Source organism: Muntiacus reevesi, chromosome 14 (assembly GCF_963930625.1).
Source record: "Muntiacus reevesi chromosome 14, mMunRee1.1, whole genome shotgun sequence".
In the NCBI taxonomy this organism is placed as follows: domain Eukaryota; kingdom Metazoa; phylum Chordata; class Mammalia; order Artiodactyla; family Cervidae; genus Muntiacus; species Muntiacus reevesi.
The window spans coordinates 68,725,767-68,791,776 of NC_089262.1; positions in this window are offsets into that span (position 1 = coordinate 68,725,767).

A 66,010-nucleotide genomic window follows, 5' to 3' on the forward strand; every position below is an offset into this window, starting at 1 on the left:
AGCCAGCCTCCCAGCCTCCCAGCCTCCCAGCCTCCCAGCCAGCCTCCCAGCCTCCAAGATTCCTAGCCTCCCAGCCTGCCAGCCAGCCTCCCATTCTCCCAGCCTCCCAGCCAGCCTCCCAGGCAGCCTCCCAGCCAGCCTCCCAGCCTCCCAGCCTCCCAGCCTCCCAGCCAGCCTCCCAGCCTCCAAGATTCCTAGCCTCCCAGCCTGCCAGCCAGCCTCCCATTCTCCCAGCCTCCCAGCCAGCCTCCCAGCCTCCCAGCCAGCCTCCCAGCCTCCCAGCCTCCCAGCCTCCCAGCCTCCCAGCCTCCCAGCCAGCCTCCCAGCCTCCAAGACTCACAGCCTCCCAGCCTCTCAGCCAGCCTCCCATTCTCCCAGCCTCCCAGACAGCCTCCCAGCCTCCCAGCCAGCCTCCCAGCCTCCCAGCCTCCCAGCCAGCCAGCCAGCCAGCCAGCCCGCCAGCCAGCCAGCCAGCCCACCAGCCAGCCAGACTCCCAGGCAGCCTCCCAGCCAGCCTCCCAGCCTCCCAGCCTCCCAGCCTCCCAGCCAGTGCCAGCCAGCGAGCCAGCCTGTTACAGTGGGTTCCAGCCGGTTCCATTCGGTTCCAGCCGATTCTAGCCGGTTCGAGCCGGTACCAGCCGGTTCCAGCCGGTTTCAGCCTGTTCCAGCCGGAAAAAACCGGTTCCAGCCGATTCCAGCCGGTTCCCGCCGGTTTCAGGCGGTTCCAGCCGGTTCCAGCCGGTTCAAACCGGTTCCAGACGGTTCTAGCCTGTTCCACCCTGTTTTAGGCGGTTACAGCCGGTACCAGCCGGTTCAAACCGGTTCCAGCCGGTTCCAGCCGGGTGAAGCCGGTTCCAGCCGGTTCCAGCCGTTTCAAGCTAGCTGCAGCCGGTTCTAGCCGGTTCTAGCCTGTTCCAGCCGGTTTCAGGCGGTTACAGCCGGTTCCAGCCGGTTCAAACCGGTTCCAGCCGGATCCAGCTGGTTCCAGCCGGTTCAAACCGGTTCCAGCCGGTTCCAACCGGTTTAAACCGGTTCAAACTGGTTCCAGCCGGTTCCAGCCGGTTCAAACCGGTTTAAACCGGTTCAAACCGGTTTCAGCCGGTTCCAGCCGGTTCAAACCTGTTCCAACCGGTTCCAGCCGGTTCCAGTCGGTTCCAGCCTGTTCCAGCCGGTTCAAACCGGTTTAAACCGGTTCAAACCGGTTCCATCCGGTTCCAGCCGGTTCAAACCGGTTTCAGCCGGTTCCAGCCGGTTCCAGCCGGTTCCAGCCGGTTTAAACCGGTTCAAACCGGTTCCAGGCAGTTCCAGCCGGTTCCAGCCGGTTCAAAACGGTTCCAGCCGGTTCCAGCCGGTTCCAGCCGGTTCAAACCGGTTCCAGCCGGTTCCAGCCTGGTCAAGCCGGTTCCATCCGGTTCCAGTCGGTTCCAGCCGCTTCCAGGTGGTCCAGCCGGTCCAGCCAACCAGCCAGCCATCCTCTCAGCCAGCCTCCCAGCCAGCCAGCCAGCCAGCCAGCCCGCCAGCCAGCCAGCCTCCCAGGCAGCCTCCCAGCCAGCCTCCCAGCCTCCCAGCCTCACAGCCAGCCTCCCAGCCTCCAAGACTCCCAGCCTCCCAGCGTCCCAGCCAGCCTCCCATTCTCCCAGCCTCCCAGCCAGCCTCCCAGCCTCCAAGACTCACAGCCTCCCAGCCTCTCAGCCAGCCTCCCATTCTCCCAGCCTCCCAGCCAGCCTCCCAGCCTCCCAGCCAGCCTCCCAGCCTCCCAGCCTCCCAGCCAGCCAGCCAGCCAGCCAGCCCGCCAGCCAGCCAGCCAGCCAGCCTCCCAGCCAGCCTCCCAGCCAGCCTCCCAGCCTCCCAGCCTCCCAGCCAGCCTCCCAGCCAGCCTCCCAGCCAGCCTCCCATTCTCCCAGCCTCCCAGCCAGCCTCCCAGCCTCCCAGCCAGCCTCCCAGCCTCCCAGCCTCCCAGCCTCCCAGCCTCCCAGCCTCCCAGCCAGCCTCCCAGCCTCCAAGACTCACAGCCTCCCAGCCTCTCAGCCAGCCTCCCATTCTCCCAGCCTCCCAGCCAGCCTCCCAGCCTCCCAGCCAGCCTCCCAGCCTCCCAGCCTCCCAGCCAGCCAGCCAGCCAGCCAGCCCGCCAGCCAGCCAGCCAGCCCGCCAGCCAGCCAGCCTCCCAGGCAGCCTCCCAGCCAGCCTCCCAGCCTCCCAGCCTCCCAGCCTCCCAGCCAGTGCCAGCCAGCGAGCCAGCCTGTTACAGTGGGTTCCAGCCGGTTCCATTCGGTTCCAGCCGATTCTAGCCGGTTCGAGCCGGTACCAGCCGGTTCCAGCCGGTTTCAGCCTGTTCCAGCCGGAAAAAACCGGTTCCAGCCGATTCCAGCCGGTTCCCGCCGGTTTCAGGCGGTTCCAGCCGGTTCCAGCCGGTTCAAACCGGTTTCAGACGGTTCTAGCCTGTTCCACCCTGTTTTAGGCGGTTACAGCCGGTACCAGCCGGTTCAAACCGGTTCCAGCCGGTTCCAGCCGGGTGAAGCCGGTTCCAGCCGGTTACAGCCGTTTCAAGCTAGCTGCAGCCGGTTCTAGCCGGTTCTAGCCTGTTCCAGCCGGTTTCAGGCGGTTACAGCCGGTTCCAGCCGGTTCAAACCGGTTCCAGCCGGATCCAGCTGGTTCCAGACGGTTCAAACCGGTTCCAGCCGGTTCCAACCGGTTTAAACCGGTTCAAACTGGTTCCAGCCGGTTCCAGCCGGTTCAAACCGGTTTAAACCGGTTCAAACCGGTTTCAGCCGGTTCCAGCCGGTTCAAACCGGTTCCAGCCGGTTCTAGCCGGTTCCAGTCGGTTCCAGCCTGTTCCAGCCGGTTCCAACCGGTTTAAACCGGTTCAAACCGGTTCCGTCCGGTTCCAGCCGGTTCAAACCGGTTTCAGCCGGTTCCAGCCGGTTCCAGCCGGTTCCAGCCGGTTCCAGCCGGTTTAAACCGGTTCAAACCGGTTCCAGGCAGTTCCAGCCGGTTCCAGCCGGTTCAAAACGGTTCCAGCCGGTTCCAGCCGGTTCCAGCCGGTTCAAACCGGTTCCAGCCGGTTCCAGCCGGTTCAAACCGGTTCCAGCCGGTTCCAGCCGGGTCAAGCCGGTTCCAGCCGGTTCCAGTCGGTTCCAGCCGCTTCCAGGTGGTCCAGCCGGTCCAGCCAACCAGCCAGCCATCCTCTCAGCCAGCCTCCCAGCCAGCCAGCCAGCCAGCCAGCCCGCCAGCCAGCCAGCCTCCCAGGCAGCCTCCCAGCCTCCCAGCCTCTCAGCCTCCCAGCCTCCCAGCCAGCCTCCCATTCTCCCAGCCTCCAGCCAGCCTCCCAGCCTCCCAGCCAGCCTCCCAGCCTCCCAGCCTCCCAGCCTCCCAGCCTCCCAGCCTCCCAGCCAGCCTCCCAGCCTCCAAGACTCACAGCCTCCCAGCCTCTCAGCCAGCCTCCCATTCTCCCAGCCTCCCAGCCAGCCTCCCAGCCTCCCAGCCAGCCTCCCAGCCTCCCAGCCTCCCAGCCAGCCAGCCAGCCAGCCAGCCCGCCAGCCAGCCAGCCAGCCAGCCTCCCAGCCAGCCTCCCAGCCAGCCTCCCAGCCTCCCAGCCTCCCAGCCTCCCAGCCTCCCAGCCAGGGCCAGCCAGCGAGCCAGTCTGTTCCAGCCGGTTCCAGCCGGTTCCAGCCGGTTCCAGGCGGTTCCAGCCAGTTCCAGCCGGAAAAAACCGGTTCCAGCCGGTTCCAGCCGGTTGCAGCCGGTTCAAACCGGTTCCAGCCGGTTCCAGCCGGTTGAAACCGATTCAAACCGGTTTCAGCCGGTTCCAGCCGGTTCAAACCGGTTTAAACCGGTTCAAACCGGTTCCAGCCGGTTCCAGCCTCTTCAAACCGGTTCCAGCCGGTTTAAACCGGTTCAAACCGGTTCCAGCCGGTTCCAGCCGGTTTAAACCGGTTCAAACCTGTTCCAGCCGGTTCCAGCCGGTTCCAGCCGGTTTAAACCGGTTCAAACCGGTTCCAGCCGGTTCCAGCCGGTTCCAGCCGGTTTAAACCGGATCAAACCGGTTCCAGCCGGTTCCAGCCGGTTCAAAACGGTTTCAGCCTGTTCCAGCCGGTTCCAGCCGTTTCAAACCGGTTCCAGCCGGTTCCAGCCGGTTCAAACCGGTTCCAGCCGGTTCCAGCCGGGTCAAGCCGGTTCCAGCCGGTTCCAGCCGGTTCCAGCCGCTTCCAGGTGGTCCAGCCGGTCCAGCCAACCAGCCAGCCATCCTCTCAGCCAGCCTCCCAGCCAGCCAGCCAGCCAGCCAGCCCGCCAGCCAGCCAGCCTCCCAGGCAGCCTCCCAGCCAGCCTCCCAGCCTCCCAGCCTCCCAGCCTCCCAGCCAGCCTCCCAGCCTCCAAGATTCCTAGCCTCCCAGCCTGCCAGCCAGCCTCCCATTCTCCCAGCCTCCCAGCCAGCCTCCCAGGCAGCCTCCCAGCCAGCCTCCCAGCCTCCCAGCCTCCCAGCCTCCCAGCCAGCCTCCCAGCCTCCAAGATTCCTAGCCTCCCAGCCTGCCAGCCAGCCTCCCATTCTCCCAGCCTCCCAGCCAGCCTCCCAGCCTCCCAGCCAGCCTCCCAGCCTCCCAGCCTCCCAGCCTCCCAGCCTCCCAGCCTCCCAGCCAGCCTCCCAGCCTCCAAGACTCACAGCCTCCCAGCCTCTCAGCCAGCCTCCCATTCTCCCAGCCTCCCAGACAGCCTCCCAGCCTCCCAGCCAGCCTCCCAGCCTCCCAGCCTCCCAGCCAGCCAGCCAGCCAGCCAGCCCGCCAGCCAGCCAGCCAGCCCACCAGCCAGCCAGACTCCCAGGCAGCCTCCCAGCCAGCCTCCCAGCCTCCCAGCCTCCCAGCCTCCCAGCCAGTGCCAGCCAGCGAGCCAGCCTGTTACAGTGGGTTCCAGCCGGTTCCATTCGGTTCCAGCCGATTCTAGCCGGTTCGAGCCGGTACCAGCCGGTTCCAGCCGGTTTCAGCCTGTTCCAGCCGGAAAAAACCGGTTCCAGCCGATTCCAGCCGGTTCCCGCCGGTTTCAGGCGGTTCCAGCCGGTTCCAGCCGGTTCAAACCGGTTCCAGACGGTTCTAGCCTGTTCCACCCTGTTTTAGGCGGTTACAGCCGGTACCAGCCGGTTCAAACCGGTTCCAGCCGGTTCCAGCCGGGTGAAGCCGGTTCCAGCCGGTTCCAGCCGTTTCAAGCTAGCTGCAGCCGGTTCTAGCCGGTTCTAGCCTGTTCCAGCCGGTTTCAGGCGGTTACAGCCGGTTCCAGCCGGTTCAAACCGGTTCCAGCCGGATCCAGCTGGTTCCAGCCGGTTCAAACCGGTTCCAGCCGGTTCCAACCGGTTTAAACCGGTTCAAACTGGTTCCAGCCGGTTCCAGCCGGTTCAAACCGGTTTAAACCGGTTCAAACCGGTTTCAGCCGGTTCCAGCCGGTTCAAACCTGTTCCAACCGGTTCCAGCCGGTTCCAGTCGGTTCCAGCCTGTTCCAGCCGGTTCAAACCGGTTTAAACCGGTTCAAACCGGTTCCATCCGGTTCCAGCCGGTTCAAACCGGTTTCAGCCGGTTCCAGCCGGTTCCAGCCGGTTCCAGCCGGTTTAAACCGGTTCAAACCGGTTCCAGGCAGTTCCAGCCGGTTCCAGCCGGTTCAAAACGGTTCCAGCCGGTTCCAGCCGGTTCCAGCCGGTTCAAACCGGTTCCAGCCGGTTCCAGCCTGGTCAAGCCGGTTCCATCCGGTTCCAGTCGGTTCCAGCCGCTTCCAGGTGGTCCAGCCGGTCCAGCCAACCAGCCAGCCATCCTCTCAGCCAGCCTCCCAGCCAGCCAGCCAGCCAGCCAGCCCGCCAGCCAGCCAGCCTCCCAGGCAGCCTCCCAGCCAGCCTCCCAGCCTCCCAGCCTCACAGCCAGCCTCCCAGCCTCCAAGACTCCCAGCCTCCCAGCGTCCCAGCCAGCCTCCCATTCTCCCAGCCTCCCAGCCAGCCTCCCAGCCTCCAAGACTCACAGCCTCCCAGCCTCTCAGCCAGCCTCCCATTCTCCCAGCCTCCCAGCCAGCCTCCCAGCCTCCCAGCCAGCCTCCCAGCCTCCCAGCCTCCCAGCCAGCCAGCCAGCCAGCCAGCCCGCCAGCCAGCCAGCCAGCCAGCCTCCCAGCCAGCCTCCCAGCCAGCCTCCCAGCCTCCCAGCCTCCCAGCCAGCCTCCCAGCCAGCCTCCCAGCCAGCCTCCCATTCTCCCAGCCTCCCAGCCAGCCTCCCAGCCTCCCAGCCAGCCTCCCAGCCTCCCAGCCTCCCAGCCTCCCAGCCTCCCAGCCTCCCAGCCAGCCTCCCAGCCTCCAAGACTCACAGCCTCCCAGCCTCTCAGCCAGCCTCCCATTCTCCCAGCCTCCCAGCCAGCCTCCCAGCCTCCCAGCCAGCCTCCCAGCCTCCCAGCCTCCCAGCCAGCCAGCCAGCCAGCCAGCCCGCCAGCCAGCCAGCCAGCCCGCCAGCCAGCCAGCCTCCCAGGCAGCCTCCCAGCCAGCCTCCCAGCCTCCCAGCCTCCCAGCCTCCCAGCCAGTGCCAGCCAGCGAGCCAGCCTGTTACAGTGGGTTCCAGCCGGTTCCATTCGGTTCCAGCCGATTCTAGCCGGTTCGAGCCGGTACCAGCCGGTTCCAGCCGGTTTCAGCCTGTTCCAGCCGGAAAAAACCGGTTCCAGCCGATTCCAGCCGGTTCCCGCCGGTTTCAGGCGGTTCCAGCCGGTTCCAGCCGGTTCAAACCGGTTTCAGACGGTTCTAGCCTGTTCCACCCTGTTTTAGGCGGTTACAGCCGGTACCAGCCGGTTCAAACCGGTTCCAGCCGGTTCCAGCCGGGTGAAGCCGGTTCCAGCCGGTTACAGCCGTTTCAAGCTAGCTGCAGCCGGTTCTAGCCGGTTCTAGCCTGTTCCAGCCGGTTTCAGGCGGTTACAGCCGGTTCCAGCCGGTTCAAACCGGTTCCAGCCGGATCCAGCTGGTTCCAGACGGTTCAAACCGGTTCCAGCCGGTTCCAACCGGTTTAAACCGGTTCAAACTGGTTCCAGCCGGTTCCAGCCGGTTCAAACCGGTTTAAACCGGTTCAAACCGGTTTCAGCCGGTTCCAGCCGGTTCAAACCGGTTCCAGCCGGTTCTAGCCGGTTCCAGTCGGTTCCAGCCTGTTCCAGCCGGTTCCAACCGGTTTAAACCGGTTCAAACCGGTTCCGTCCGGTTCCAGCCGGTTCAAACCGGTTTCAGCCGGTTCCAGCCGGTTCCAGCCGGTTCCAGCCGGTTCCAGCCGGTTTAAACCGGTTCAAACCGGTTCCAGGCAGTTCCAGCCGGTTCCAGCCGGTTCAAAACGGTTCCAGCCGGTTCCAGCCGGTTCCAGCCGGTTCAAACCGGTTCCAGCCGGTTCCAGCCGGTTCAAACCGGTTCCAGCCGGTTCCAGCCGGGTCAAGCCGGTTCCAGCCGGTTCCAGTCGGTTCCAGCCGCTTCCAGGTGGTCCAGCCGGTCCAGCCAACCAGCCAGCCATCCTCTCAGCCAGCCTCCCAGCCAGCCAGCCAGCCAGCCAGCCCGCCAGCCAGCCAGCCTCCCAGGCAGCCTCCCAGCCTCCCAGCCTCTCAGCCTCCCAGCCTCCCAGCCAGCCTCCCATTCTCCCAGCCTCCAGCCAGCCTCCCAGCCTCCCAGCCAGCCTCCCAGCCTCCCAGCCTCCCAGCCTCCCAGCCTCCCAGCCTCCCAGCCAGCCTCCCAGCCTCCAAGACTCACAGCCTCCCAGCCTCTCAGCCAGCCTCCCATTCTCCCAGCCTCCCAGCCAGCCTCCCAGCCTCCCAGCCAGCCTCCCAGCCTCCCAGCCTCCCAGCCAGCCAGCCAGCCAGCCAGCCCGCCAGCCAGCCAGCCAGCCAGCCTCCCAGCCAGCCTCCCAGCCAGCCTCCCAGCCTCCCAGCCTCCCAGCCTCCCAGCCTCCCAGCCAGGGCCAGCCAGCGAGCCAGTCTGTTCCAGCCGGTTCCAGCCGGTTCCAGCCGGTTCCAGGCGGTTCCAGCCAGTTCCAGCCGGAAAAAACCGGTTCCAGCCGGTTCCAGCCGGTTGCAGCCGGTTCAAACCGGTTCCAGCCGGTTCCAGCCGGTTGAAACCGATTCAAACCGGTTTCAGCCGGTTCCAGCCGGTTCAAACCGGTTTAAACCGGTTCAAACCGGTTCCAGCCGGTTCCAGCCTCTTCAAACCGGTTCCAGCCGGTTTAAACCGGTTCAAACCGGTTCCAGCCGGTTCCAGCCGGTTTAAACCGGTTCAAACCTGTTCCAGCCGGTTCCAGCCGGTTCCAGCCGGTTTAAACCGGTTCAAACCGGTTCCAGCCGGTTCCAGCCGGTTCCAGCCGGTTTAAACCGGATCAAACCGGTTCCAGCCGGTTCCAGCCGGTTCAAAACGGTTTCAGCCTGTTCCAGCCGGTTCCAGCCGTTTCAAACCGGTTCCAGCCGGTTCCAGCCGGTTCAAACCGGTTCCAGCCGGTTCCAGCCGGGTCAAGCCGGTTCCAGCCGGTTCCAGCCGGTTCCAGCCGCTTCCAGGTGGTCCAGCCGGTCCAGCCAACCAGCCAGCCATCCTCTCAGCCAGCCTCCCAGCCAGCCAGCCAGCCAGCCAGCCCGCCAGCCAGCCAGCCTCCCAGGCAGCCTCCCAGCCAGCCTCCCAGCCTCCCAGCCTCCCAGCCTCCCAGCCAGCCTCCCAGCCTCCAAGATTCCTAGCCTCCCAGCCTGCCAGCCAGCCTCCCATTCTCCCAGCCTCCCAGCCAGCCTCCCAGGCAGCCTCCCAGCCAGCCTCCCAGCCTCCCAGCCTCCCAGCCTCCCAGCCAGCCTCCCAGCCTCCAAGATTCCTAGCCTCCCAGCCTGCCAGCCAGCCTCCCATTCTCCCAGCCTCCCAGCCAGCCTCCCAGCCTCCCAGCCAGCCTCCCAGCCTCCCAGCCTCCCAGCCTCCCAGCCTCCCAGCCTCCCAGCCAGCCTCCCAGCCTCCAAGACTCACAGCCTCCCAGCCTCTCAGCCAGCCTCCCATTCTCCCAGCCTCCCAGACAGCCTCCCAGCCTCCCAGCCAGCCTCCCAGCCTCCCAGCCTCCCAGCCAGCCAGCCAGCCAGCCAGCCCGCCAGCCAGCCAGCCAGCCCACCAGCCAGCCAGACTCCCAGGCAGCCTCCCAGCCAGCCTCCCAGCCTCCCAGCCTCCCAGCCTCCCAGCCAGTGCCAGCCAGCGAGCCAGCCTGTTACAGTGGGTTCCAGCCGGTTCCATTCGGTTCCAGCCGATTCTAGCCGGTTCGAGCCGGTACCAGCCGGTTCCAGCCGGTTTCAGCCTGTTCCAGCCGGAAAAAACCGGTTCCAGCCGATTCCAGCCGGTTCCCGCCGGTTTCAGGCGGTTCCAGCCGGTTCCAGCCGGTTCAAACCGGTTCCAGACGGTTCTAGCCTGTTCCACCCTGTTTTAGGCGGTTACAGCCGGTACCAGCCGGTTCAAACCGGTTCCAGCCGGTTCCAGCCGGGTGAAGCCGGTTCCAGCCGGTTCCAGCCGTTTCAAGCTAGCTGCAGCCGGTTCTAGCCGGTTCTAGCCTGTTCCAGCCGGTTTCAGGCGGTTACAGCCGGTTCCAGCCGGTTCAAACCGGTTCCAGCCGGATCCAGCTGGTTCCAGCCGGTTCAAACCGGTTCCAGCCGGTTCCAACCGGTTTAAACCGGTTCAAACTGGTTCCAGCCGGTTCCAGCCGGTTCAAACCGGTTTAAACCGGTTCAAACCGGTTTCAGCCGGTTCCAGCCGGTTCAAACCGGTTCCAACCGGTTCCAGCCGGTTCCAGTCGGTTCCAGCCTGTTCCAGCCGGTTCAAACCGGTTTAAACCGGTTCAAACCGGTTCCATCCGGTTCCAGCCGGTTCAAACCGGTTTCAGCCGGTTCCAGCCGGTTCCAGCCGGTTCCAGCCGGTTTAAACCGGTTCAAACCGGTTCCAGGCAGTTCCAGCCGGTTCCAGCCGGTTCAAAACGGTTCCAGCCGGTTCCAGCCGGTTCCAGCCGGTTCAAACCGGTTCCAGCCGGTTCCAGCCGGTTCAAACCGGTTCCAGCCGGTTCCAGCCTGGTCAAGCCGGTTCCATCCGGTTCCAGTCGGTTGCAGCCGCTTCCACGTGGTCCAGCCGGTCCAGCCAACCAGCCAGCCATCCTCTCAGCCAGCCTCCCAGCCAGCCAGCCAGCCAGCCAGCCCGCCAGCCAGCCAGCCTCCCAGGCAGCCTCCCAGCCAGCCTCCCAGCCTCCCAGCCTCCCAGCCTCCCAGCCAGCCTCCCAGCCTCCAAGACTCCCAGCCTCCCAGCGTCCCAGCCAGCCTCCCATTCTCCCAGCCTCCCAGCCAGCCTCCCAGCCTCCAAGACTCACAGCCTCCCAGCCTCTCAGCCAGCCTCCCATTCTCCCAGCCTCCCAGCCAGCCTCCCAGCCTCCCAGCCAGCCTCCCAGCCTCCCAGCCTCCCAGCCAGCCAGCCAGCCAGCCAGCCCGCCAGCCAGCCAGCCAGCCAGCCTCCCAGCCAGCCTCCCAGCCAGCCTCCCAGCCTCCCAGCCTCCCAGCCAGCCTCCCAGCCAGCCTCCCAGCCAGCCTCCCATTCTCCCAGCCTCCCAGCCAGCCTCCCAGCCTCCCAGCCAGCCTCCCAGCCTCCCAGCCTCCCAGCCTCCCAGCCTCCCAGCCAGCCTCCCAGCCTCCAAGACTCACAGCCTCCCAGCCTCTCAGCCAGCCTCCCATTCTCCCAGCCTCCCAGCCAGCCTCCCAGCCTCCCAGCCAGCCTCCCAGCCTCCCAGCCTCCCAGCCAGCCAGCCAGCCAGCCAGCCCGCCAGCCAGCCAGCCAGCCCGCCAGCCAGCCAGCCTCCCAGGCAGCCTCCCAGCCAGCCTCCCAGCCTCCCAGCCTCCCAGCCTCCCAGCCAGTGCCAGCCAGCGAGCCAGCCTGTTAGAGTGGGTTCCAGCCGGTTCCATTCGGTTCCAGCCGATTCTAGCCGGTTCGAGCCGGTACCAGCCGGTTCCAGCCGGTTTCAGCCTGTTCCAGCCGGAAAAAACCGGTTCCAGGCGATTCCAGCCGGTTCCCGCCGGTTTCAGGCGGTTCCAGCCGGTTCCAGCCGGTTCAAACCGGTTTCAGACGGTTCTAGCCTGTTCCACCCTGTTTTAGGCGGTTACAGCCGGTACCAGCCGGTTCAAACCGGTTCCAGCCGGTTCCAGCCGGGTGAAGCCGGTTCCAGCCGGTTACAGCCGTTTCAAGCTAGCTGCAGCCGGTTCTAGCCGGTTCTAGCCTGTTCCAGCCGGTTTCAGGCGGTTACAGCCGGTTCCAGCCGGTTCAAACCGGTTCCAGCCGGATCCAGCTGGTTCCAGCCGGTTCAAACCGGTTCCAGCCGGTTCCAACCGGTTTAAACCGGTTCAAACTGGTTCCAGCCGGTTCCAGCCGGTTCAAACCGGTTTAAACCGGTTCAAACCGGTTTCAGCCGGTTCCAGCCGGTTCAAACCGGTTCCAGCCGGTTCCAGCCGGTTCCAGTCGGTTCCAGCCTGTTCCAGCCGGTTCAAACCGGTTTAAACCGGTTCAAACCGGTTTCAGCCGGTTCCAGCCGGTTCAAACCGGTTTCAGCCGGTTCCAGCCGGTTCCAGCCGGTTTAAACCGGTTCAAACCGGTTCCAGGCAGTTCCAGCCGGTTCCAGCCGGTTCAAAACGGTTCCAGCCGGTTCCAGCCGGTTCCAGCCGGTTCAAACCGGTTCCAGCCGGTTCCAGCCGGTTCAAACCGGTTCCAGCCGGTTCCAGCCGGGTCAAGCCGGTTCCAGCCGGTTCCAGTCGGTTCCAGCCGCTTCCAGGTGGTCCAGCCGGTCCAGCCAACCAGCCAGCCATCCTCTCAGCCAGCCTCCCAGCCAGCCAGCCAGCCAGCCAGCCCGCCAGCCAGCCAGCCTCCCAGGCAGCCTCCCAGCCTCCCAGCCTCTCAGCCTCCCAGCCTCCCAGCCAGCCTCCCATTCTCCCAGCCTCCAGCCAGCCTCCCAGCCTCCCAGCCAGCCTCCCAGCCTCCCAGCCTCCCAGCCTCCCAGCCTCCCAGCCACCCAGCCAGCCTCCCAGCCTCCAAGACTCACAGCCTCCCAGCCTCTCAGCCAGCCTCCCATTCTCCCAGCCTCCCAGCCAGCCTCCCAGCCTCCCAGCCAGCCTCCCAGCCTCCCAGCCTCCCAGCCAGCCAGCCAGCCAGCCAGCCCGCCAGCCAGCCAGCCAGCCAGCCTCCCAGCCAGCCTCCCAGCCAGCCTCCCAGCCTCCCAGCCTCCCAGCCTCCCAGCCTCCCAGCCAGGGCCAGCCAGCGAGCCAGTCTGTTCCAGCCGGTTCCAGCCGGTTCCAGCCGGTTCCAGGCGGTTCCAGCCAGTTCCAGCCGGAAAAAACCGGTTCCAGCCGGTTCCAGCCGGTTGCAGCCGGTTCAAACCGGTTCCAGCCGGTTCCAGCCGGTTTAAACCGATTCAAACCGGTTTCAGCCGGTTCCAGCCGGTTCAAACCGGTTTAAACCGGTTCAAACCGGTTCCAGCCGGTTCCAGCCTCTTCAAACCGGTTCCAGCCGGTTTAAACCGGTTCAAACCGGTTCCAGCCGGTTCCAGCCGGTTTAAACCGGTTCAAACCGGTTCCAGCCGGTTCCAGCCGGTTCCAGCCGGTTTAAACCGGTTCAAACCGGTTCCAGCCGGTTCCAGCCGGTTCCAGCCGGTTTAAACCGGATCAAACCGGTTCCAGCCGGTTCCAGCCGGTTCAAAACGGTTCCAGCCTGTTCCAGCCGGTTCCAGCCGTTTCAAACCGGTTCCAGCCGGTTCCAGCCGGTTCAAACCGTTTCCAGCCGGTTCCAGCCGGGTCAAGCCGGTTCCAGCCGGTTCCAGCCGGTTCCAGCCGCTTCCAGGTGGTCCAGCCGGTCCAGCCAACCAGCCAGCCATCCTCTCAGCCAGCCTCCCAGCCAGCCAGCCAGCCAGCCAGCCCGCCAGCCAGCCAGCCTCCCAGGCAGCCTCCCAGCCAGCCTCCCAGCCTCCCAGCCTCCCAGCCTCCCAGCCAGCCTCCCAGCCTCCAAGATTCCTAGCCTCCCAGCCTGCCAGCCAGCCTCCCATTCTCCCAGCCTCCCAGCCAGCCTCCCAGGCAGCCTCCCAGCCAGCCTCCCAGCCTCCCAGCCTCCCAGCCTCCCAGCCAGCCTCCCAGCCTCCAAGATTCCTAGCCTCCCAGCCTGCCAGCCAGCCTCCCATTCTCCCAGCCTCCCAGCCAGCCTCCCAGCCTCCCAGCCAGCCTCCCAGCCTCCCAGCCTCCCAGCCTCCCAGCCTCCCAGCCTCCCAGCCAGCCTCCCAGCCTCCAAGACTCACAGCCTCCCAGCCTCTCAGCCAGCCTCCCATTCTCCCAGCCTCCCAGACAGCCTCCCAGCCTCCCAGCCAGCCTCCCAGCCTCCCAGCCTCCCAGCCAGCCAGCCAGCCAGCCAGCCCGCCAGCCAGCCAGCCAGCCCACCAGCCAGCCAGCCTCCCAGGCAGCCTCCCAGCCAGCCTCCCAGCCTCCCAGCCTCCCAGCCTCCCAGCCAGTGCCAGCCAGCGAGCCAGCCTGTTACAGTGGGTTCCAGCCGGTTCCATTCGGTTCCAGCCGATTCTAGCCGGTTCGAGCCGGTACCAGCCGGTTCCAGCCGGTTTCAGCCAGTTCCAGCCGGAAAAAACCGGTTCCAGCCGATTCCAGCCGGTTCCCGCCGGTTTCAGGCGGTTCCAGCCGGTTCCAGCCGGTTCAAACCGGTTCCAGACGGTTCTAGCCTGTTCCACCCTGTTTTAGGCGGTTACAGCCGGTACCAGCCGGTTCAAACCGGTTCCAGCCGGTTCCAGCCGGGTGAAGCCGGTTCCAGCCGGTTCCAGCCGTTTCAAGCTAGCTGCAGCCGGTTCTAGCCGGTTCTAGCCTGTTCCAGCCGGTTTCAGGCGGTTACAGCCGGTTCCAGCCGGTTCAAACCGGTTCCAGCCGGATCCAGCTGGTTCCAGCCGGTTCAAACCGGTTCCAGCCGGTTCCAACCGGTTTAAACCGGTTCAAACTGGTTCCAGCCGGTTCCAGCCGGTTTAAACCGGTTCAAACCGGTTTCAGCCGGTTCCAGCCGGTTCAAACCGGTTCCAGCCGGTTCCAGCCGGTTCCAGTCTGTTCCAGCCTGTTCCAGCCGGTTCAAACCGGTTTAAACCGGTTCAAACCGGTTCCATCCGGTTCCAGCCGGTTCAAACCGGTTTCAGCCGGTTCCAGCCGGTTCCAGCCGGTTCCAGCCGGTTTAAACCGGTTCAAACCGGTTCCAGGCAGTTCCAGCCGGTTCCAGCCGGTTCAAAACGGTTCCAGCCGGTTCCAGCCGGTTCCAGCCGGTTCAAACCGGTTCCAGCCGGTTCCAGCCGGTTCCAGCCTGGTCAAGCCGGTTCCAGCCGGTTCCAGTCGGTTCCAGCCGCTTCCAGGTGGTCCAGCCGGTCCAGCCAACCAGCCAGCCATCCTCTCAGCCAGCCTCCCAGCCAGCCAGCCAGCCAGCCAGCCCGCCAGCCAGCCAGCCTCCCAGGCAGCCTCCCAGCCAGCCTCCCAGCCTCCCAGTCTCCCAGCCTCCCAGCCAGCCTCCCAGCCTCCAAGACTCCCAGCCTCCCAGCGTCCCAGCCAGCCTCCCATTCTCCCAGCCTCCCAGCCAGCCTCCCAGCCTCCCAGCCAGCGTCCCAGCCTCCCAGCCTCCCAGCCTCCCAGCCTCACAGCCTCCCAGCCAGTCTCCCAGCCTCCAAGACTCCCAGCCTCCCAGCGTCCCAGCCAGCCTCCCATTCTGCCAGCCTCCCAGCCAGACTCCCAGCCTCCCAGCCAGCCACCCAGCCTCCCAGCCTCCCAGCCTCCCAGCCTCACAGCCTCCCAGCCAGCCTCCCAGCCTCCAAGACTCACAGCCTCCCAGCCTCTCAGCCATCCTCCCATTCTCCCAGCCTCCCAGCCAGCCTCCCAGCCTCCCAGCCTCCCAGCCTCACAGCCTCCCAGCCAGCCTCCCAGCCTCCAAGACTCACAGCCTCCCAGCCTCTCAGCCAGCCTCCCATTCTCCCAGCCTCCCAGCCAGCCTCCCAGCCTCCCAGCCAGCCTCCCAGCCTCCCAGCCTCCCAGCCAGCCAGCCAGCCAGCCAGCCCGCCAGCCAGCCAGCCAGCCAGCCTCCCAGCCAGCCTCCCAGCCAGCCTCCCAGCCTCCCAGCCTCCCAGCCTCCCAGCCTCCCAGCCAGGGCCAGCCAGCGAGCCAGTCTGTTCCAGCCGGTTCCAGCCGGTTCCAGCCGGTTCCAGGCGGTTCCAGCCAGTTCCAGCCGGAAAAAACCAGTTCCAGCCGGTTCCAGCCGGTTGCAGCCGGTTCAAACCGGTTCCAGCCGGTTCCAGCCGGTTTAAACCGATTCAAACCGGTTTCAGCCGGTTCCAGCCGGTTCAAACCGGTTTAAACCGGTTCAAACCGGTTCCAGCCGGTTCCAGCCTCTTCAAACCGGTTCCAGCCGGTTTAAACCGGTTCAAACCGGTTCCAGCCGGTTCCAGCCGGTTTAAACCGGTTCAAACCGGTTCCAGCCGGTTCCAGCCGGTTCCAGCCGGTTTAAACCGGTTCAAACCGGTTCCAGCCGGTTCCAGCCGGTTCCAGCCGGTTTAAACCGGTTCAAACCGGTTCCAGCCGGTTCCAGCCGGTTCCAGCCGGTTCAAAACGGTTCCGGCCGGTTCCAGCCGGTTCCAGCCGTTTCAAACGGGTTCCAGCCGGTTCCAGCCGGTTCAAACCGGTTCCAGCCGGTTCCAGCCGGGTCAAGCCGGTTCCAGCCGGTTCCAGCCGGTTCCAGCCGCTTCCAGGTGGTCCAGCCGGTCCAGCCAACCAGCCAGCCATCCTCTCAGCCAGCCTGCCAGCCAGCCAGCCAGCCAGCCAGCCCGCCAGCCAGCCAGCCTCCCAGGCAGCCTCCCAGCCAGCCTCCCAGCCTCCCATTCTCCCAGCCTCCCAGCCAGCCTCCCAGCTTCCAAGATTCCTAGCCTCCCAGCCTGCCAGCCAGCCTCCCATTCTCCCAGCCTCCCAGCCAGCCTCCCAGCCTCCCAGCCAGCCTCCCAGCCTCCCAGCCTCCCAGCCTCCCAGCCTCCCAGCCTCCCAGCCAGCCTCCCAGCCTCCAAGACTCACAGCCTCCCAGCCTCTCAGCCAGCCTCCCATTCTCCCAGCCTCCCAGACAGCCTCCCAGCCTCCCAGCCAGCCTCCCAGCCTCCCAGCCTCCCAGCCAGCCAGCCAGCCAGCCAGCCCGCCAGCCAGCCAGCCAGCCCGCCAGCCAGCCAGCCTCCCAGGCAGCCTCCCAGCCAGCCTCCCAGCCTCCCAGCCTCCCAGCCTCCCAGCCAGTGCCAGCCAGCGAGCCAGCCTGTTACAGTGGGTTCCAGCGGGTTCCATTCGGTTCCAGCCGATTCTAGACGGTTCGAGCCGGTACCAGCCGGTTCCAGCCGGTTTCAGCCAGTTCCAGCCGGAAAAAACCGGTTCCAGCCGATTCCAGCCGGTTCCCGCCGGTTTCAGGCGGTTCCAGCCGGTTCCAGCCGGTTCAAACCGGTTCCAGACGGTTCTAGCCTGTTCCACCCTGTTTTAGGCGGTTACAGCCGGTACCAGCCGGTTCAAACCGGTTCCAGCCGGTTCCAGCCGGGTGAAGCCGGTTCCAGCCGGTTCCAGCCGTTTCAAGCTAGCTGCAGCCGGTTCTAGCCGGTTCTAGCCTGTTCCAGCCGGTTTCAGGCGGTTACAGCCGGTTCCAGCCGGTTCAAACCGGTTCCAGCCGGATCCAGTTGGTTCCAGCCGGTTCAAACCGGTTCCAGCCGGTTCCAACCGGTTTAAACCGGTTCAAACTGGTTCCAGCCGGTTCCAGCCGGTTCAAACCGGTTTAAACCGGCTCAAACCGGTTTCAGCCGGTTCCAGCCGGTTCAAACCGGTTCCAGCCGATTCCAGCCGGTTCCAGTCGGTTCCAGCCTGTTCCAGCCGGTTCAAACCGGTTTAAACCGGTTCAAACCGGTTCCATCCGGTTCCAGCCGGTTCAAACCGGTTTCAGCCGGTTCCAGCCGGTTCCAGCCGGTTCCAGCCGGTTTAAACCGGTTCAAACCGGTTCCAGCCAGTTCCAGCCGGTTCCAGCCGGTTCAAAACGGTTCCAGCCGGTTCCAGCCGGTTCCAGCCGGTTCAAACCGGTTCCAGCCGGTTCCAGCCTGTTCAAACCGGTTCCAGCCGGTTCCAGCCGGGTCAAGCCGGTTCCAGCCGGTTCCAGTCGGTTCCAGCCGCTTCCAGGTGGTCCAGCCGGTCCAGCCAACCAGCCAGCCATCCTCTCAGCCAGCCTCCCAGCCAGCCAGCCAGCCAGCCAGCCCGCCAGCCAGCCAGCCTCCCAGGCAGCCTCCCAGCCAGCCTCCCAGCCTCCCAGCCTCCCAGCCTCCCAGCCAGCCTCCCAGCCTCCAAGACTCCCAGCCTCCCAGCGTCCCAGCCAGCCTCCCATTCTCCCAGCCTCCCAGCCAGCCTCCCAGCCTCCCAGCCAGCCTCCCAGCCTCCCAGCCTCCCAGCCTCCCAGCCTCACAGCCTCCCAGCCAGCCTCCCAGCCTCCAAGACTCCCAGCCTCCCAGCGTCCCAGCCAGCCTCCCATTCTGCCAGCCTCCCAGCCAGACTCCCAGCCTCCCAGCCAGCCTCCCAGCCTCCCAGCCTCCCAGCCTCCCAGCCTCACAGCCTCCCAGCCAGCCTCCCAGCCTCCAAGACTCACAGCCTCCCAGCCTCTCAGCCAGCCTCCCATTCTCCCTGCCTCCCAGCCAGCCTCCCAGCCAGCCTCCCAGCCTCCCAGCCTCCCAGCCAGCCAGCCAGCCAGCCAGCCCGCCAGCCAGCCAGCCAGCCCGCCAGCCAGCCAGCATCCCAGGCAGCCTCCCAGCCAGCCTCCCAGCCTCCAAGACTCCCAGCCTCCCAGCCTCCAAGACTCCCAGCCTCCCAGCCAGCCTCCCATTCTCCCAGCCTCCAGCCAGCCTCCCAGCCTCCCAGCCAGCCTCCCAGCCTCCCAGCCTCCCAGCCTCCCAGCCTCCCAGCCTCCCAGCCAGCCTCCCAGCCTCCAAGACTCACAGCCTCCCAGCCTCTCAGCCAGCCTCCCATTCTCCCAGCCTCCCAGCCAGCCTCCCAGCCTCCCAGCCAGCCTCCCAGCCTCCCAGCCTCCCAGCCAGCCAGCCAGCCAGCCAGCCCGCCAGCCAGCCAGCCAGCCAGCCTCCCAGCCAGCCTCCCAGCCAGCCTCCCAGCCTCCCAGCCTCCCAGCCTCCCAGCCTCCCAGCCTCCGAGCCAGGGCCAGCCAGCGAGCCAGTCTGTTCCAGCCGGTTCCAGCCGGTTCCATCCGGTTCCAGCCGATTCTAGCCGGTTCGAGCCGGTCCCAGCCGGTTCCAGGCGGTTCCAGCCAGTTCCAGCCGGAAAAAACCGGTTCCAGCCTGTTCCAGCCGGTTCCAGCCGGTTGCAGCCGGTTCAAACCGGTTCCAGCCGGTTCCAGCCGGTTGAAACCGATTCAAACCGGTTTCAGCCGGTTCCAGCCGGTTCAAACCGGTTTAAACCGGTTCAAACCGGTTCCAGCCGGTTCCAGCCTCTTCAAACCGGTTCCAGCCGGTTTAAACCGGTTCAAACCGGTTCCAGCCGGTTCCAGCCGGTTTAAACCGGTTCAAACCGGTTCCAGCCGGTTCCAGCCGGTTCCAGCCGGTTTAAACCGGTTCAAACCGGTTCCAGCCGGTTCCAGCTGGTTCCAGCCGGTTTAAACCGGTTCAAACCGGTTCCAGCCGGTTCCAGCCGGTTCCAGCCGGTTCAAAACGGTTCCAGCCGGTTCCAGCCGTTTCAAACCGGTTCCAGCCGGTTCCAGCCGGTTCAAACCGGTTCCAGCCGGTTCCAGCCGGGTCAAGCCGGTTCCAGCCGGTTCCAGCCGGTTCCAGCCGCTTCCAGGTGGTCCAGCCGGTCCAGCCAACCAGCCAGCCATCCTCTCAGCCAGCCTCCCAGCCAGCCAGCCAGCCAGCCAGCCCGCCAGCCAGCCAGCCTCCCAGGCAGCCTCCCAGCCAGCCTCCCAGCCTCCCAGCCTCCCAGCCTCCCAGCCAGCCTCCCAGCCTCCAAGATTCCTAGCCTCCCAGCCTGCCAGCCAGCCTCCCATTCTCCCAGCCTCCCAGCCAGCCTCCCAGCCTCCCAGCCAGCCTCCCAGCCTCCCAGCCTCCCAGCCTCCCAGCCTCCCAGCCTCTCAGCCAGCCTCCCAGCCTCCCAGCCAGCCTCCCAGCCTCCCAGCCAGCCTCCCAGCCTCCCAGCCTCCCAGCCTCCCAGCCTCCCAGCCTCCCAGCCAGCCTCCCAGCCTCCAAGACTCACAGCCTCCCAGCCTCTCAGCCAGCCTCCCATTCTCCCAGCCTCCCAGCCAGCCTCCCAGCCTCCCAGCCAGCCTCCCAGCCTCCCAGCCTCCCAGCCAGCCAGCCAGCCAGCCAGCCCGCCAGCCAGCCAGCCAGCCCGCCAGCCAGCCAGCCTCCCAGGCAGCCTCCCAGCCAGCCTCCCAGCCTCCCAGCCTCCCAGCCTCCCAGCCTCCCAGCCTCCCAGCCTCCCAGCCAGCCTCCCAGCCTCCAAGACTCACAGCCTCCCAGCCTCTCAGCCAGCCTCCCATTCTCCCAGCCTCCCAGACAGCCTCCCAGCCTCCCAGCCAGCCTCCCAGCCTCCCAGCCTCCCAGCCAGCCAGCCAGCCAGCCAGCCCGCCAGCCAGCCAGCCAGCCCGCCAGCCAGCCAGCCTCCCAGGCAGCCTCCCAGCCAGCCTCCCAGCCTCCCAGCCTCCCAGCCTCCCAGCCAGTGCCAGCCAGCGAGCCAGCCTGTTACAGTGGGTTCCAGCCGGTTCCATTCGGTTCCAGCCGGTTCCAGCCGCTTCCAGGTGGTCCAGCCGGTCCAGCCAACCAGCCAGCCATCCTCTCAGCCAGCCTCCCAGCCAGCCAGCCAGCCAGCCAGCCCGCCAGCCAGCCAGCCTCCCAGGCAGCCTCCCAGCCAGCCTCCCAGCCTCCCAGCCTCCCAGCCTCCCAGCCAGCCTCCCAGCCTCCAAGACTCCTAGCCTCCCAGCCTGCCAGCCAGCCTCCCATTCTCCCAGCCTCCCAGCCAGCCTCCCAGACTCCCAGCCAGCCTCCCAGCCTCCCAGGCTCCCAGGCTCCCAGCCTCCCAGCCTCCCAGCCTCCCAGCCAGCCTCCCAGCCAGTACCAGCCAGCGAGCCAGCCTGTTCCAGTGGGTTCCAGCCGGTTCCATTCGGTTCCAGCCGATTCTAGTAGGTTCGAGCCGGTACCAGCCGGTTCCAGCCGGTTCCAGCCAGTTCCAGCCGGAAAAAACCGGTTCCAGCCGGTTCCAGCCGGTTCCCGCCGGTTTCAGGCGGTTCCAGCCGGTTCCAGCCGGTTCAAACAGGTTCCAGCCGGTTCTAGCCTGTTCCAGCCGGTTTCAGGCGGTTACAGCCGGTTCCAACCGGTTTAAACCGGTTCAAACCGGTTACAGCCGGTTCCAGCCGGTTCAATCCGGTTTAAACCGGTTCAAACCGGTTCCAGCCGGTTCCAGCCGGTTTAAACCGGTTCAAACCGGTTCCAGCCGGTTCCAGCCGGTTCCAGCCGATTCAAACCGGTTCCAGCCGGTTCCAGCCGGTTTAAACCGTTTCAAACCGGTTCCAGCCGGATCCAGCTGGTTCCAGCCGGTTCCAGCCGGTTCCAGCCGGTTCAAACCGGTTCCAGCCGGTTCCAGCCGGTTTAAACCGGTTCAAACCGGTTCCAGCCGGTTCCAGCCGTTTCCAGCCGGTTCCAGCCGCTTCCAGGTGGTCCAGCCGGTCCAGCCAACCAGCCAGGCATCCTCTCAGCCAGCCTCCCAGCCAGCCAGCCAGCCAGCCAGCCCGCCAGCCAGCCAGCCTCCCAGGCAGCCTCCCAGCCAGCCTCCCAGCCTCCCAGCCTCCCAGCCTCCCAGCCAGCCTCCCAGCCTCCAAGACTCCTAGCCTCCCAGCCTGCCAGCCAGCCTCCCATTCTCCCAGCCTCCCAGCCAGCCTCCCAGCCTCCCAGCCAGCCTCCCAGCCTCCCAGGCTCCCAGGCTCCCAGCCTCCCAGCCTCCCAGCCTCCCAGCCAGCCTCCCAGCCTCCAAGACTCACAGCCTCCCAGCCTCTCAGCCAGCCTCCCATTCTCCCAGCCTCCCAACCAGCCTCCCAGCCTCCCAGCCAGCCTCCCAGCCTCCCAGCCTCCCAGCCAGCCAGCCAGCCAGCCAGCCCGCCAGCCAGCCAGCCAGCCAGCCTCCCAGCCAGCCTCCCAGCCAGCCTCCCAGCCTCCCAGCCTCCCAGCCTCCCAGCCTCCCAGCCTCCCAGCCAGGGCCAGCCAGCGAGCCAGTCTGTTCCAGCCGGTTCCAGCCGGTTCCAGCCGGTTCCAGGCGGTTCCAGCCAGTTCCAGCCGGAAAAAACCGGTTCCAGCCGGTTCCAGCCGGTTGCAGCCGGTTCAAACCGGTTCCAGCCGGTTCCAGCCGGTTTAAACCGATTCAAACCGGTTTCAGCCGGTTCCAGCCGGTTCAAACCGGTTTAAAACGGTTCAAACCGTTTCCAGCCGGTTCCAGCCTCTTCAAACCGGTTCCAGCCGGTTTAAACCGGTTCAAACCGGTTCCAGCCGGTTCCAGCCGGTTTAAACCGGTTCCAACCGGTTCCAGCCGGTTCCAGCCGGTTCCAGCCGGTTTAAACCGGTTCAAACCGGTTCCAGCCGGTTCCAGCCGGTTCCAGCCGGTTTAAACCGGTTCAAACCGGTTCCAGCCGGTTCCAGCCGGTTCCAGCCGTTTCAAAACGGTTCCAGCCGGTTCCAGCCGGTTCCAGCCGTTTCAAACCGGTTCCAGCCGGTTCCAGCCGGTTCAAACCGGTTCCAGCCGGTTCCAGCCGGGTCAAGCTGGTTCCAGCCGGTTCCAGCCGGTTCCAGCCGCTTCCAGGTGGTCCAGCCGGTCCAGCCAACCAGCCAGCCATCCTCTCAGCCAGCCTCCCAGCCAGCCAGCCAGCCAGCCAGGCCGCCAGCCAGCCAGCCTCCCAGGCAGCCTCCCAGCCAGCCTCCCAGCCTCCCAGCCTCCCAGCCTCCCAGCCAGCCTCCCAGCCTCCAAGATTCCTAGCCTCCCAGCCTGCCAGCCAGCCTCCCATTCTCCCAGCCTCCCAGCCAGCCTCCCAGCCTCCCAGCCAGCCTCCCAGCCTCCCAGCCTCCCAGCCTCCCACTCTCCCAGCCTCCCAGCCAGCCTCCCAGCCTCCAAGACTCACAGCCTCCCAGCCTCTCAGCCAGCCTCCCATTCTCTCAGCCTCCCAGCCAGCCTCCCAGCCTCCCAGCCAGCCTCCCAGCCTCCCAGCCTCCCAGCCAGCCAGCCAGCCAGCCAGCCCGCCAGCCAGCCAGCCAGCCCGCCAGCCAGCCAGCCTCCCAGGCAGCCTCCCAGCCAGCCTCCCAGCCTCCCAGCCTCCCAGCCTCCCAGCCAGTGCCAGCCAGCGAGCCAGCCTGTTACAGTGGGTTCCAGCCGGTTCCATTCGGTTCCAGCCGATTCTAGCCGGTTCGAGCCGGTACCAGCCGGTTCCAGCCGGTTTCAGCCAGTTCCAGCCGGAAAAAACCGGTTCCAGCCGATTTCAGCCGGTTCCCGCCGGTTTCAGGCGGTTCCAGCCGGTTCCAGCCGGTTCAAACCGGTTCCAGACGGTTCTAGCCTGTTCCACCCTGTTTTAGGCGGTTACAGCCGGTACCAGCCGGTTCAAACCGGTTCCAGCCGGTTCCAGCCGGGTGAAGCCGGTTCCAGCCGGTTCCAGCCGTTTCAAGCTAGCTGCAGCCGGTTCTAGCCGGTTCTAGCCTGTTCCAGCCGGTTTCAGGCGGTTACAGCCGGTTCCAGCCGGTTCAAACCGGTTCCAGCCGGATCCAGCTGGTTCCAGCCGGTTCAAACCGGTTCCAGCCGGTTCCAACCGGTTTAAACCGGTTCAAACTGGTTCCAGCCGGTTCCAGCCGGTTCAAACCGGTTTAAACCGGTTCAAACCGGTTTCAGCCGGTTCCAGCCGGTTCAAACCGGTTCCAGCCGGTTCCAGCCGGTTCAAACCGGTTCCAGCCGGTTCCAGCCGGTTCAAACCGGTTCCAGCCGGTTCCAGCCGGTTCCAACCGGTTTAAACCGGTTCAAACCGGTTTCAGCCGGTTCCAGCCGGTTCCAGCAGGTTTAAACCGGTTCAAACCGGTTCCAGCCGGTTCCAGCCGGTTCCAGCCGGTTCAAAACGGTTCCAGCCGGTTCCAGCCGGTTCCAGCCGGTTCAAACCGGTTTAAACCGGTTCAAACCGGTTCCAGCCGGTTCCAGCCGGTTCCAGCCGGTTTAAACCGGTTCAAACCGGTTCCAGCCGGTTCCAGCCGGTTCAAAACGGTTCCAGCCGGTTCCAGCCGGTTCCAGCCGGTTCAAACCGGTTCCAGCCGGTTCCAGCCGGTTCAAACCGGTTCCAGCCGGTTCCAGCCGGGTCAAGCCGGTTCCAGCCGGTTCCAGCCGGTTCCAGCCGCTTCCAGGTGGTCCAGCCGGTCCAGCCAACCAGCCAGCCATCCTCTCAGCCAGCCTCCCAGCCAGCCAGCCAGCCAGCCAGCCCGCCAGCCAGCCAGCCTCCCAGGCAGCCTCCCAGCCAGCCTCCCAGCCTCCCAGCCTCCCAGCCTCCCAGTCAGCCTCCCAGCCTCCAAGACTCCTAGCCTCCCAGCCTGCCAGCCAGCCTCCCATTCTCCCAGCCTCCCAGCCTCCCAGCCTCCAAGCCTCCCAGCCAGCCTCCCAGCCTCCAAGACTCCTAGCCTCCCAGCCTCCCAGCCAGCCTCCCATTCTCCCAGCCTCCCAGCCAGCCTCCCAGCCTCCCAGCCAGCCTCCCAGCCTCCCAGCCTCCCAGCCTCCCAGCCTCTCAGCCTCCCAGCCAGCCTCCCAGCCTCCAAGACTCACAGCCTCCCAGCCTCTCAGCCAGCCTCCCATTCTCACAGCCTCCCAGCCAGCCTCCCAGCCTCCCAGCCAGCCTCCCAGCCTCCCAGCCTCCCAGCCAGCCAGCCAGCCAGCCAGCCCGCCAGCCAGCCAGCCAGCCCGCCAGCCAGCCAGGCTCCCAGGCAGCCTCCCAGCCAGCCTCCCAGCCAGCCTCCCAGACTCCCAGCCTCCCAGCCTCCCAGCCTCCCAGCCAGTGCCAGCCAGCCAGACAGCCTGTTCCAGTGGGTTCCAGCCGGTTCCATTCGGTTCCAGCAGATTCTAGCAGGTTCGTGCCGGTACCAGCCGGTTCCAGCCGATTCCAGCCGGTTCTATCCTGTTCCAGCCGGTTTCAGGCGGTTCCAGCCGGTTCCAGCCGGTTCAAACCGGTTCCAGCCGGTTCCAGCCGGTTTAAACCGGTTCAAACCGGTTCCAGCCGGTTCCAGCCGGTTCCAGCCGGTTTAAACCGGTTCAAACCGGTTCCAGCCGGTTCAAACCGGTTCAAACCGGTTCCAGCCGGTTCCAGGCGGTTCCAGACGGTTCAAACCGGTTTAAAATCGGTTCAAACCGGTTCCAGCCGGGTCCAGCCGGTTCAAACCGGTTCCAGCCGGTTCCAGCCGGTTCCAGCAGGTTTAAACCGGTTCAAACCGGTTCCAGCCGTTTCCAGCCGGTTCCAGCCGGTTTAAACCGGTTCAAACCGGTTCCAGCCGGTTCCAGCCGGTTCAAACCGGTTCAAACCGGTTCCAGCCGGTTCCAGCCGGTTTAAACCGGTTCAAACCAGTTCCAGCCGGTTACAGCCGGTTCCAGCCGGTTCAAACCGGTTCCAGCCGGTTCCAGTCGGTTCAGACCGGTTTAAACCGGTTCAAACCGGTTCCATCCGGTTCCAGCCGGTTCACACCGGTTCCAGCCGGTTCCAACCGGTTCAGAACGGTTCTAGCCGGTTCCAGCCGGTTGCAGCCGGTTCCAGCCTGTTTAAACCGGTTCAAACCGGTTCCAGCCGGTTCCAGCCGTTTCAAACCGGTTTAAACCGGTTCAAACCGGTTCCAGCCGGTTCCAGCCGGTTCAAACCGGTTTAAACCGGTTCAAACCGTTTCCAGCCGGTTCCAGCCGGTTTATACCGGTTCAAACCGGTTCCAGCCGGTTCCAGCCGGTTCCAGCCGGTTCAAACCGGTTCCAGCCGGTTCCAGCCGGGTCAAGCCGGTTCCAGCCGGTTCCAGCCGCTTCCAGCCGCTTCCAGGTGGTCCAGCCGGTCCAGCCAACCAGCCAGCCATCCTCTCAGCCAGCCTCCCAGCCAGCCAGCCAGCCAGCCAGCCCGCCAGCCAGCCTCCCAGCCTCCCAGCCTCCCAGCCTCACAGCCTCCCAGCCAGCCTCCCAGCCTCCAAGACTCACAGCCTCCCAGCCTCTCAGCCAGCCTCCCATTCTCCCTGCCTCCCAGCCAGCCTCCCAGCCAGCCTCCCAGCCTCCCAGCCTCCCAGCCAGCCAGCCAGCCAGCCATCCTCTCAGCCAGCCTCCCAGCCTCCCAGCCAGCCTCCCAGCCTCCCAGCCTCCCAGCCTCCCAGCCTCACAGCCTCCCAGCCAGCCTCCCAGCCTCCAAGACTCACAGCCTCCCAGCCTCTCAGCCAGCCTCCCATTCTCCCTGCCTCCCAGCCAGCCTCCCAGCCAGCCTCCCAGCCTCCCAGCCTCCCAGCCAGCCAGCCAGCCAGCCAGCCCGCCAGCCAGCCAGCCAACCCGCCAGCCAGCCAGCATCCCAGGCAGACTCCCAGCCAGCCTCCCAGCCTCCAAGACTCCCAGCCTCCCAGCCTCCAAGACTCCCAGCCTCCCAGCCTCCCAGCCAGCCTCCCATTCTCCCAGCCTCCAGCCAGCCTCCCAGCCTCCCAGCCAGCCTCCCAGCCTCCCAGCCTCCCAGCCAGCCTCCAATTCTCCCATCCTCCCAGCCAGCCTCCCAGCCTCCCAGCCAGCCTCCCAGCCTCCCAGCCTCCCAGCCTCCCAGCCTCCCAGCCAGCCTCCCAGCCTCCAAGACTCACAGCCTCCCAGCCTCTCAGCCAGCCTCCCATTCTCCCAGCCTCCCAGCCAGCCTCCCAGCCAGCCTCCCAGCCTCCCAGACTCCCAGAGAGCCAGCCAGCCAGCCAGCCCGCCAGCCAGCCAGCCAGCCCGCCAGCCAGCCAGCCTCCCAGGCAGCCTCCCAGCCAGCCTCCCAGCCTCCCAGCCTCCCAGCCTCCCAGCCTCCCAGCCTCCCAGCCTCCCAGCCAGTGTCAGCCAGCGAGCCAGCCTGTTCCAGCCGGTTCCAGCCGGTTCCATCCGGTTCCAGCCGATTCTAGCCGGTTTGAGCCGGTACCAGCCGGTTCCAGCCGGTTCCAGCCAGTTCCAGCCGGAAAAAACCGTTTCCAGCCGGTTCCAGCCGGTTACCGCCGGTTTCAGGCGGTTCCAGCCGGTTCAAACCGCTTCCAGCCGGTTCTAGCCTGTTCCAGCCGGTTTCAGGCGGTTACAGCCGGTACCAGCCGGATCAAACCGGTTCCAGCCGGTTACAGCCGGTTCAAGCTAGCTCCAGCCGGTTCCAGCCGGTTCCAGCCGGGTCAAGCCGGTTCCAGCCGTTTCCAGCCGCTTCCAGCCGCTTCCAGGTGGTCCAGCCGCTCAAGCCTACCAGCCAGCCATCCTCTCAGCCAGCCTCCCAGCCAGCCAGCCAGGCTCCCAGGCAGTCATCCAGCCAGCCAGCCAGCCAGCCAGACAGACTCCCAGCCAGCCAGCCAGCCAGCCAGCCTGCCAGCCAGCCAGCCTCCCAGCCAGCCTCCCAGCCAGCCTCCCATTCTCCCAGCCTCCCAGCCAGCCTCCCAGCCTCTCAGCCAGCCTCCCAGCCTCCCAGCCAGCCTCCCAGCCTCCCAGCCAGCCTCCCAGCCTCCCAGCCTCCCAGCCTCCCAGCCTCCCAGCCTCCCAGCCAGCCTCCCAGCCTCCAAGACTCACAGCCTCCCAGCCTCTCAGCCAGCCTCCCATTCTCCCAGCCTCCCAGCCAGCCTCCCAGCCTCCCAGCCAGCCTCCCAGCCTCCCAGCCTCCCAGCCAGCCAGCCAGCCAGCCAGCCCGCCAGCCAGCCAGCCAGCCCGCCAGCCAGCCAGCCTCCCAGGCAGCCTCCCAGCCAGCCTCCCAGCCTCCCAGCCTCCCAGCCTCCCAGCCTCCCAGCCTCCCAGCCTCCCAGCCAGCCTCCCAGCCTCCAAGACTCACAGCCTCCCAGCCTCTCAGCCAGCCTCCCATTCTCCCAGCCTCCCAGACAGCCTCCCAGCCTCCCAGCCAGCCTCCCAGCCTCCCAGCCTCCCAGCCAGCCAGCCAGCCAGCCAGCCCGCCAGCCAGCCAGCCAGCCCGCCAGCCAGCCAGCCTCCCAGGCAGCCTCCCAGCCAGCCTCCCAGCCTCCCAGCCTCCCAGCCTCCCAGCCAGTGCCAGCCAGCGAGCCAGCCTGTTACAGTGGGTTCCAGCCGGTTCCATTCGGTTCCAGCCGGTTCCAGCCGCTTCCAGGTGGTCCAGCCGGTCCAGCCAACCAGCCAGCCATCCTCTCAGCCAGCCTCCCAGCCAGCCAGCCAGCCAGCCAGCCCGCCAGCCAGCCAGCCTCCCAGGCAGCCTCCCAGCCAGCCTCCCAGCCTCCCAGCCTCCCAGCCTCCCAGCCAGCCTCCCAGCCTCCAAGACTCCTAGCCTCCCAGCCTGCCAGCCAGCCTCCCATTCTCCCAGCCTCCCAGCCAGCCTCCCAGACTCCCAGCCAGCCTCCCAGCCTCCCAGGCTCCCAGGCTCCCAGCCTCCCAGCCTCCCAGCCTCCCAGCCAGCCTCCCAGCCAGTACCAGCCAGCGAGCCAGCCTGTTCCAGTGGGTTCCAGCCGGTTCCATTCGGTTCCAGCCGATTCTAGTAGGTTCGAGCCGGTACCAGCCGGTTCCAGCCGGTTCCAGCCAGTTCCAGCCGGAAAAAACCGGTTCCAGCCGGTTCCAGCCGGTTCCCGCCGGTTTCAGGCGGTTCCAGCCGGTTCCAGCCGGTTCAAACAGGTTCCAGCCGGTTCTAGCCTGTTCCAGCCGGTTTCAGGCGGTTACAGCCGGTTCCAACCGGTTTAAACCGGTTCAAACCGGTTACAGCCGGTTCCAGCCGGTTCAATCCGGTTTAAACCGGTTCAAACCGGTTCCAGCCGGTTCCAGCCGGTTTAAACCGGTTCAAACCGGTTCCAGCCGGTTCCAGCCGGTTCCAGCCGATTCAAACCGGTTCCAGCCGGTTCCAGCCGGTTTAAACCGTTTCAAACCGGTTCCAGCCGGATCCAGCTGGTTCCAGCCGGTTCCAGCCGGTTCCAGCCGGTTCAAACCGGTTCCAGCCGGTTCCAGCCGGTTTAAACCGGTTCAAACCGGTTCCAGCCGGTTCCAGCCGTTTCCAGCCGGTTCCAGCCGCTTCCAGGTGGTCCAGCCGGTCCAGCCAACCAGCCAGGCATCCTCTCAGCCAGCCTCCCAGCCAGCCAGCCAGCCAGCCAGCCCGCCAGCCAGCCAGCCTCCCAGGCAGCCTCCCAGCCAGCCTCCCAGCCTCCCAGCCTCCCAGCCTCCCAGCCAGCCTCCCAGCCTCCAAGACTCCTAGCCTCCCAGCCTGCCAGCCAGCCTCCCATTCTCCCAGCCTCCCAGCCAGCCTCCCAGCCTCCCAGCCAGCCTCCCAGCCTCCCAGGCTCCCAGGCTCCCAGCCTCCCAGCCTCCCAGCCTCCCAGCCAGCCTCCCAGCCTCCAAGACTCACAGCCTCCCAGCCTCTCAGCCAGCCTCCCATTCTCCCAGCCTCCCAACCAGCCTCCCAGCCTCCCAGCCAGCCTCCCAGCCTCCCAGCCTCCCAGCCAGCCAGCCAGCCAGCCAGCCCGCCAGCCAGCCAGCCAGCCAGCCTCCCAGCCAGCCTCCCAGCCAGCCTCCCAGCCTCCCAGCCTCCCAGCCTCCCAGCCTCCCAGCCTCCCAGCCAGGGCCAGCCAGCGAGCCAGTCTGTTCCAGCCGGTTCCAGCCGGTTCCAGCCGGTTCCAGGCGGTTCCAGCCAGTTCCAGCCGGAAAAAACCGGTTCCAGCCGGTTCCAGCCGGTTGCAGCCGGTTCAAACCGGTTCCAGCCGGTTCCAGCCGGTTTAAACCGATTCAAACCGGTTTCAGCCGGTTCCAGCCGGTTCAAACCGGTTTAAAACGGTTCAAACCGTTTCCAGCCGGTTCCAGCCTCTTCAAACCGGTTCCAGCCGGTTTAAACCGGTTCAAACCGGTTCCAGCCGGTTCCAGCCGGTTTAAACCGGTTCCAACCGGTTCCAGCCGGTTCCAGCCGGTTCCAGCCGGTTTAAACCGGTTCAAACCGGTTCCAGCCGGTTCCAGCCGGTTCCAGCCGGTTTAAACCGGTTCAAACCGGTTCCAGCCGGTTCCAGCCGGTTCCAGCCGTTTCAAAACGGTTCCAGCCGGTTCCAGCCGGTTCCAGCCGTTTCAAACCGGTTCCAGCCGGTTCCAGCCGGTTCAAACCGGTTCCAGCCGGTTCCAGCCGGGTCAAGCTGGTTCCAGCCGGTTCCAGCCGGTTCCAGCCGCTTCCAGGTGGTCCAGCCGGTCCAGCCAACCAGCCAGCCATCCTCTCAGCCAGCCTCCCAGCCAGCCAGCCAGCCAGCCAGGCCGCCAGCCAGCCAGCCTCCCAGGCAGCCTCCCAGCCAGCCTCCCAGCCTCCCAGCCTCCCAGCCTCCCAGCCAGCCTCCCAGCCTCCAAGATTCCTAGCCTCCCAGCCTGCCAGCCAGCCTCCCATTCTCCCAGCCTCCCAGCCAGCCTCCCAGCCTCCCAGCCAGCCTCCCAGCCTCCCAGCCTCCCAGCCTCCCACTCTCCCAGCCTCCCAGCCAGCCTCCCAGCCTCCAAGACTCACAGCCTCCCAGCCTCTCAGCCAGCCTCCCATTCTCTCAGCCTCCCAGCCAGCCTCCCAGCCTCCCAGCCAGCCTCCCAGCCTCCCAGCCTCCCAGCCAGCCAGCCAGCCAGCCAGCCCGCCAGCCAGCCAGCCAGCCCGCCAGCCAGCCAGCCTCCCAGGCAGCCTCCCAGCCAGCCTCCCAGCCTCCCAGCCTCCCAGCCTCCCAGCCAGTGCCAGCCAGCGAGCCAGCCTGTTACAGTGGGTTCCAGCCGGTTCCATTCGGTTCCAGCCGATTCTAGCCGGTTCGAGCCGGTACCAGCCGGTTCCAGCCGGTTTCAGCCAGTTCCAGCCGGAAAAAACCGGTTCCAGCCGATTTCAGCCGGTTCCCGCCGGTTTCAGGCGGTTCCAGCCGGTTCCAGCCGGTTCAAACCGGTTCCAGACGGTTCTAGCCTGTTCCACCCTGTTTTAGGCGGTTACAGCCGGTACCAGCCGGTTCAAACCGGTTCCAGCCGGTTCCAGCCGGGTGAAGCCGGTTCCAGCCGGTTCCAGCCGTTTCAAGCTAGCTGCAGCCGGTTCTAGCCGGTTCTAGCCTGTTCCAGCCGGTTTCAGGCGGTTACAGCCGGTTCCAGCCGGTTCAAACCGGTTCCAGCCGGATCCAGCTGGTTCCAGCCGGTTCAAACCGGTTCCAGCCGGTTCCAACCGGTTTAAACCGGTTCAAACTGGTTCCAGCCGGTTCCAGCCGGTTCAAACCGGTTTAAACCGGTTCAAACCGGTTTCAGCCGGTTCCAGCCGGTTCAAACCGGTTCCAGCCGGTTCCAGCCGGTTCAAACCGGTTCCAGCCGGTTCAAACCGGTTCCAGCCGGTTCCAGCCGGTTCCAACCGGTTTAAACCGGTTCAAACCGGTTCCAGCCGGTTCCAGCCGGTTCCAGCAAGTTTAAACCGGTTCAAACCGGTTCCAGCCGGTTCCAGCCGGTTCCAGCCGGTTCAAAACGGTTCCAGCCGGTTCCAGCCGGTTCCAGCCGGTTCAAACCGGTTTAAACCGGTTCAAACCGGTTCCAGCCGGTTCCAGCCGGTTCCAGCCGGTTTAAACCGGTTCAAACCGGTTCCAGCCGGTTCCAGCCGGTTCCAGCCGGTTCAAAACGGTTCCAGCCGGTTCCAGCCGGTTCCAGCCGGTTCAAACCGGTTCCAGCCGGTTCCAGCCGGTTCAAACCGGTTCCAGCCGGTTCCAGCCGGGTCAAGCCGGTTCCAGCCGGTTCCAGCCGGTTCCAGCCGCTTCCAGGTGGTCCAGCCGGTCCAGCCAACCAGCCAGCCATCCTCTCAGCCAGCCTCCCAGCCAGCCAGCCAGCCAGCCAGCCCGCCAGCCAGCCAGCCTCCCAGGCAGCCTCCCAGCCAGCCTCCCAGCCTCCCAGCCTCCCAGCCTCCCAGTCAGCCTCCCAGCCTCCAAGACTCCTAGCCTCCCAGCCTGCCAGCCAGCCTCCCATTCTCCCAGCCTCCCAGCCTCCCAGCCTCAAAGCCTCCCAGCCAGCCTCCCAGCCTCCAAGACTCCTAGCCTCCCAGCCTCCCAGCCAGCCTCCCATTCTCCCAGCCTCCCAGCCAGCCTCCCAGCCTCCCAGCCAGCCTCCCAGCCTCCCAGCCTCCCAGCCTCCCAGCCTCTCAGCCTCCCAGCCAGCCTCCCAGCCTCCAAGACTCACAGCCTCCCAGCCTCTCAGCCAGCCTCCCATTCTCACAGCCTCCCAGCCAGCCTCCCAGCCTCCCAGCCAGCCTCCCAGCCTCCCAGCCTCCCAGCCAGCCAGCCAGCCAGCCAGCCCGCCAGCCAGCCAGCCAGCCCGCCAGCCAGCCAGGCTCCCAGGCAGCCTCCCAGCCAGCCTCCCAGCCAGCCTCCCAGCCTCCCAGCCTCCCAGCCTCCCAGCCTCCCAGCCAGTGCCAGCCAGCCAGACAGCCTGTTCCAGTGGGTTCCAGCCGGTTCCATTCGGTTCCAGCAGATTCTAGCAGGTTCGTGCCGGTACCAGCCGGTTCCAGCCGATTCCAGCCGGTTCTATCCTGTTCCAGCCGGTTTCAGGCGGTTCCAGCCGGTTCCAGCCGGTTCAAACCGGTTCCAGCCGGTTCAAACCGGTTCCAGCCGGTTCCAGCCGGTTTAAACCGGTTCAAACCGGTTCCAGCCGGTTCCAGCCGGTTTAAACCGGTTCAAACCGGTTCCAGCCGGTTCAAACCGGTTCAAACCGGTTCCAGCCGGTTCCAGGCGGTTCCAGACGGTTCAAACCGGTTTAAAATCGGTTCAAACCGGTTCCAGCCGGGTCCAGCCGGTTCAAACCGGTTCCAGCCGGTTCCAGCCGGTTCCAGCAGGTTTAAACCGGTTCAAACCGGTTCCAGCCGTTTCCAGCCGGTTCCAGCCGGTTTAAACCGGTTCAAACCGGTTCCAGCCGGTTCCAGCCGGTTCCAGCCGGTTCAAACCGGTTCAAACCGGTTCCAGCCGGTTCCAGCCGGTTTAAACCGGTTCAAACCAGTTCCAGCCGGTTACAGCCGGTTCCAGCCGGTTCAAACCGGTTCCAGCCGGTTCCAGCCGGTTCCAGCCGGTTCCAACCGGTTTAAACCGGTTCAAACCGGTTCCATCCGGTTCCAGCCGGTTCACACCGGTTCCAGCCGGTTCCAGCCGGTTCAGAACGGTTCTAGCCGGTTCCAGCCGGTTGCAGCCGGTTCCAGCCTGTTTAAACCGGTTCAAACCGGTTCCAGCCGGTTCCAGCCGGTTCAAACCGGTTTAAACCGGTTCAAACCGGTTCCAGCCGGTTCCAGCCGGTTCAAACCGGTTTAAACCGGTTCAAACCGGTTCCAGCCGGTTCCAGCCGGTTTATACCGGTTCAAACCGTTTCCAGCCGGTTCCAGCCGGTTCCAGCCGGTTCAAACCGGTTCCAGCCGGTTCCAGCCGGGTCAAGCCGGTTCCAGCCAGTTCCAGCCGCTTCCAGCCGCTTCCAGGTGGTCCAGCCGGTCCAGCCAACCAGCCAGCCATCCTCTCAGCCAGCCTCCCAGCCAGCCAGCCAGCCAGCCAGCCCGCCAGCCAGCCTCCCAGCCTCCCAGCCTCCCAGCCTCACAGCCTCCCAGCCAGCCTCCCAGCCTCCAAGACTCACAGCCTCCCAGCCTCTCAGCCAGCCTCCCATTCTCCCTGCCTCCCAGCCAGCCTCCCAGCCAGCCTCCCAGCCTCCCAGCCTCCCAGCCAGCCAGCCAGCCAGCCATCCTCTCAGCCAGCCTCCCAGCCTCCCAGCCAGCCTCCCAGCCTCCCAGCCTCCCAGCCTCCCAGCCTCACAGCCTCCCAGCCAGCCTCCCAGCCTCCAAGACTCACAGCCTCCCAGCCTCTCAGCCAGCCTCCCATTCTCCCTGCCTCCCAGCCAGCCTCCCAGCCAGCCTCCCAGCCTCCCAGCCTCCCAGCCAGCCAGCCAGCCAGCCAGCCCGCCAGCCAGCCAGCCAACCCGCCAGCCAGCCAGCATCCCAGGCAGACTCCCAGCCAGCCTCCCAGCCTCCAAGACTCCCAGCCTCCCAGCCTCCAAGACTCCCAGCCTCCCAGCCTCCCAGCCAGCCTCCCATTCTCCCAGCCTCCAGCCAGCCTCCCAGCCTCCCAGCCAGCCTCCCAGCCTCCCAGCCTCCCAGCCAGCCTCCAATTCTCCCATCCTCCCAGCCAGCCTCCCAGCCTCCCAGCCAGCCTCCCAGCCTCCCAGCCTCCCAGCCTCCCAGCCTCCCAGCCAGCCTCCCAGCCTCCAAGACTCACAGCCTCCCAGCCTCTCAGCCAGCCTCCCATTCTCCCAGCCTCCCAGCCAGCCTCCCAGCCAGCCTCCCAGCCTCCCAGACTCCCAGAGAGCCAGCCAGCCAGCCAGCCTGCCAGCCAGCCAGCCAGCCCGCCAGCCAGCCAGCCTCCCAGGCAGCCTCCCAGCCAGCCTCCCAGCCTCCCAGCCTCCCAGCCTCCCAGCCTCCCAGCCTCCCAGCCAGTGTCAGCCAGCGAGCCAGCCTGTTCCAGCCGGTTCCAGCCGGTTCCATCCGGTTCCAGCCGATTCTAGCCGGTTTGAGCCGGTACCAGCCGGTTCCAGCCGGTTCCAGCCAGTTCCAGCCGGAAAAAACCGTTTCCAGCCGGTTCCAGCCGGTTACCGCCGGTTTCAGGCGGTTCCAGCCGGTTCAAACCGCTTCCAGCCGGTTCTAGCCTGTTCCAGCCGGTTTCAGGCGGTTACAGCCGGTACCAGCCGGATCAAACCGGTTCCAGCCGGTCACAGCCGGTTCAAGCTAGCTCCAGCCGGTTCCAGCCGGTTCCAGCCGGGTCAAGCCGGTTCCAGCCGTTTCCAGCCGCTTCCAGCCGCTTCCAGGTGGTCCAGCCGCTCAAGCCTACCAGCCAGCCATCCTCTCAGCCAGCCTCCCAGCCAGCCAGCCAGGCTCCCAGGCAGTCATCCAGCCAGCCAGCCAGCCAGCCAGCCAGACTCCCAGCCAGCCAGCCAGCCAGCCAGCCTGCCAGCCAGCCAGTCTCCCAGCCAGCCTCCCAGCCAGCCTCCCATTCTCCCAGCCTCCCAGCCAGCCTCCCAGCCTCTCAGCCAGCCTCCCAGCCTCCCAGCCAGCCTCCCAGCCTCCCAGCCAGCCTCCCAGCCTCCCAGCCTCCCAGCCTCCCAGCCTCCCAGCCTCCCAGCCAGCCTCCCAGCCTCCAAGACTCACAGCCTCCCAGCCTCTCAGCCAGCCTCCCATTCTCCCAGCCTCCCAGCCAGCCTCCCAGCCTCCCAGCCAGCCTCCCAGCCTCCCAGCCTCCCAGCCAGCCAGCCAGCCAGCCAGCCCGCCAGCCAGCCAGCCAGCCCGCCAGCCAGCCAGCCTCCCAGGCAGCCTCCCAGCCAGCCTCCCAGCCTCCCAGCCTCCCAGCCAGTGCCAGCCAGCGAGCCAGCCTGTTACAGTGGGTTCCAGCCGGTTCCATTCGGTTCCAGCCGAATCTAGCCGGTTCGAGCCGGTACCAGCCGGTTCCAGCCGGTTTCAGCCAGTTCCAGCCGGAAAAAACCGGTTCCAGCCGATTCCAGCCGGTTCCCGCCGGTTTCAGGCGGTTCCAGCCGGTTCCAGCCGGGTGAAGCCGGTTCCAGCCGGTTCCAGCCGGTTCAAGCTAGCTGCAGCCGGTTCTAGCCGGTTCTAGCCTGTTCCAGCCGGTTTCAGGCAGTTACAGCCGGTTCCAGCCGGTTCAAACCGGTTCCAGCCGGTTCCAGCCGGTTCAAACCGGTTTAAACCGGTTCAAACCGGTTCCAGCCGGTTCCAGCCGGTTCCAGCCGGTTCAAACCGGTTTAAAACGGTTCAAACCGGTTCCAGCCGGTTCCAGCCGGTTCCAACCGGTTTAAACCGGTTCAAACCGGTTCCAGCCGGTTCCAGCCGGTTTAAACCGGTTCAAACCGGTTCCAGCCGGTTCCAGCCGGTTCAAAACGGTTTAAACCGGTTCAAACCGGTTCAAGCCGGTTCCAGCCGGTTCAAACCGGTTCCAGCCGGTTCCAGCCAGTTTAAACCGGTTCAAACCGGTTCCAGCCGGTTCCAGCCGGTTCCAGCCGGTTTATACCGGTTCAAACCGGTTCCAGCCGGTTCCAGCCGGTTAAAACCGGTTCAAACCGGTTCCAGCCGGTTCCAGCCGGTTAAAACCGGTTTAAACCGGTTCAAACCGGTTCCAGCCGGTTCCAGCCGGTTTTAACCGGTTCAAACCGGTTCCAGCCGGTTCCAGCCGGTTCCAGCCGGTTCAAACCGGTTCCAGCCGGTTCCAGCCGGTTTAAACCGGTTCAAACCGGTTCCAGCCGGATCCAGCTGGTTCCAGACGGTTCAAACCGGTTCCAGCCGTTTCCAGCCGGTTTAAACCGGTTCAAACCGGTTCCAGCCGGATCCAGCTGTTTCCAGCCGATTCAAACCGGTTCCAGCCGGTTCCAACCGGTTTAAACCGGTTCAAACTGGTTCCAGCCGGTTCCAGCCGGTTCCAGCCGGTTCCAGCCTGTTTAAACCGGTTCAAACCGGTTCCAGCCGGTTCCAGCCGGTTCAAACCGGTTTAAACCGGTTCAAACCGGTTCCAGCCGGTTCCAGCCGGTTCCAGCCGGTTTAAACCGGTTCAAACCGGTTCCAGCCGGTTCCAGCCAGTTCCAGCCGGTTCAAAACGGTTCCAGCCGGTTCCAGCCGGTTCCAGCCGGTTCAAACCGGTTCCAGCCGGTTCCAGCCGGTTCAAACCGGTTCCAGCCGGTTCCAGCCGGGTCAAGCCGGTTCCAGCCGGTTCCAGCCGGTTCCAGCCGCTTCCAGGTGGTCCAGCCGGTCCAGCCAACCAGCCAGCCATCCTCTCAGCCAGCCTCCCAGCCAGCCAGCCAGCCAGCCAGCCCGCCAGCCAGCCAGCCTCCCAGGCAGCCTCCCAGCCAGCCTCCCAGCCTCCCAGCCTCCCAGCCTCCCAGCCAGCCTCCCAGCCTCCAAGACTCCTAGCCTCCCAGCCTGCCAGCCAGCCTCCCATTCTCCCAGCCTCCCAGCCAGCCTCCCAGCCTCCCAGCCAGCCTCCCAGCCTCCCAGGCTCCCAGGCTCCCAGCCTCCCAGCCTCCCAGCCTCCCAGCCAGCCTCCCAGCCAGTACCAGCCAGCGAGCCAGCCTGTTCCAGTGGGTTCCAGCCGGTTCCATTCGGTTCCAGCCGATTCTAGTAGGTTCGAGCCGGTACCAGCCGGTTCCAGCCGGTTCCAGCCAGTTCCAGCCGGAAAAAACCGGTTCCAGCCGGTTCCAGCCGGTTCCCGCCGGTTTCAGGCGGTTCCAGCCGGTTCCAGCCGGTTCAAACAGGTTCCAGCCGGTTCTAGCCTGTTCCAGCCGGTTTCAGGCGGTTACAGCCGGTTCCAACCGGTTTAAACCGGTTCAAACCGGTTACAGCCGGTTCCAGCCGGTTCAATCCGGTTTAAACCGGTTCAAACCGGTTCCAGCCGGTTCCAGTCGGTTTAAACCGGTTCAAACCGGTTCCAGCCGGTTCCAGCCGGTTCCAGCCGATTCAAACCGGTTCCAGCCGGTTCCAGCCGGTTTAAACCGTTTCAAACCGGTTCCAGCCGGATCCAGCTGGTTCCAGCCGGTTCCAGCCGGTTCCAGCCGGTTCAAACCGGTTCCAGCCGGTTCCAGCCGGTTTAAACCGGTTCAAACCGGTTCCAGCCGGTTCCAGCCGTTTCCAGCCGGTTCCAGCCGCTTCCAGGTGGTCCAGCCGGTCCAGCCAACCAGCCAGGCATCCTCTCAGCCAGCCTCCCAGCCAGCCAGCCAGCCAGCCAGCCCGCCAGCCAGCCAGCCTCCCAGGCAGCCTCCCAGCCAGCCTCCCAGCCTCCCAGCCTCCCAGCCTCCCAGCCAGCCTCCCAGCCTCCAAGACTCCTAGCCTCCCAGCCTGCCAGCCAGCCTCCCATTCTCCCAGCCTCCCAGCCAGCCTCCCAGCCTCCCAGCCAGCCTCCCAGCCTCCCAGCCTCCCAGCCTCCCAGCCAGCCTCCCAGCCTCCAAGACTCCCAGCCTCCCAGCGTCCCAGCCAGCCTCCCATTCTCCCAGCCTCCCAGCCAGCCTCCCAGCCTCCAAGACTCCCAGCCTCCCAGCGTCCCAGCCAGCCTCCCATTCTCCCAGCCTCCCAGCCAGCCTCCCAGCCTCCCAGCCAGTCTCCCAGCCTCCCAGCCTCCCAGCCTCCCAGCCTCACAGCCTCCCAGCCAGCCTCCCAGCCTCCAAGACTCACAGCCTCCCAGCCTCTCAGCCAGCCTCCAATTCTCCCTGCCTCCCAGCCAGCCTCCCAGCCAGCCTCCCAGCCTCCCAGCCTCCCAGCCAGCCAGCCAGCCAGCCAGCCCGCCAGCCAGCCAGCCAGCCCGCCAGCCAGCCAGCATCCCAGGCAGCCTCCCAGCCAGCCTCCCAGCCTCCAAGACTCCCAGCCTCCCAGCCTCCAAGACTCCCAGCCTCCCAGCCTCCCAGCCAGCCTCCCATTCTCCCAGCCTCCAGCCAGCCTCCCAGCCTCCCAGCCAGCCTCCCAGCCTCCAAGACTCACAGCCTCCCAGCCTCTCAGCCAGCCTCCCATTCTCCCAGCCTCCCAGCCAGCCTCCCAGCCTCCCAGCCAGCCTCCCAGCCTCCCAGCCTCCCAGCCAGCCAGCCAGCCAGCCAGCCCGCCAGCCAGCCAGCCAGCCAGCCTCCCAGCCAGCCTCCCAGCCAGCCTCCCAGCCTCCCAGCCTCCCAGCCAGCCTCCCAGCCAGCCTCCCAGCCAGCCTCCCATTCTCCCAGCCTCCCAGCCAGCCTCCCAGCCTCCCAGCCAGCCTCCCAGCCTCCCAGCCTCCCAGCCTCCCAGCCTCCCAGCCTCCCAGCCAGCCTCCCAGCCTACAAGACTCACAGCCTCCCAGCCTCTCAGCCACCCTCCCATTCTCCCAGCCTCCCAGCCAGCCTCCCAGCCTCCCAGCCAGCCTCCCAGCCTCCCAGCCTCCCAGCCAGCCAGCCAGCCAGCCAGCCCGCCAGCCAGCCAGCCAGCCCGCCAGCCAGCCAGCCTCCCAGGCAGCCTCCCAGCCAGCCTCCCAGCCTCCCAGCCTCCCAGCCTCCCAGCCAGTGCCAGCCAGCGAGCCAGCCTGTTACAGTGGGTTCCAGCCGGTTCCATACGGTTCCAGCCGATTCTAGCCGGTTCGAGCCGGTACCAGCCGGTTCCAGCCGGTTTCAGCCTGTTCCAGCCGGAAAAAACCGGTTCCAGCCGATTCCAGCCGGTTCCCGCCGGTTTCAGGCGGTTCCAGCCGGTTCCAGCCGGTTCAAACCGGTTTCAGACGGTTCTAGCCTGTTCCACCCTGTTTTAGGCGGTTACAGCCGGTACCAGCCGGTTCAAACCGGTTCCAGCCGGTTCCAGCCGGGTGAAGCCGGTTCCAGCCGGTTACAGCCGTTTCAAGCTAGCTGCAGCCGGTTCTAGCCGGTTCTAGCCTGTTCCAGCCGGTTTCAGGCGGTTACAGCCGGTTCCAGCCGGTTCAAACCGGTTCCAGCCGGATCCAGCTGGTTCCAGCCGGTTCAAACCGGTTCCAGCCGGTTCCAACCGGTTTAAACCGGTTCAAACTGGTTCCAGCCGGTTCCAGCCGGTTCAAACCGGTTTAAACCGGTTCAAACCGGTTTCAGCCGGTTCCAGCCGGTTCAAACCGGTTCCAGCCGGTTCCAGCCGGTTCCAGTCGGTTCCAGCCTGTTCCAGCCGGTTCAAACCGGTTTAAACCGGTTCAAACCGGTTCCATCCGGTTCCAGCCGGTTCAAACCGGTTTCAGCCGGTTCCAGCCGGTTCCAGCCGGTTCCAGCCGGTTCCAGCCGGTTTAAACCGGTTCAAACCGGTTCCAGGCAGTTCCAGCCGGTTCCAGCCGGTTCAAAACGGTTCCAGCCGGTTCCAGCCGGTTCCAGCCGGTTCAAACCGGTTCCAGCCGGTTCCAGCCGGTTCAAACCGGTTCCAGCCGGTTCCAGCCGGGTCAAGCCGGTTCCAGCCGGTTCCAGTCGGTTCCAGCCGCTTCCAGGTGGTCCAGCCGGTCCAGCCAACCAGCCAGCCATCCTCTCAGCCAGCCTCCCAGCCAGCCAGCCAGCCAGCCAGCCCGCCAGCCAGCCAGCCTCCAAGGCAGCCTCCCAGCCTCCCAGCCTCTCAGCCTCCCAGCCTCCCAGCCAGCCTCCCATTCTCCCAGCCTCCAGCCAGCCTCCCAGCCTCCCAGCCAGCCTCCCAGCCTCCCAGCCTCCCAGCCTCCCAGCCTCCCAGCCTCCCAGCCAGCCTCCCAGCCTCCAAGACTCACAGCCTCCCAGCCTCTCAGCCAGCCTCCCATTCTCCCAGCCTCCCAGCCAGCCTCCCAGCCTCCCAGCCAGCCTCCCAGCCTCCCAGCCTCCCAGCCAGCCAGCCAGCCAGCCAGCCCGCCAGCCAGCCAGCCAGCCAGCCTCCCAGCCAGCCTCCCAGCCAGCCTCCCAGCCTCCCAGCCTCCCAGCCTCCCAGCCAGGGCCAGCCAGCGAGCCAGTCTGTTCCAGCCGGTTCCAGCCGGTTCCAGCCGGTTCCAGGCGGTTCCAGCCAGTTCCAGCCGGAAAAAACCGGTTCCAGCCGGTTCCAGCCGGTTGCAGCCGGTTCAAACCGGTTCCAGCCGGTTCCAGCCGGTTTAAACCGATTCAAACCGGTTTCAGCCGGTTCCAGCCGGTTCAAACCGGTTTAAACCGGTTCAAACCGGTTCCAGCCGGTTCCAGCCTCTTCAAACCGGTTCCAGCCGGTTTAAACCGGTTCAAACCGGTTCCAGCCGGTTCCAGCCGGTTTAAACCGGTTCAAACCGGTTCCAGCCGGTTCCAGCCGGTTCCAGCCGGTTTAAACCGGTTCAAACCGGTTCCAGCCGGTTCCAGCCGGTTTAAACCGGTTCCAGCCGGTTCCAGCCGGTTCCAGCAGGTTTAAACCGGTTCAAACCGGTTCCAGCCGGGTCCAGCCGGTTCAAACCGGTTCCAGCCGGTTCCAGCCGGTTCCAGCAGGTTTAAACCGGTTCAAACCGGTTCCAGCCGTTTCCAGCCGGTTCCAGCCGGTTTAAACCGGTTCAAACCGGTTCCAGCCGGTTCCAGCCGGTTCCAGCCGGTTCAAACCGGTTCAAACCGGTTCCAGCCGGTTCCAGCCGGTTTAAACCGGTTCAAACCAGTTCCAGCCGGTTACAGCCGGTTCCAGCCGGTTCAAACCGGTTCCAGCCGGTTCCAGCCGGTTCCAGCCAGTTCCAGTCGGTTCAGACCGGTTTAAACCGGTTCAAACCGGTTCCATCCGGTTCCAGCCGGTTCACACCGGTTCCAGCCGGTTCCAGCCGGTTCAGAACGGTTCTAGCCGGTTCCAGCCGGTTGCAGCCGGTTCCAGCCTGTTTAAACCGGTTCAAACCGGTTCCAGCCGGTTCCAGCCGGTTCAAACCGGTTTAAACCGGTTCAAACCGGTTCCAGCCGGTTCCAGCCGGTTCAAACCGGTTTAAACCGGTTCAAACCGTTTCCAGCCGGTTCCAGCCGGTTTATACCGGTTCAAACCGGTTCCAGCCGGTTCCAGCCGGTTCCAGCCGGTTCAAACCGGTTCCAGCCGGTTCCAGCCGGGTCAAGCCGGTTCCAGCCGGTTCCAGCCGCTTCCAGCCGCTTCCAGGTGGTCCAGCTGGTCCAGCCAACCAGCCAGCCATCCTCTCAGCCAGCCTCCCAGCCAGCCAGCCAGCCAGCCAGCCCGCCAGCCAGCCTCCCAGCCTCCCAGCCTCCCAGCCTCACAGCCTCCCAGCCAGCCTCCCAGCCTCCAAGACTCACAGCCTCCCAGCCTCTCAGCCAGCCTCCCATTCTCCCTGCCTCCCAGCCAGCCTCCCAGCCAGCCTCCCAGCCTCCCAGCCTCCCAGCCAGCCAGCCAGCCAGCCATCCTCTCAGCCAGCCTCCCAGCCTCCCAGCCAGCCTCCCAGCCTCCCAGCCTCCCAGCCTCCCAGCCTCACAGCCTCCCAGCCAGCCTCCCAGCCTCCAAGACTCACAGCCTCCCAGCCTCTCAGCCAGCCTCCCATTCTCCCTGCCTCCCAGCCAGCCTCCCAGCCAGCCTCCCAGCCTCCCAGCCTCCCAGCCAGCCAGCCAGCCAGCCAGCCCGCCAGCCAGCCAGCCAACCCGCCAGCCAGCCAGCATCCCAGGCAGACTCCCAGCCAGCCTCCCAGCCTCCAAGACTCCCAGCCTCCCAGCCTCCAAGACTCCCAGCCTCCCAGCCTCCCAGCCAGCCTCCCATTCTCCCAGCCTCCAGCCAGCCTCCCAGCCTCCCAGCCAGCCTCCCAGCCTCCCAGCCTCCCAGCCAGCCTCCCATTCTCCCATCCTCCCAGCCAGCCTCCCAGCCTCCCAGCCAGCCTCCCAGCCTCCCAGCCTCCCAGCCTCCCAGCCTCCCAGCCAGCCTCCCAGCCTCCAAGACTCACAGCCTCCCAGCCTCTCAGCCAGCCTCCCATTCTCCCAGCCTCCCAGCCAGCCTCCCAGCCAGCCTCCCAGCCTCCCAGACTCCCAGAGAGCCAGCCAGCCAGCCAGCCCGCCAGCCAGCCAGCCAGCCCGCCAGCCAGCCAGCCTCCCAGGCAGCCTCCCAGCCAGCCTCCCAGCCTCCCAGCCTCCCAGCCTCCCAGCCTCCCAGCCTCCCAGCCTCCCAGCCAGTGTCAGCCAGCGAGCCAGCCTGTTCCAGCCGGTTCCAGCCGGTTCCATCCGGTTCCAGCCGATTCTAGCCGGTTTGAGCCGGTACCAGCCGGTTCCAGCCGGTTCCAGCCAGTTCCAGCCGGAAAAAACCGTTTCCAGCCGGTTCCAGCCGGTTACCGCCGGTTTCAGGCGGTTCCAGCCGGTTCAAACTGCTTCCAGCCGGTTCTAGCCTGTTCCAGCCGGTTTCAGGCGGTTACAGCCGGTACCAGCCGGATCAAACCGGTTCCAGCCGGTTACAGCCGGTTCAAGCTAGCTCCAGCCGGTTCCAGCCGGTTCCAGCCGGGTCAAGCCGGTTCCAGCCGTTTCCAGCCGCTTCCAGCCGCTTCCAGGTGGTCCAGCCGCTCAAGCCTACCAGCCAGCCATCCTCTCAGCCAGCCTCCCAGCCAGCCAGCCAGTCTCCCAGGCAGTCATCCAGCCAGCCAGCCAGCCAGCCAGCCAGACTCCCAGCCAGCCAGCCAGCCAGCCAGCCTGCCAGCCAGCCAGCCTCCCAGCCAGCCTCCCAGCCAGCCTCCCATTCTCCCAGCCTCCCAGCCAGCCTCCCAGCCTCTCAGCCAGCCTCCCAGCCTCCCAGCCAGCCTCCCAGCCTCCCAGCCAGCCTCCCAGCCTCCCAGCCTCCCAGCCTCCCAGCCTCCCAGCCTCCCAGCCAGCCTCCCAGCCTCCAAGACTCACAGCCTCCCAGCCTCTCAGCCAGCCTCCCATTCTCCCAGCCTCCCAGCCAGCCTCCCAGCCTCCCAGCCAGCCTCCCAGCCTCCCAGCCTCCCAGCCAGCCAGCCAGCCAGCCAGCCCGCCAGCCAGCCAGCCAGCCCGCCAGCCAGCCAGCCTCCCAGGCAGCCTCCCAGCCAGCCTCCCAGCCTCCCAGCCTCCCAGCCAGTGCCAGCCAGCGAGCCAGCCTGTTACAGTGGGTTCCAGCCGGTTCCATTCGGTTCCAGCCGAATCTAGCCGGTTCGAGCCGGTACCAGCCGGTTCCAGCCGGTTTCAGCCAGTTCCAGCCGGAAAAAACCGGTTCCAGCCGATTCCAGCCGGTTCCCGCCGGTTTCAGGCGGTTCCAGCCGGTTCCAGCCGGGTGAAGCCGGTTCCAGCCGGTTCCAGCCGGTTCAAGCTAGCTGCAGCCGGTTCTAGCCGGTTCTAGCCTGTTCCAGCCGGTTTCAGGCAGTTACAGCCGGTTCCAGCCGGTTCAAACCGGTTCCAGCCGGTTCCAGCCGGTTCAAACCGGTTTAAACCGGTTCAAACCGGTTCCAGCCGGTTCCAGCCGGTTCCAGCCGGTTCAAAACGGTTTAAAACGGTTCAAACCGGTTCCAGCCGGTTCCAGCCGGTTTAAACCGGTTCAAATCGGTTTCAGCCGGTTCCAGCCGGTTCCAGCCGGTTCCAACCGGTTTAAACCGGTTCAAACCGGTTCCAGCCGGTTCCAGCCGGTTCAAACCGGTTCAAACCGGTTCCAGCCGGTTCCAGCCGGTTCAAAACGGTTTAAACCGGTTCAAACCGGTTCAAGCCGGTTCCAGCCGGTTCAAACCGGTTCCAGCCGGTTCCAGCCAGTTTAAACCGGTTCAAACCGGTTCCAGCCGGTTCCAGCCGGTTCCAGCCGGTTTATACCGGTTCAAACCGGTTCCAGGCGGTTCCAGCCGGTTCCAGCTGGTTCCAGCCGGTTCAAACCAGTTCCAGCCGGTTCCAGCCGGTTTAAACCGGTTCAAACCGGTTCCAGCCGGTTCCAGCCGGTTTTAACCGGTTCAAACCGGTTCCAGCCGGTTCCAGCCGGTTCCAGCCGGTTCAAACCGGTTCCAGCCGGTTCCAGCCGGTTTAAACCGGTTCAAACCGGTTCCAGCCGGATCCAGCTGGTTCCAGACGGTTCAAACCGGTTCCAGCCGTTTCCAGCCGGTTTAAACCGGTTCAAACCGGTTCCAGCCAGATCCAGCTGTTTCCAGCCGATTCAAACCGGTTCCAGCCGGTTCCAACCGGTTTAAACCGGTTCAAACTGGTTCCAGCCGGTTCCAGCCGGTTCCAGCCGGTTCCAGCCTGTTTAAACCGGTTCAAACCGGTTCCAGCCGGTTCCAGCCGGTTCAAACCGGTTTAAACCGGTTCAAACCGGTTCCAGCCGGTTCCAGCCGGTTCCAGCCGGTTTAAACCGGTTCAAACCGGTTCCAGCCGGTTCCAGCCGGTTCCAGCCGGTTCAAAACGGTTCCAGCCGGTTCCAGCCGGTTCCAGCCGGTTCAAACCGGTTCCAGCCGGTTCCAGCCGGTTCAAACCGGTTCCAGCCGGTTCCAGCCGGGTCAAGCCGGTTCCAGCCGGTTCCAGCCGGTTCCAGCCGCTTCCAGGTGGTCCAGCCGGTCCAGCCAACCAGCCAGCCATCCTCTCAGCCAGCCTCCCAGCCAGCCAGCCAGCCAGCCAGCCCGCCAGCCAGCCAGCCTCCCAGGCAGCCTCCCAGCCAGCCTCCCAGCCTCCCAGCCTCCCAGCCTCCCAGCCAGCCTCCCAGCCTCCAAGACTCCTAGCCTCCCAGCCTGCCAGCCAGCCTCCCATTCTCCCAGCCTCCCAGCCAGCCTCCCAGCCTCCCAGCCAGCCTCCCAGCCTCCCAGGCTCCCAGGCTCCCAGCCTCCCAGCCTCCCAGCCTCCCAGCCAGCCTCCCAGCCTCCAAGACTCACAGCCTCCCAGCCTCTCAGCCAGCCTCCCATTCTCCCAGCCTCCCAGCCAGCCTCCCAGCCTCCCAGCCAGCCTCTCAGCCTCCCAGACTCCCAGCCAGCCAGCCAGCCAGCCAGGCCGCCAGCCAGCCAGCCAGCCCGCCAGCCAGCCAGCCTCCCAGGCAGCCTCCCAGCCAGCCTCCCAGCCTCCCAGCCTCCCAGCCTCCCAGCCTTCCAGCCTCCCAGCCAGTACCAGCCAGCGAGCCAGCCTGTTCCAGTGGGTTCCAGCCGGTTCCATTCGGTTCCAGCCGATTCTAGTAGGTTCGAGCCGGTACCAGCCGGTTCCAGCCGGTTCCAGCCAGTTCCAGCCGGAAAAAACCGGTTCCAGCCGGTTCCAGCCGGTTCCCGCCGGTTTCAGGCGGTTCCAGCCGGTTCCAGCCGGTTCAAACAGGTTCCAGCCGGTTCTAGCCTGTTCCAGCCGGTTTCAGGCGGTTACAGCCGGTTCCAACCGGTTTAAACCGGTTCAAACCGGTTACAGCCGGTTCCAGCCGGTTCAATCCGGTTTAAACCGGTTCAAACCGGTTCCAGCCGGTTCCAGCCGGTTTAAACCGGTTCAAACCGGTTCCAGCCGGTTCCAGCCGGTTCCAGCCGATTCAAACCGGTTCCAGCCGGTTCCAGCCGGTTTAAACCGTTTCAAACCGGTTCCAGCCGGATCCAGCTGGTTCCAGCCGGTTCCAGCCGGTTCCAGCCGGTTCAAACCGGTTCCAGCCGGTTCCAGCCGGTTTAAACCGGTTCAAACCGGTTCCAGCCGGTTCCAGCCGTTTCCAGCCGGTTCCAGCCGGTTCCAGCCGATTCAAACCGGTTCCAGCCGGTTCCAGCCGGTTTAAACCGTTTCAAACCGGTTCCAGCCGGATCCAGCTGGTTCCAGCCGGTTCCAGCCGGTTCCAGCCGGTTCAAACCGGTTCCAGCCGGTTCCAGCCGGTTTAAACCGGTTCAAACCGGTTCCAGCCGGTTCCAACCGGTTCCAGCCGGTTCCAGCCGCTTCCAGGTGGTCCAGCCGGTCCAGCCAACCAGCCAGCCATCCTCTCAGCCAGCCTTCCAGCCAGCCAGCCAGCCAGCCAGCCCGCCAGCCAGCCAGCCTCCCAGGCAGCCTCCCAGCCAGCCTCCCAGCCTCCCAGCCTCCCAGCCTCCCAGCCAGCCTCCCAGCCTCCAAGACTCCTAGCCTCCCAGCCTGCCAGCCAGCCTCCCATTCTCCCAGCCTCCCAGCCAGCCTCCCAGCCTCCCAGCCAGCCTCCCAGCCTCCCAGCCTCCCAGCCTCCCAGCCAGCCTCCCAGCCTCCAAGACTCCCAGCCTCCCAGCGTCCCAGCCAGCCTCCCATTCTCCCAGCCTCCCAGCCAGCCTCCCAGCCTCCAAGACTCCCAGCCTCCCAGCGTCCCAGCCAGCCTCCCATTCTCCCAGCCTCCCAGCCAGCCTCCCAGCCTCCCAGCCAGTCTCCCAGCCTCCCAGCCTCCCAGCCTCCCAGCCTCACAGCCTCCCAGCCAGCCTCCCAGCCTCCAAGACTCACAGCCTCCCAGCCTCTCAGCCAGCCTCCAATTCTCCCTGCCTCCCAGCCAGCCTCCCAGCCAGCCTCCCAGCCTCCCAGCCTCCCAGCCAGCCAGCCAGCCAGCCAGCCCGCCAGCCAGCCAGCCAGCCCGCCAGCCAGCCAGCATCCCAGGCAGCCTCCCAGCCAGCCTCCCAGCCTCCAAGACTCCCAGCCTCCCAGCCTCCAAGACTCCCAGCCTCCCAGCCTCCCAGCCAGCCTCCCATTCTCCCAGCCTCCAGCCAGCCTCCCAGCCTCCCAGCCAGCCTCCCAGCCTCCCAGCCTCCCAGCCTCCCAGCCTCCCAGCCTCCCAGCCAGCCTCCCAGCCTCCAAGACTCACAGCCTCCCAGCCTCTCAGCCAGCCTCCCATTCTCCCAGCCTCCCAGCCAGCCTCCCAGCCTCCCAGCCAGCCTCCCAGCCTCCCAGCCTCCCAGCCAGCCAGCCAGCCAGCCAGCCCGCCAGCCAGCCAGCCAGCCAGCCTCCCAGCCAGCCTCCCAGCCAGCCTCCCAGCCTCCCAGCCTCCCAGCCAGCCTCCCAGCCAGCCTCCCAGCCAGCCTCCCATTCTCCCAGCCTCCCAGCCAGCCTCCCAGCCTCCCAGCCAGCCTCCCAGCCTCCCAGCCTCCCAGCCTCCCAGCCTCCCAGCCTCCCAGCCAGCCTCCCAGCCTCCAAGACTCACAGCCTCCCAGCCTCTCAGCCAGCCTCCCATTCTCCCAGCCTCCCAGCCAGCCTCCCAGCCTCCCAGCCAGCCTCCCAGCCTCCCAGCCTCCCAGCCAGCCAGCCAGCCAGCCAGCCCGCCAGCCAGCCAGCCAGCCCGCCAGCCAGCCAGCCTCCCAGGCAGCCTCCCAGCCAGCCTCCCAGCCTCCCAGCCTCCCAGCCTCCCAGCCAGTGCCAGCCAGCGAGCCAGCCTGTTAGAGTGGGTTCCAGCCGGTTCCATTCGGTTCCAGCCGATTCTAGCCGGTTCGAGCCGGTACCAGCCGGTTCCAGCCGGTTTCAGCCTGTTCCAGCCGGAAAAAACCGGTTCCAGCCGATTCCAGCCGGTTCCCGCCGGTTTCAGGCGGTTCCAGCCGGTTCCAGCCGGTTCAAACCGGTTTCAGACGGTTCTAGCCTGTTCCACCCTGTTTTAGGCGGTTACAGCCGGTACCAGCCGGTTCAAACCGGTTCCAGCCGGTTCCAGCCGGGTGAAGCCGGTTCCAGCCGGTTACAGCCGTTTCAAGCTAGCTGCAGCCGGTTCTAGCCGGTTCTAGCCTGTTCCAGCCGGTTTCAGGCGGTTACAGCCGGTTCCAGCCGGTTCAAACCGGTTCCAGCCGGATCCAGCTGGTTCCAGCCGGTTCAAACCGGTTCCAGCCGGTTCCAACCGGTTTAAACCGGTTCAAACTGGTTCCAGCCGGTTCCAGCCGGTTCAAACCGGTTTAAACCGGTTCAAACCGGTTTCAGCCGGTTCCAGCCGGTTCAAACCGGTTCCAGCCGGTTCCAGCCGGTTCCAGTCGGTTCCAGCCTGTTCCAGCCGGTTCAAACCGGTTTAAACCGGTTCAAACCGGTTCCATCCGGTTCCAGCCGGTTCAAACCGGTTTCAGCCGGTTCCAGCCGGTTCCAGCCGGTTCCAGCCGGTTCCAGCCGGTTTAAACCGGTTCAAACCGGTTCCAGGCAGTTCCAGCCGGTTCCAGCCGGTTCAAAACGGTTCCAGCCGGTTCCAGCCGGTTCCAGCCGGTTCAAACCGGTTCCAGCCGGTTCCAGCCGGTTCAAACCGGTTCCAGCCGGTTCCAGCCGGGTCAAGCCGGTTCCAGCCGGTTCCAGTCGGTTCCAGCCGCTTCCAGGTGGTCCAGCCGGTCCAGCCAACCAGCCAGCCATCCTCTCAGCCAGCCTCCCAGCCAGCCAGCCAGCCAGCCAGCCCGCCAGCCAGCCAGCCTCCCAGGCAGCCTCCCAGCCTCCCAGCCTCTCAGCCTCCCAGCCTCCCAGCCAGCCTCCCATTCTCCCAGCCTCCAGCCAGCCTCCCAGCCTCCCAGCCAGCCTCCCAGCCTCCCAGCCTCCCAGCCTCCCAGCCTCCCAGCCTCCCAGCCAGCCTCCCAGCCTCCAAGACTCACAGCCTCCCAGCCTCTCAGCCAGCCTCCCATTCTCCCAGCCTCCCAGCCAGCCTCCCAGCCTCCCAGCCAGCCTCCCAGCCTCCCAGCCTCCCAGCCAGCCAGCCAGCCAGCCAGCCCGGCAGCCAGCCAGCCAGCCAGCCTCCCAGCCAGCCTCCCAGCCAGCCTCCCAGCCTCCCAGCCTCCCAGCCTCCCAGCCTCCCAGCCAGGGCCAGCCAGCGAGCCAGTCTGTTCCAGCCGGATCCAGCCGGTTCCAGCCGGTTCCAGGCGGTTCCAGCCAGTTCCAGCCGGAAAAAACCGGTTCCAGCCGGTTCCAGCCGGTTGCAGCCGGTTCAAACCGGTTCCAGCCGGTTCCAGCCGGTTGAAACCGATTCAAACCGGTTTCAGCCGGTTCCAGCCGGTTCAAACCGGTTTAAACCGGTTCAAACCGGTTCCAGCCGGTTCCAGCCTCTTCAAACCGGTTCCAGCCGGTTTAAACCGGTTCAAACCGGTTCCAGCCGGTTCCAGCCGGTTTAAACCGGTTCAAACCTGTTCCAGCCGGTTCCAGCCGGTTCCAGCCGGTTTAAACCGGTTCAAACCGGTTCCAGCCGGTTCCAGCCGGTTCCAGCCGGTTTAAACCGGATCAAACCGGTTCCAGCCGGTTCCAGCCGGTTCAAAACGGTTTCAGCCTGTTCCAGCCGGTTCCAGCCGTTTCAAACCGGTTCCAGCCGGTTCCAGCCGGTTCAAACCGGTTCCAGCCGGTTCCAGCCGGGTCAAGCCGGTTCCAGCCGGTTCCAGCCGGTTCCAGCCGCTTCCAGGTGGTCCAGCCGGTCCAGCCAACCAGCCAGCCATCCTCTCAGCCAGCCTCCCAGCCAGCCAGCCAGCCAGCCAGCCCGCCAGCCAGCCAGCCTCCCAGGCAGCCTCCCAGCCAGCCTCCCAGCCTCCCAGCCTCCCAGCCTCCCAGCCAGCCTCCCAGCCTCCAAGATTCCTAGCCTCCCAGCCTGCCAGCCAGCCTCCCATTCTCCCAGCCTCCCAGCCAGCCTCCCAGGCAGCCTCCCAGCCAGCCTCCCAGCCTCCCAGCCTCCCAGCCTCCCAGCCAGCCTCCCAGCCTCCAAGATTCCTAGCCTCCCAGCCTGCCAGCCAGCCTCCCATTCTCCCAGCCTCCCAGCCAGCCTCCCAGCCTCCCAGCCAGCCTCCCAGCCTCCCAGCCTCCCAGCCTCCCAGCCTCCCAGCCTCCCAGCCAGCCTCCCAGCCTCCAAGACTCACAGCCTCCCAGCCTCTCAGCCAGCCTCCCATTCTCCCAGCCTCCCAGACAGCCTCCCAGCCTCCCAGCCAGCCTCCCAGCCTCCCAGCCTCCCAGCCAGCCAGCCAGCCAGCCAGCCCGCCAGCCAGCCAGCCAGCCCACCAGCCAGCCAGACTCCCAGGCAGCCTCCCAGCCAGCCTCCCAGCCTCCCAGCCTCCCAGCCTCCCAGCCAGTGCCAGCCAGCGAGCCAGCCTGTTACAGTGGGTTCCAGCCGGTTCCATTCGGTTCCAGCCGATTCTAGCCGGTTCGAGCCGGTACCAGCCGGTTCCAGCCGGTTTCAGCCTGTTCCAGCCGGAAAAAACCGGTTCCAGCCGATTCCAGCCGGTTCCCGCCGGTTTCAGGCGGTTCCAGCCGGTTCCAGCCGGTTCAAACCGGTTCCAGACGGTTCTAGCCTGTTCCACCCTGTTTTAGGCGGTTACAGCCGGTACCAGCCGGTTCAAACCGGTTCCAGCCGGTTCCAGCCGGGTGAAGCCGGTTCCAGCCGGTTCCAGCCGTTTCAAGCTAGCTGCAGCCGGTTCTAGCCGGTTCTAGCCTGTTCCAGCCGGTTTCAGGCGGTTACAGCCGGTTCCAGCCGGTTCAAACCGGTTCCAGCCGGATCCAGCTGGTTCCAGCCGGTTCAAACCGGTTCCAGCCGGTTCCAACCGGTTTAAACCGGTTCAAACTGGTTCCAGCCGGTTCCAGCCGGTTCAAACCGGTTTAAACCGGTTCAAACCGGTTTCAGCCGGTTCCAGCCGGTTCAAACCTGTTCCAACCGGTTCCAGCCGGTTCCAGTCGGTTCCAGCCTGTTCCAGCCGGTTCAAACCGGTTTAAACCGGTTCAAACCGGTTCCATCCGGTTCCAGCCGGTTCAAACCGGTTTCAGCCGGTTCCAGCCGGTTCCAGCCGGTTCCAGCCGGTTTAAACCGGTTCAAACCGGTTCCAGGCAGTTCCAGCCGGTTCCAGCCGGTTCAAAACGGTTCCAGCCGGTTCCAGCCGGTTCCAGCCGGTTCAAACCGGTTCCAGCCGGTTCCAGCCTGGTCAAGCCGGTTCCATCCGGTTCCAGTCGGTTCCAGCCGCTTCCAGGTGGTCCAGCCGGTCCAGCCAACCAGCCAGCCATCCTCTCAGCCAGCCTCCCAGCCAGCCAGCCAGCCAGCCAGCCCGCCAGCCAGCCAGCCTCCCAGGCAGCCTCCCAGCCAGCCTCCCAGCCTCCCAGCCTCACAGCCAGCCTCCCAGCCTCCAAGACTCCCAGCCTCCCAGCGTCCCAGCCAGCCTCCCATTCTCCCAGCCTCCCAGCCAGCCTCCCAGCCTCCAAGACTCACAGCCTCCCAGCCTCTCAGCCAGCCTCCCATTCTCCCAGCCTCCCAGCCAGCCTCCCAGCCTCCCAGCCAGCCTCCCAGCCTCCCAGCCTCCCAGCCAGCCAGCCAGCCAGCCAGCCCGCCAGCCAGCCAGCCAGCCAGCCTCCCAGCCAGCCTCCCAGCCAGCCTCCCAGCCTCCCAGCCTCCCAGCCAGCCTCCCAGCCAGCCTCCCAGCCAGCCTCCCATTCTCCCAGCCTCCCAGCCAGCCTCCCAGCCTCCCAGCCAGCCTCCCAGCCTCCCAGCCTCCCAGCCTCCCAGCCTCCCAGCCTCCCAGCCAGCCTCCCAGCCTCCAAGACTCACAGCCTCCCAGCCTCTCAGCCAGCCTCCCATTCTCCCAGCCTCCCAGCCAGCCTCCCAGCCTCCCAGCCAGCCTCCCAGCCTCCCAGCCTCCCAGCCAGCCAGCCAGCCAGCCAGCCCGCCAGCCAGCCAGCCAGCCCGCCAGCCAGCCAGCCTCCCAGGCAGCCTCCCAGCCAGCCTCCCAGCCTCCCAGCCTCCCAGCCTCCCAGCCAGTGCCAGCCAGCGAGCCAGCCTGTTACAGTGGGTTCCAGCCGGTTCCATTCGGTTCCAGCCGATTCTAGCCGGTTCGAGCCGGTACCAGCCGGTTCCAGCCGGTTTCAGCCTGTTCCAGCCGGAAAAAACCGGTTCCAGCCGATTCCAGCCGGTTCCCGCCGGTTTCAGGCGGTTCCAGCCGGTTCCAGCCGGTTCAAACCGGTTTCAGACGGTTCTAGCCTGTTCCACCCTGTTTTAGGCGGTTACAGCCGGTACCAGCCGGTTCAAACCGGTTCCAGCCGGTTCCAGCCGGGTGAAGCCGGTTCCAGCCGGTTACAGCCGTTTCAAGCTAGCTGCAGCCGGTTCTAGCCGGTTCTAGCCTGTTCCAGCCGGTTTCAGGCGGTTACAGCCGGTTCCAGCCGGTTCAAACCGGTTCCAGCCGGATCCAGCTGGTTCCAGACGGTTCAAACCGGTTCCAGCCGGTTCCAACCGGTTTAAACCGGTTCAAACTGGTTCCAGCCGGTTCCAGCCGGTTCAAACCGGTTTAAACCGGTTCAAACCGGTTTCAGCCGGTTCCAGCCGGTTCAAACCGGTTCCAGCCGGTTCTAGCCGGTTCCAGTCGGTTCCAGCCTGTTCCAGCCGGTTCCAACCGGTTTAAACCGGTTCAAACCGGTTCCGTCCGGTTCCAGCCGGTTCAAACCGGTTTCAGCCGGTTCCAGCCGGTTCCAGCCGGTTCCAGCCGGTTCCAGCCGGTTTAAACCGGTTCAAACCGGTTCCAGGCAGTTCCAGCCGGTTCCAGCCGGTTCAAAACGGTTCCAGCCGGTTCCAGCCGGTTCCAGCCGGTTCAAACCGGTTCCAGCCGGTTCCAGCCGGTTCAAACCGGTTCCAGCCGGTTCCAGCCGGGTCAAGCCGGTTCCAGCCGGTTCCAGTCGGTTCCAGCCGCTTCCAGGTGGTCCAGCCGGTCCAGCCAACCAGCCAGCCATCCTCTCAGCCAGCCTCCCAGCCAGCCAGCCAGCCAGCCAGCCCGCCAGCCAGCCAGCCTCCCAGGCAGCCTCCCAGCCTCCCAGCCTCTCAGCCTCCCAGCCTCCCAGCCAGCCTCCCATTCTCCCAGCCTCCAGCCAGCCTCCCAGCCTCCCAGCCAGCCTCCCAGCCTCCCAGCCTCCCAGCCTCCCAGCCTCCCAGCCTCCCAGCCAGCCTCCCAGCCTCCAAGACTCACAGCCTCCCAGCCTCTCAGCCAGCCTCCCATTCTCCCAGCCTCCCAGCCAGCCTCCCAGCCTCCCAGCCAGCCTCCCAGCCTCCCAGCCTCCCAGCCAGCCAGCCAGCCAGCCAGCCCGCCAGCCAGCCAGCCAGCCAGCCTCCCAGCCAGCCTCCCAGCCAGCCTCCCAGCCTCCCAGCCTCCCAGCCTCCCAGCCTCCCAGCCAGGGCCAGCCAGCGAGCCAGTCTGTTCCAGCCGGTTCCAGCCGGTTCCAGCCGGTTCCAGGCGGTTCCAGCCAGTTCCAGCCGGAAAAAACCGGTTCCAGCCGGTTCCAGCCGGTTGCAGCCGGTTCAAACCGGTTCCAGCCGGTTCCAGCCGGTTGAAACCGATTCAAACCGGTTTCAGCCGGTTCCAGCCGGTTCAAACCGGTTTAAACCGGTTCAAACCGGTTCCAGCCGGTTCCAGCCTCTTCAAACCGGTTCCAGCCGGTTTAAACCGGTTCAAACCGGTTCCAGCCGGTTCCAGCCGGTTTAAACCGGTTCAAACCTGTTCCAGCCGGTTCCAGCCGGTTCCAGCCGGTTTAAACCGGTTCAAACCGGTTCCAGCCGGTTCCAGCCGGTTCCAGCCGGTTTAAACCGGATCAAACCGGTTCCAGCCGGTTCCAGCCGGTTCAAAACGGTTTCAGCCTGTTCCAGCCGGTTCCAGCCGTTTCAAACCGGTTCCAGCCGGTTCCAGCCGGTTCAAACCGGTTCCAGCCGGTTCCAGCCGGGTCAAGCCGGTTCCAGCCGGTTCCAGCCGGTTCCAGCCGCTTCCAGGTGGTCCAGCCGGTCCAGCCAACCAGCCAGCCATCCTCTCAGCCAGCCTCCCAGCCAGCCAGCCAGCCAGCCAGCCCGCCAGCCAGCCAGCCTCCCAGGCAGCCTCCCAGCCAGCCTCCCAGCCTCCCAGCCTCCCAGCCTCCCAGCCAGCCTCCCAGCCTCCAAGATTCCTAGCCTCCCAGCCTGCCAGCCAGCCTCCCATTCTCCCAGCCTCCCAGCCAGCCTCCCAGGCAGCCTCCCAGCCAGCCTCCCAGCCTCCCAGCCTCCCAGCCTCCCAGCCAGCCTCCCAGCCTCCAAGATTCCTAGCCTCCCAGCCTGCCAGCCAGCCTCCCATTCTCCCAGCCTCCCAGCCAGCCTCCCAGCCTCCCAGCCAGCCTCCCAGCCTCCCAGCCTCCCAGCCTCCCAGCCTCCCAGCCTCCCAGCCAGCCTCCCAGCCTCCAAGACTCACAGCCTCCCAGCCTCTCAGCCAGCCTCCCATTCTCCCAGCCTCCCAGACAGCCTCCCAGCCTCCCAGCCAGCCTCCCAGCCTCCCAGCCTCCCAGCCAGCCAGCCAGCCAGCCAGCCCGCCAGCCAGCCAGCCAGCCCACCAGCCAGCCAGACTCCCAGGCAGCCTCCCAGCCAGCCTCCCAGCCTCCCAGCCTCCCAGCCTCCCAGCCAGTGCCAGCCAGCGAGCCAGCCTGTTACAGTGGGTTCCAGCCGGTTCCATTCGGTTCCAGCCGATTCTAGCCGGTTCGAGCCGGTACCAGCCGGTTCCAGCCGGTTTCAGCCTGTTCCAGCCGGAAAAAACCGGTTCCAGCCGATTCCAGCCGGTTCCCGCCGGTTTCAGGCGGTTCCAGCCGGTTCCAGCCGGTTCAAACCGGTTCCAGACGGTTCTAGCCTGTTCCACCCTGTTTTAGGCGGTTACAGCCGGTACCAGCCGGTTCAAACCGGTTCCAGCCGGTTCCAGCCGGGTGAAGCCGGTTCCAGCCGGTTCCAGCCGTTTCAAGCTAGCTGCAGCCGGTTCTAGCCGGTTCTAGCCTGTTCCAGCCGGTTTCAGGCGGTTACAGCCGGTTCCAGCCGGTTCAAACCGGTTCCAGCCGGATCCAGCTGGTTCCAGCCGGTTCAAACCGGTTCCAGCCGGTTCCAACCGGTTTAAACCGGTTCAAACTGGTTCCAGCCGGTTCCAGCCGGTTCAAACCGGTTTAAACCGGTTCAAACCGGTTTCAGCCGGTTCCAGCCGGTTCAAACCTGTTCCAACCGGTTCCAGCCGGTTCCAGTCGGTTCCAGCCTGTTCCAGCCGGTTCAAACCGGTTTAAACCGGTTCAAACCGGTTCCATCCGGTTCCAGCCGGTTCAAACCGGTTTCAGCCGGTTCCAGCCGGTTCCAGCCGGTTCCAGCCGGTTTAAACCGGTTCAAACCGGTTCCAGGCAGTTCCAGCCGGTTCCAGCCGGTTCAAAACGGTTCCAGCCGGTTCCAGCCGGTTCCAGCCGGTTCAAACCGGTTCCAGCCGGTTCCAGCCTGGTCAAGCCGGTTCCATCCGGTTCCAGTCGGTTCCAGCCGCTTCCAGGTGGTCCAGCCGGTCCAGCCAACCAGCCAGCCATCCTCTCAGCCAGCCTCCCAGCCAGCCAGCCAGCCAGCCAGCCCGCCAGCCAGCCAGCCTCCCAGGCAGCCTCCCAGCCAGCCTCCCAGCCTCCCAGCCTCACAGCCAGCCTCCCAGCCTCCAAGACTCCCAGCCTCCCAGCGTCCCAGCCAGCCTCCCATTCTCCCAGCCTCCCAGCCAGCCTCCCAGCCTCCAAGACTCACAGCCTCCCAGCCTCTCAGCCAGCCTCCCATTCTCCCAGCCTCCCAGCCAGCCTCCCAGCCTCCCAGCCAGCCTCCCAGCCTCCCAGCCTCCCAGCCAGCCAGCCAGCCAGCCAGCCCGCCAGCCAGCCAGCCAGCCAGCCTCCCAGCCAGCCTCCCAGCCAGCCTCCCAGCCTCCCAGCCTCCCAGCCAGCCTCCCAGCCAGCCTCCCAGCCAGCCTCCCATTCTCCCAGCCTCCCAGCCAGCCTCCCAGCCTCCCAGCCAGCCTCCCAGCCTCCCAGCCTCCCAGCCTCCCAGCCTCCCAGCCTCCCAGCCAGCCTCCCAGCCTCCAAGACTCACAGCCTCCCAGCCTCTCAGCCAGCCTCCCATTCTCCCAGCCTCCCAGCCAGCCTCCCAGCCTCCCAGCCAGCCTCCCAGCCTCCCAGCCTCCCAGCCAGCCAGCCAGCCAGCCAGCCCGCCAGCCAGCCAGCCAGCCCGCCAGCCAGCCAGCCTCCCAGGCAGCCTCCCAGCCAGCCTCCCAGCCTCCCAGCCTCCCAGCCTCCCAGCCAGTGCCAGCCAGCGAGCCAGCCTGTTACAGTGGGTTCCAGCCGGTTCCATTCGGTTCCAGCCGATTCTAGCCGGTTCGAGCCGGTACCAGCCGGTTCCAGCCGGTTTCAGCCTGTTCCAGCCGGAAAAAACCGGTTCCAGCCGATTCCAGCCGGTTCCCGCCGGTTTCAGGCGGTTCCAGCCGGTTCCAGCCGGTTCAAACCGGTTTCAGACGGTTCTAGCCTGTTCCACCCTGTTTTAGGCGGTTACAGCCGGTACCAGCCGGTTCAAACCGGTTCCAGCCGGTTCCAGCCGGGTGAAGCCGGTTCCAGCCGGTTACAGCCGTTTCAAGCTAGCTGCAGCCGGTTCTAGCCGGTTCTAGCCTGTTCCAGCCGGTTTCAGGCGGTTACAGCCGGTTCCAGCCGGTTCAAACCGGTTCCAGCCGGATCCAGCTGGTTCCAGACGGTTCAAACCGGTTCCAGCCGGTTCCAACCGGTTTAAACCGGTTCAAACTGGTTCCAGCCGGTTCCAGCCGGTTCAAACCGGTTTAAACCGGTTCAAACCGGTTTCAGCCGGTTCCAGCCGGTTCAAACCGGTTCCAGCCGGTTCTAGCCGGTTCCAGTCGGTTCCAGCCTGTTCCAGCCGGTTCCAACCGGTTTAAACCGGTTCAAACCGGTTCCGTCCGGTTCCAGCCGGTTCAAACCGGTTTCAGCCGGTTCCAGCCGGTTCCAGCCGGTTCCAGCCGGTTCCAGCCGGTTTAAACCGGTTCAAACCGGTTCCAGGCAGTTCCAGCCGGTTCCAGCCGGTTCAAAACGGTTCCAGCCGGTTCCAGCCGGTTCCAGCCGGTTCAAACCGGTTCCAGCCGGTTCCAGCCGGTTCAAACCGGTTCCAGCCGGTTCCAGCCGGGTCAAGCCGGTTCCAGCCGGTTCCAGTCGGTTCCAGCCGCTTCCAGGTGGTCCAGCCGGTCCAGCCAACCAGCCAGCCATCCTCTCAGCCAGCCTCCCAGCCAGCCAGCCAGCCAGCCAGCCCGCCAGCCAGCCAGCCTCCCAGGCAGCCTCCCAGCCTCCCAGCCTCTCAGCCTCCCAGCCTCCCAGCCAGCCTCCCATTCTCCCAGCCTCCAGCCAGCCTCCCAGCCTCCCAGCCAGCCTCCCAGCCTCCCAGCCTCCCAGCCTCCCAGCCTCCCAGCCTCCCAGCCAGCCTCCCAGCCTCCAAGACTCACAGCCTCCCAGCCTCTCAGCCAGCCTCCCATTCTCCCAGCCTCCCAGCCAGCCTCCCAGCCTCCCAGCCAGCCTCCCAGCCTCCCAGCCTCCCAGCCAGCCAGCCAGCCAGCCAGCCCGCCAGCCAGCCAGCCAGCCAGCCTCCCAGCCAGCCTCCCAGCCAGCCTCCCAGCCTCCCAGCCTCCCAGCCTCCCAGCCTCCCAGCCAGGGCCAGCCAGCGAGCCAGTCTGTTCCAGCCGGTTCCAGCCGGTTCCAGCCGGTTCCAGGCGGTTCCAGCCAGTTCCAGCCGGAAAAAACCGGTTCCAGCCGGTTCCAGCCGGTTGCAGCCGGTTCAAACCGGTTCCAGCCGGTTCCAGCCGGTTGAAACCGATTCAAACCGGTTTCAGCCGGTTCCAGCCGGTTCAAACCGGTTTAAACCGGTTCAAACCGGTTCCAGCCGGTTCCAGCCTCTTCAAACCGGTTCCAGCCGGTTTAAACCGGTTCAAACCGGTTCCAGCCGGTTCCAGCCGGTTTAAACCGGTTCAAACCTGTTCCAGCCGGTTCCAGCCGGTTCCAGCCGGTTTAAACCGGTTCAAACCGGTTCCAGCCGGTTCCAGCCGGTTCCAGCCGGTTTAAACCGGATCAAACCGGTTCCAGCCGGTTCCAGCCGGTTCAAAACGGTTTCAGCCTGTTCCAGCCGGTTCCAGCCGTTTCAAACCGGTTCCAGCCGGTTCCAGCCGGTTCAAACCGGTTCCAGCCGGTTCCAGCCGGGTCAAGCCGGTTCCAGCCGGTTCCAGCCGGTTCCAGCCGCTTCCAGGTGGTCCAGCCGGTCCAGCCAACCAGCCAGCCATCCTCTCAGCCAGCCTCCCAGCCAGCCAGCCAGCCAGCCAGCCCGCCAGCCAGCCAGCCTCCCAGGCAGCCTCCCAGCCAGCCTCCCAGCCTCCCAGCCTCCCAGCCTCCCAGCCAGCCTCCCAGCCTCCAAGATTCCTAGCCTCCCAGCCTGCCAGCCAGCCTCCCATTCTCCCAGCCTCCCAGCCAGCCTCCCAGGCAGCCTCCCAGCCAGCCTCCCAGCCTCCCAGCCTCCCAGCCTCCCAGCCAGCCTCCCAGCCTCCAAGATTCCTAGCCTCCCAGCCTGCCAGCCAGCCTCCCATTCTCCCAGCCTCCCAGCCAGCCTCCCAGCCTCCCAGCCAGCCTCCCAGCCTCCCAGCCTCCCAGCCTCCCAGCCTCCCAGCCTCCCAGCCAGCCTCCCAGCCTCCAAGACTCACAGCCTCCCAGCCTCTCAGCCAGCCTCCCATTCTCCCAGCCTCCCAGACAGCCTCCCAGCCTCCCAGCCAGCCTCCCAGCCTCCCAGCCTCCCAGCCAGCCAGCCAGCCAGCCAGCCCGCCAGCCAGCCAGCCAGCCCACCAGCCAGCCAGACTCCCAGGCAGCCTCCCAGCCAGCCTCCCAGCCTCCCAGCCTCCCAGCCTCCCAGCCAGTGCCAGCCAGCGAGCCAGCCTGTTACAGTGGGTTCCAGCCGGTTCCATTCGGTTCCAGCCGATTCTAGCCGGTTCGAGCCGGTACCAGCCGGTTCCAGCCGGTTTCAGCCTGTTCCAGCCGGAAAAAACCGGTTCCAGCCGATTCCAGCCGGTTCCCGCCGGTTTCAGGCGGTTCCAGCCGGTTCCAGCCGGTTCAAACCGGTTCCAGACGGTTCTAGCCTGTTCCACCCTGTTTTAGGCGGTTACAGCCGGTACCAGCCGGTTCAAACCGGTTCCAGCCGGTTCCAGCCGGGTGAAGCCGGTTCCAGCCGGTTCCAGCCGTTTCAAGCTAGCTGCAGCCGGTTCTAGCCGGTTCTAGCCTGTTCCAGCCGGTTTCAGGCGGTTACAGCCGGTTCCAGCCGGTTCAAACCGGTTCCAGCCGGATCCAGCTGGTTCCAGCCGGTTCAAACCGGTTCCAGCCGGTTCCAACCGGTTTAAACCGGTTCAAACTGGTTCCAGCCGGTTCCAGCCGGTTCAAACCGGTTTAAACCGGTTCAAACCGGTTTCAGCCGGTTCCAGCCGGTTCAAACCGGTTCCAACCGGTTCCAGCCGGTTCCAGTCGGTTCCAGCCTGTTCCAGCCGGTTCAAACCGGTTTAAACCGGTTCAAACCGGTTCCATCCGGTTCCAGCCGGTTCAAACCGGTTTCAGCCGGTTCCAGCCGGTTCCAGCCGGTTCCAGCCGGTTTAAACCGGTTCAAACCGGTTCCAGGCAGTTCCAGCCGGTTCCAGCCGGTTCAAAACGGTTCCAGCCGGTTCCAGCCGGTTCCAGCCGGTTCAAACCGGTTCCAGCCGGTTCCAGCCGGTTCAAACCGGTTCCAGCCGGTTCCAGCCTGGTCAAGCCGGTTCCATCCGGTTCCAGTCGGTTGCAGCCGCTTCCACGTGGTCCAGCCGGTCCAGCCAACCAGCCAGCCATCCTCTCAGCCAGCCTCCCAGCCAGCCAGCCAGCCAGCCAGCCCGCCAGCCAGCCAGCCTCCCAGGCAGCCTCCCAGCCAGCCTCCCAGCCTCCCAGCCTCCCAGCCTCCCAGCCAGCCTCCCAGCCTCCAAGACTCCCAGCCTCCCAGCGTCCCAGCCAGCCTCCCATTCTCCCAGCCTCCCAGCCAGCCTCCCAGCCTCCAAGACTCACAGCCTCCCAGCCTCTCAGCCAGCCTCCCATTCTCCCAGCCTCCCAGCCAGCCTCCCAGCCTCCCAGCCAGCCTCCCAGCCTCCCAGCCTCCCAGCCAGCCAGCCAGCCAGCCAGCCCGCCAGCCAGCCAGCCAGCCAGCCTCCCAGCCAGCCTCCCAGCCAGCCTCCCAGCCTCCCAGCCTCCCAGCCAGCCTCCCAGCCAGCCTCCCAGCCAGCCTCCCATTCTCCCAGCCTCCCAGCCAGCCTCCCAGCCTCCCAGCCAGCCTCCCAGCCTCCCAGCCTCCCAGCCTCCCAGCCTCCCAGCCAGCCTCCCAGCCTCCAAGACTCACAGCCTCCCAGCCTCTCAGCCAGCCTCCCATTCTCCCAGCCTCCCAGCCAGCCTCCCAGCCTCCCAGCCAGCCTCCCAGCCTCCCAGCCTCCCAGCCAGCCAGCCAGCCAGCCAGCCCGCCAGCCAGCCAGCCAGCCCGCCAGCCAGCCAGCCTCCCAGGCAGCCTCCCAGCCAGCCTCCCAGCCTCCCAGCCTCCCAGCCTCCCAGCCAGTGCCAGCCAGCGAGCCAGCCTGTTAGAGTGGGTTCCAGCCGGTTCCATTCGGTTCCAGCCGATTCTAGCCGGTTCGAGCCGGTACCAGCCGGTTCCAGCCGGTTTCAGCCTGTTCCAGCCGGAAAAAACCGGTTCCAGGCGATTCCAGCCGGTTCCCGCCGGTTTCAGGCGGTTCCAGCCGGTTCCAGCCGGTTCAAACCGGTTTCAGACGGTTCTAGCCTGTTCCACCCTGTTTTAGGCGGTTACAGCCGGTACCAGCCGGTTCAAACCGGTTCCAGCCGGTTCCAGCCGGGTGAAGCCGGTTCCAGCCGGTTACAGCCGTTTCAAGCTAGCTGCAGCCGGTTCTAGCCGGTTCTAGCCTGTTCCAGCCGGTTTCAGGCGGTTACAGCCGGTTCCAGCCGGTTCAAACCGGTTCCAGCCGGATCCAGCTGGTTCCAGCCGGTTCAAACCGGTTCCAGCCGGTTCCAACCGGTTTAAACCGGTTCAAACTGGTTCCAGCCGGTTCCAGCCGGTTCAAACCGGTTTAAACCGGTTCAAACCGGTTTCAGCCGGTTCCAGCCGGTTCAAACCGGTTCCAGCCGGTTCCAGCCGGTTCCAGTCGGTTCCAGCCTGTTCCAGCCGGTTCAAACCGGTTTAAACCGGTTCAAACCGGTTTCAGCCGGTTCCAGCCGGTTCAAACCGGTTTCAGCCGGTTCCAGCCGGTTCCAGCCGGTTTAAACCGGTTCAAACCGGTTCCAGGCAGTTCCAGCCGGTTCCAGCCGGTTCAAAACGGTTCCAGCCGGTTCCAGCCGGTTCCAGCCGGTTCAAACCGGTTCCAGCCGGTTCCAGCCGGTTCAAACCGGTTCCAGCCGGTTCCAGCCGGGTCAAGCCGGTTCCAGCCGGTTCCAGTCGGTTCCAGCCGCTTCCAGGTGGTCCAGCCGGTCCAGCCAACCAGCCAGCCATCCTCTCAGCCAGCCTCCCAGCCAGCCAGCCAGCCAGCCAGCCCGCCAGCCAGCCAGCCTCCCAGGCAGCCTCCCAGCCTCCCAGCCTCTCAGCCTCCCAGCCTCCCAGCCAGCCTCCCATTCTCCCAGCCTCCAGCCAGCCTCCCAGCCTCCCAGCCAGCCTCCCAGCCTCCCAGCCTCCCAGCCTCCCAGCCTCCCAGCCACCCAGCCAGCCTCCCAGCCTCCAAGACTCACAGCCTCCCAGCCTCTCAGCCAGCCTCCCATTCTCCCAGCCTCCCAGCCAGCCTCCCAGCCTCCCAGCCAGCCTCCCAGCCTCCCAGCCTCCCAGCCAGCCAGCCAGCCAGCCAGCCCGCCAGCCAGCCAGCCAGCCAGCCTCCCAGCCAGCCTCCCAGCCAGCCTCCCAGCCTCCCAGCCTCCCAGCCTCCCAGCCTCCCAGCCAGGGCCAGCCAGCGAGCCAGTCTGTTCCAGCCGGTTCCAGCCGGTTCCAGCCGGTTCCAGGCGGTTCCAGCCAGTTCCAGCCGGAAAAAACCGATTCCAGCCGGTTCCAGCCGGTTGCAGCCGGTTCAAACCGGTTCCAGCCGGTTCCAGCCGGTTTAAACCGATTCAAACCGGTTTCAGCCGGTTCCAGCCGGTTCAAACCGGTTTAAACCGGTTCAAACCGGTTCCAGCCGGTTCCAGCCTCTTCAAACCGGTTCCAGCCGGTTTAAACCGGTTCAAACCGGTTCCAGCCGGTTCCAGCCGGTTTAAACCGGTTCAAACCGGTTCCAGCCGGTTCCAGCCGGTTCCAGCCGGTTTAAACCGGTTCAAACCGGTTCCAGCCGGTTCCAGCCGGTTCCAGCCGGTTTAAACCGGATCAAACCGGTTCCAGCCGGTTCCAGCCGGTTCAAAACGGTTCCAGCCTGTTCCAGCCGGTTCCAGCCGTTTCAAACCGGTTCCAGCCGGTTCCAGCCGGTTCAAACCGTTTCCAGCCGGTTCCAGCCGGGTCAAGCCGGTTCCAGCCGGTTCCAGCCGGTTCCAGCCGCTTCCAGGTGGTCCAGCCGGTCCAGCCAACCAGCCAGCCATCCTCTCAGCCAGCCTCCCAGCCAGCCAGCCAGCCAGCCAGCCCGCCAGCCAGCCAGCCTCCCAGGCAGCCTCCCAGCCAGCCTCCCAGCCTCCCAGCCTCCCAGCCTCCCAGCCAGCCTCCCAGCCTCCAAGATTCCTAGCCTCCCAGCCTGCCAGCCAGCCTCCCATTCTCCCAGCCTCCCAGCCAGCCTCCCAGGCAGCCTCCCAGCCAGCCTCCCAGCCTCCCAGCCTCCCAGCCTCCCAGCCAGCCTCCCAGCCTCCAAGATTCCTAGCCTCCCAGCCTGCCAGCCAGCCTCCCATTCTCCCAGCCTCCCAGCCAGCCTCCCAGCCTCCCAGCCAGCCTCCCAGCCTCCCAGCCTCCCAGCCTCCCAGCCTCCCAGCCTCCCAGCCAGCCTCCCAGCCTCCAAGACTCACAGCCTCCCAGCCTCTCAGCCAGCCTCCCATTCTCCCAGCCTCCCAGACAGCCTCCCAGCCTCCCAGCCAGCCTCCCAGCCTCCCAGCCTCCCAGCCAGCCAGCCAGCCAGCCAGCCCGCCAGCCAGCCAGCCAGCCCACCAGCCAGCCAGCCTCCCAGGCAGCCTCCCAGCCAGCCTCCCAGCCTCCCAGCCTCCCAGCCTCCCAGCCAGTGCCAGCCAGCGAGCCAGCCTGTTACAGTGGGTTCCAGCCGGTTCCATTCGGTTCCAGCCGATTCTAGCCGGTTCGAGCCGGTACCAGCCGGTTCCAGCCGGTTTCAGCCAGTTCCAGCCGGAAAAAACCGGTTCCAGCCGATTCCAGCCGGTTCCCGCCGGTTTCAGGCGGTTCCAGCCGGTTCCAGCCGGTTCAAACCGGTTCCAGACGGTTCTAGCCTGTTCCACCCTGTTTTAGGCGGTTACAGCCGGTACCAGCCGGTTCAAACCGGTTCCAGCCGGTTCCAGCCGGGTGAAGCCGGTTCCAGCCGGTTCCAGCCGTTTCAAGCTAGCTGCAGCCGGTTCTAGCCGGTTCTAGCCTGTTCCAGCCGGTTTCAGGCGGTTACAGCCGGTTCCAGCCGGTTCAAACCGGTTCCAGCCGGATCCAGCTGGTTCCAGCCGGTTCAAACCGGTTCCAGCCGGTTCCAACCGGTTTAAACCGGTTCAAACTGGTTCCAGCCGGTTCCAGCCGGTTTAAACCGGTTCAAACCGGTTTCAGCCGGTTCCAGCCGGTTCAAACCGGTTCCAGCCGGTTCCAGCCGGTTCCAGTCTGTTCCAGCCTGTTCCAGCCGGTTCAAACCGGTTTAAACCGGTTCAAACCGGTTCCATCCGGTTCCAGCCGGTTCAAACCGGTTTCAGCCGGTTCCAGCCGGTTCCAGCCGGTTCCAGCCGGTTTAAACCGGTTCAAACCGGTTCCAGGCAGTTCCAGCCGGTTCCAGCCGGTTCAAAACGGTTCCAGCCGGTTCCAGCCGGTTCCAGCCGGTTCAAACCGGTTCCAGCCGGTTCCAGCCGGTTCCAGCCTGGTCAAGCCGGTTCCAGCCGGTTCCAGTCGGTTCCAGCCGCTTCCAGGTGGTCCAGCCGGTCCAGCCAACCAGCCAGCCATCCTCTCAGCCAGCCTCCCAGCCAGCCAGCCAGCCAGCCAGCCCGCCAGCCAGCCAGCCTCCCAGGCAGCCTCCCAGCCAGCCTCCCAGCCTCCCAGTCTCCCAGCCTCCCAGCCAGCCTCCCAGCCTCCAAGACTCCCAGCCTCCCAGCGTCCCAGCCAGCCTCCCATTCTCCCAGCCTCCCAGCCAGCCTCCCAGCCTCCCAGCCAGCGTCCCAGCCTCCCAGCCTCCCAGCCTCCCAGCCTCACAGCCTCCCAGCCAGTCTCCCAGCCTCCAAGACTCCCAGCCTCCCAGCGTCCCAGCCAGCCTCCCATTCTGCCAGCCTCCCAGCCAGACTCCCAGCCTCCCAGCCAGCCACCCAGCCTCCCAGCCTCCCAGCCTCCCAGCCTCACAGCCTCCCAGCCAGCCTCCCAGCCTCCAAGACTCACAGCCTCCCAGCCTCTCAGCCATCCTCCCATTCTCCCAGCCTCCCAGCCAGCCTCCCAGCCTCCCAGCCTCCCAGCCTCACAGCCTCCCAGCCAGCCTCCCAGCCTCCAAGACTCACAGCCTCCCAGCCTCTCAGCCAGCCTCCCATTCTCCCAGCCTCCCAGCCAGCCTCCCAGCCTCCCAGCCAGCCTCCCAGCCTCCCAGCCTCCCAGCCAGCCAGCCAGCCAGCCAGCCCGCCAGCCAGCCAGCCAGCCAGCCTCCCAGCCAGCCTCCCAGCCAGCCTCCCAGCCTCCCAGCCTCCCAGCCTCCCAGCCTCCCAGCCAGGGCCAGCCAGCGAGCCAGTCTGTTCCAGCCGGTTCCAGCCGGTTCCAGCCGGTTCCAGGCGGTTCCAGCCAGTTCCAGCCGGAAAAAACCAGTTCCAGCCGGTTCCAGCCGGTTGCAGCCGGTTCAAACCGGTTCCAGCCGGTTCCAGCCGGTTTAAACCGATTCAAACCGGTTTCAGCCGGTTCCAGCCGGTTCAAACCGGTTTAAACCGGTTCAAACCGGTTCCAGCCGGTTCCAGCCTCTTCAAACCGGTTCCAGCCGGTTTAAACCGGTTCAAACCGGTTCCAGCCGGTTCCAGCCGGTTTAAACCGGTTCAAACCGGTTCCAGCCGGTTCCAGCCGGTTCCAGCCGGTTTAAACCGGTTCAAACCGGTTCCAGCCGGTTCCAGCCGGTTCCAGCCGGTTTAAACCGGTTCAAACCGGTTCCAGCCGGTTCCAGCCGGTTCCAGCCGGTTCAAAACGGTTCCGGCCGGTTCCAGCCGGTTCCAGCCGTTTCAAACGGGTTCCAGCCGGTTCCAGCCGGTTCAAACCGGTTCCAGCCGGTTCCAGCCGGGTCAAGCCGGTTCCAGCCGGTTCCAGCCGGTTCCAGCCGCTTCCAGGTGGTCCAGCCGGTCCAGCCAACCAGCCAGCCATCCTCTCAGCCAGCCTGCCAGCCAGCCAGCCAGCCAGCCAGCCCGCCAGCCAGCCAGCCTCCCAGGCAGCCTCCCAGCCAGCCTCCCAGCCTCCCATTCTCCCAGCCTCCCAGCCAGCCTCCCAGCTTCCAAGATTCCTAGCCTCCCAGCCTGCCAGCCAGCCTCCCATTCTCCCAGCCTCCCAGCCAGCCTCCCAGCCTCCCAGCCAGCCTCCCAGCCTCCCAGCCTCCCAGCCTCCCAGCCTCCCAGCCTCCCAGCCAGCCTCCCAGCCTCCAAGACTCACAGCCTCCCAGCCTCTCAGCCAGCCTCCCATTCTCCCAGCCTCCCAGACAGCCTCCCAGCCTCCCAGCCAGCCTCCCAGCCTCCCAGCCTCCCAGCCAGCCAGCCAGCCAGCCAGCCCGCCAGCCAGCCAGCCAGCCCGCCAGCCAGCCAGCCTCCCAGGCAGCCTCCCAGCCAGCCTCCCAGCCTCCCAGCCTCCCAGCCTCCCAGCCAGTGCCAGCCAGCGAGCCAGCCTGTTACAGTGGGTTCCAGCGGGTTCCATTCGGTTCCAGCCGATTCTAGACGGTTCGAGCCGGTACCAGCCGGTTCCAGCCGGTTTCAGCCAGTTCCAGCCGGAAAAAACCGGTTCCAGCCGATTCCAGCCGGTTCCCGCCGGTTTCAGGCGGTTCCAGCCGGTTCCAGCCGGTTCAAACCGGTTCCAGACGGTTCTAGCCTGTTCCACCCTGTTTTAGGCGGTTACAGCCGGTACCAGCCGGTTCAAACCGGTTCCAGCCGGTTCCAGCCGGGTGAAGCCGGTTCCAGCCGGTTCCAGCCGTTTCAAGCTAGCTGCAGCCGGTTCTAGCCGGTTCTAGCCTGTTCCAGCCGGTTTCAGGCGGTTACAGCCGGTTCCAGCCGGTTCAAACCGGTTCCAGCCGGATCCAGTTGGTTCCAGCCGGTTCAAACCGGTTCCAGCCGGTTCCAACCGGTTTAAACCGGTTCAAACTGGTTCCAGCCGGTTCCAGCCGGTTCAAACCGGTTTAAACCGGCTCAAACCGGTTTCAGCCGGTTCCAGCCGGTTCAAACCGGTTCCAGCCGATTCCAGCCGGTTCCAGTCGGTTCCAGCCTGTTCCAGCCGGTTCAAACCGGTTTAAACCGGTTCAAACCGGTTCCATCCGGTTCC